The sequence below is a fragment of the Salvia miltiorrhiza genome, chromosome 1, assembly GCF_028751815.1.
Source record: "Salvia miltiorrhiza cultivar Shanhuang (shh) chromosome 1, IMPLAD_Smil_shh, whole genome shotgun sequence".
In the NCBI taxonomy this organism is placed as follows: domain Eukaryota; kingdom Viridiplantae; phylum Streptophyta; class Magnoliopsida; order Lamiales; family Lamiaceae; genus Salvia; species Salvia miltiorrhiza.
The window spans coordinates 19,799,643-19,871,731 of NC_080387.1; the positions used below are offsets into that span (position 1 = coordinate 19,799,643).

The window sequence follows — 72,089 nt, forward strand, 5'->3', positions numbered from 1 at the left end:
GGAGGACTCCGTTTCTTTGCTCATTGGGTTTGCTGTTGCTTCAATCTGGATGTTTCTTTGCCATACTTCGACTAGAATCTGCTCTCCAGTCTTTTCAGAAGGGCAAATTGATTTGGTGCCTTATTTGCTCGTTTGTAGTTCCGTGGAGGAGGAACATTCTGATTCACCATCATATTTCTCTTTATGACTTCTTCTTGGTCATAATCCCTTGGTTCTTCTGTAGAATTGTCATCAGATGTTTCAGCTGCATTCTGGATTATGACCTTTTTTCCTATATCAGCTTGAATCACCTTGCCTCCTATACTTTCCACAAGTGATCTTGATGGAAAGTTATCCATTAGAAGAGAGTCCTTCATACAGTCCTTAACTGTTTGCTCCAATTTGTAATTGAACCTCTTAATTTCATGAGAGGCCCTCTCACATTCTTCTGTTGATTTCTTGAGTTGGACTTTCAGTTGGTGATTCTCCAAGATCAATTCATCGAGACAGTTTTCATCTGGATAGTAGATGACTGTTTCTTTCTTGAACTGGTCTCGACTGATCTCTTCTTTCATTTTCTGATTATGTTGCATGATGTTCTCGAACATTGGTCTTAACTGTCGATGATCAGTCATGAGCCGATCATACTCATCAATTTCATTTGTTGAGCTGTCTCCAGAATCTAAGATATCTCCTGTACACATCAAGGAGTTATCAGTGTAAAAAGTTCTAGAGTAAGAGTTTACCTCAGGCCTATCCATTCCGTTGTCATAGTTGTTGCCTGAGTTGTCAGCCATGCTTTCAGCATCCTTGGCCATGAGGGCTTGGCTCTCGTCATATGAGCTGGTGGAGTTGAAGGCGGATGATCCAGATGCATATTCAGAAGATCCAACATCTTCAGCTACCATTGCCTTCTTCTTTGCATGCCAGCGATCCCACTTAGCTCTTAGCTCTTTGCGCTCTTCTTGCGTTAATTCAGGGCATTCTGATTTGTAGTGTCCTTTCTTTCTGCATCCAAAGCATTCCACATCCTTGAGATCTATTGCGAAGTATTTCTTTTCGCCACTTCTGTCTGTGGAGTATCTGGGCTTGTGTTCTCTTTCTCTTCCCTTGAAGTATTTCTTGTGAAACTTTCTGTACTTGCGGAATTTGGATTCTATCTTGTTGAATCGTTCAGTCAACAAAGCATATTGACTGAAGAAATCCTCTGGCTTCAGTTCAGTTGTTTCCTTCGACTGTTTCTTGTTTTTATTTTACTGAAGCCTTCAGAGCTACTCCTTTTGATGTCGATGGAGCATCTTCATCTGATCATCTGGCCTTCTTGGTTTCTCGATTTCTCTGAATATCAAATTCATTTGTCACGAGATCCGAGAAGAGCTTGTTGGTCGGAAGCACGTTGAATTCGGATTTATTTTGATGGGCGACTGCGTAGATTTGCCATTCGCCTCGCGGAAGTGCTCGTAGATTCTTCAGGTTGATTTCTCGTTGTGTGTACTTGTCCTTTGAGATGGACTGAACCTCGTTCAGTATTTGGTTAAATCTATGCTCCATCTCTTCGACTGATTCGTTCTTGAGCATGAGGAAGGAGTCGAACTTTTGATAAGCTATTGATAGCTTATTCTCCTTTATCTCTTCTGATCCCATGCACATTACTTCAAGGATGTCCCACATCTCCTTTGCAGTCCTGCTCTTGATGATCTTGGTGACATATTTGTCCGGGACTGTTCCAGAGATGATGCTCTTAGCAAGATATCCAATTCATATTGCTTTCTTTCTTCGGTGGTGAAGTCGGCCTTGTCTTTGATCATTTGTTCGTCGTAAGGATCTCTGATAGGATCAAGAGGAGTTCTCTTGACTGTCTGTGTAATGATGATTGGCCATTTCGTGATGACTTTCCACATTCGGCAGTGTTGGGCAACGAGATAGCTCTCTAGCCAAAATCTCCAAATATCGTATTTTTCAATACTGAACATCGGGAGTGATGAAGCTCTGCTGTGGTTAGTTTTCATAGTTCAAGATAAGAAAGATATACAGAAAAAGAACGCAAGTAGCACTTTTAAAAGGAAAAAGATTTTAAGACCTTCTTTTTGAAAAACGATCTAGTCTAGTAGAACTGGGTCAAAGCAAATCGTTCTTGCGAACAACCTACTCTGATACCAATTGTTAGGTCCCAGAAGGTCTAGAATAGGTGTATGGGGGGGAATACACCTATAGGCTATTTTTCAAACAACAAGTACAACACTTTGGTTATAGAAATAGTTAAGGAAAACTTTGATTCCAAAGGTTGAAGACTGATACTGAATCTCTCTTTAGTAAAGAGATATTAGTTAAGTCCAAGACTTTAACTGATATGAGCAAGGCTTCAGTCTTAGATATGAAACAGAGGAGTATTATGAATCTTACTGACTATCCGAAGATTTATCAGTTAGACTTATAACACTGACAACGAAAAACTTTTTCTTTTGAAATAGCCTTTGTGATTAACACGTTGTCAGGTTTATGTTTCACTCTGTAATTAATCAGTTTCAGTTAAAGACGTTTGAGCACAGATAAGAAAGTAGAACTGAAAGCGATAAACGACAAAGAGATTTTTACGTAGTTCGAAATCCAATTCCTACATCCACGGTCAGTATATCATACTGACAAACACTCTGGGCTTATGCTTATGGGTGCACAACAAACCTTTAACTGAAAGCACACGTTTCAGCACCAACACACTGGGTTGGATTTCTCAAACACACTTAGCGCGCACTGGGCACTAAGATCTCTCTGGAGTCATAACACTGGCCTGAACTCTACAAAACTCAAACACTCTTTTCGCTCAGTTGAAAGGAGGTTCGAAATCTACCAACTAGATCACAGAGAACAGGCTCTCTGTAATTAGTAACTTAGGCTTTGGATAAACAATATTTGCCTAAGGTTCTAAGAGAATATATGTAATCAACAATGGACTGATTTTGGCTTTGCGATTCTCTTCTTCGATTCAAACTTTGGAAGGCTTTGATTGGCTGAGTTGCAATTTCGGCAGCGTTTCAACTTGTGTATTTGAATCGGTGAAGATTGAAGTGATCCTCGATGTCTATTTGTAGGAGAAGTCTTGAATAGATCCGTTGGCGGAGATGGTCCTCAAGAATTCATCCGTTGGAGAGTAATTCGAATTTAGCTAGGGCTTCAATCTTCGAAGTTCCTCGTTTGGTGAGAAACGGCTGCTCAGGTACAGGAGGTAAGGCGCCTCTGAAAAGTAATCACAAAAAAGGAATGCTCTGCAGAGAAAGGACGATCCTTTGTATCTCTGCATTTAATGCGGCTGTACTTGAAGTGTGTGGCTTTCTTTTAACGTTGGAGGTTCAGTCCGATGAAGAATATCAACTGATACTTGACTTTAGTATCAGTCCGCTGATTCCACGTAGCCAACATTAGATGAATCAGCCATAATTGATTCTTCAGTTGAGAAACTCGATCAGTCAAACATCAGTGTTTGACTCTGCCTTTAAACGCAACTTCAGTCGAGTTCTTCAGTCTTCAGTCTTCAGAACACTAAACAACTAGAAGATGAACTCCAACACTTGAGTTCGAAAGGTTCTAGTCTATTACAAAGAGAACTTAAGGATTTTAGTATCACCAAAACTAGGGCTAGGATATTTCATTAAGTTCCCAACAGTTAGTGTCATTTTACATGTAGTATTAGTGTCATTTCAATATAGTGTTAGTGTCATTTTCGAAATAGTGTCATTTGTAAAATAAAATAGTGTTGTGACATTTTCGAAATATTGTCATTTGTAAAACATAATAGTGTTAATGTCATTCTAAAATTGTGTTAGTGTTAGTGTCATTCCAAGAAAAAATGGGTCAGGATCCGAGTCAAGTACAACCCGAGTGCATGATACATCCGAGTATACAGGAGACCACCTCTTACATTTATGAATGATTGATATGTTAAGAGTTTACAATTTAAAGTTTATTTAAGGAAATATATATCCTAACATTAGGATCATGATGCCTTGAACAGAAACTACCAATGCATCGTACCATTCACAAATAACGTGGACAGAGCAACATCTTCGATAGAAAAATCACAAAGATGAGAAGCATCAAACGAAACAAAATGTTTTTTTTTTATTTACTTATTTTCTATGCACAAATATTTCTTTTATTACATATAACCAAAAAAGTACAAATCACACGACTATGCTGGCGCTCAAAATAAACGCGGGTATGCATGTAAATCTATTTGATTAAATCTATCATCGTCTTCAGTAAAATCGAAGCATTAAATGCAAGCATGCTATCTAAAGATGTCAATACCTGTATACAACCATAAAAAGTTGATGGTGAATAGGAATTTCTGCGAGTGAAGGAGATGATCTAATTACCTATCTCAAGTTTTGCCTTGTCTTCATCATTCTTTTGAGCGTTGACAGCCAAAAATTGCATTCATCCCAATCACTCGTGGTGAGAAGAACCTATATCAACATTGAAATGTAGCATATCATATATCAACCAGTCTACATGCTGCCATTATTGATAAAGAAAGAAAACTGTGGAGTTCCCTTGCGGCGTCTACCTGGATTTGGAGGGCAGTGCCATAATCACCTTTGTCGAGTGCCTGGCATAATTGTACGAGCTTCTCTGCAGCGTTTTTTGAAATGTCTCCACTGTTTAACTTTGCAAACAAGGCGCCCAACTTCCTCGAGTTGTCCTCTATTTCCCGTTTCTTAGCTGGATTTGCCCGCGGTCCTCCCAATGCCTCAGTTATCTCATTATAGAGTCTTGTTAAAGTAGTGATGACGGGCTTCTGTGACGCTGTTCAGATTGAAAAGAGAGATACATGAAGAATGAGAACAAGTGAGGCTGTTAGAAAGAAAGTTATGGATTCAAGACTATTGTAGAGGATGCATGTCGAACTCTGAGAAATGATGAGCTTATACTACGAAGAAATCTGTGGAACTTGGTTTCACTATAGTTGAAAATATTTTGATCCTCTCATATCCTATGATATACACATCAACGGGAAATAAGCTAGATACCGAATTTTGGGGAGTGTAAATAGCAACGAAGGATGCCTATGTTGAGTGTTATAGACCATCTTCTGGTAGTTATTCTCACTCTCAACCCCAAAAACCTATAATTCATCATTCACCCTGAAGAACACATCATGGATTTGTTTAATTAATTTACGAAATAGGAGTCTAGTATCTCCCAGGGCAGGTTAAAGTCCATCATTCTACTTTTGCCTTGTGATTGCAGCACTGAGAAATATGGTAGCTCTCACTTCAGCATAAATTTTGGAAGAAGGGTGAAAATATGATAATCTCCATTGAATAATACTTCACATTACTCACTAGCCGAAAGAACCAAGAGAATTAAGAATGTCATGCCAATAATCTTTGTATCTCATCTGTTCATCTTGATCAAGAAAGTAACCTCTTTTTATCAGAAAAAATAAAATTAAAAATACCATGGGGCTAGAAAGTTCTTGACAAGTTCACACTTATCAAATAAGAGAGAAATTTTACCGGGTACATTTGACGTATCAACAGTCTGTACAGTGGGTGGGGGAGCAGCAGGAACGACGGGTGGTTGTACAGGAGCAGGTTGGTTAGGACTAGGAGGTTGCGATGAATTCATGCCATGCCCCCCTGGACTACTCACTGGCATGAAAGCTCTAGATGGTGTAGGAGCCAAGACCTGGGACATTGTTTGCACCGGAGTCGGTCTAACTTGAGATGTATTAGCTCCGTATCCAATTCCAGGAGGTCCAGGTTGATAAGCAGCGCTAGCAGTCCCCTAAGTGAGATAAGGAAAAATCATATATAATAACGGTTAAGTTTATTATATGAAGTAACATAAGTGGAGTTGCGTACTGGATATAACTGAGAAGCCAAAGTTTGTGGCTGCTGATATTGCTCCAAGTTCTTCAACATAGGAGGGTTAGAAGGGGTAAATTTCACAGGAGGAGGCTGAGTATTTACAGGAGGAGGAAAGTGCGCCTGTAAGAATGTTAAGAAGCATATGCACAAAATAGAATCAGCTTTACAAAATGTTGATACTTGTCTAAATCAACATTCGTTAAACATATAAATCCTAAGGGATTATCACCACTGGAGCTGGAATAGGAGGAGATGGAACAAATCTTCCAGGTTGAACATCATTTTGTTGTGGAACTGGATGATATGTGGGAGGCGCACCGTAGTCCCTATTGAAGGAAAAAGCAGATGATTGCTGATAATTTTCACTGTAGTGACTGCTTGGAACAGCTGATTCCGTCTGAGGTGGTCCTACATGCTGAGAGGGAGAAAATGACATAAAATATTATACGTATAATCATGAATCAATCATAGAAACATCTAAATTCTGAGACACGAAATACATACTGGATAATAACTTTGAGGTGTATGAACGCCACCATAACTTGAATGATCAGCACTATAGGCAGGTCCAGTTTGTAACTGAGTTTTATCACAAGCCCCAGTATTCTCAATCTCTGTGTCTGTACAACACATATATAGATTGTTTAAATTCAAACAAAGCTGTGCTTTCGTAAACCAAAACAATGATTAAATTTTATATTTCAATGAATGAAGCAAAAATAACAAATAAATAGTGAATTAGGTTGTCGGATAAGCAGAGTATTCCCTAGAAATATTACAATAGAAGTCTAACTAGTATCTTTCAGAAAACCATGCAAAATATGAATATAACTATATGCCTATCACGAGGGAGAGCAACTAGTAAGCTCCAATACTTGGGAACAGCACAAGAAGCATTTATGCTAAATTTATTTATTTTAAAAGCACATATACAACTTCGAAATGCATATGTACAATATTCTCTACATGCCTTCTCAAACAGAATTATGGAAGGTACACTTGCAGTAGGAAACTGGTTTACAGGAAATTCTCTTTAGAAAACAAGACCCAGACTGGGGAAAGCTCATATGAGAAAGAATGCATCAAAGGGAGCATAGGCGCACCTGGATTGATTTTTAGAGCTATACGATCACGTAAGATGATAAGTTCAGTAGACAATTCTTCGGAACCCAAAAGATTCAAGTACTCCATTGCCATAGTTAGGAGTCCTTGGCTTGCTAAAATTTCAGCATATTTCTCAACTAGCTTATATAATGAAGAGCTAAATCGCTTCAGTCCAGTAGCCAAAGCAAAGACAAATGTCTTCTCCATTAAATCCTTACAAGTAGAAAATATGCGCGTAAGTTGTTCAGTCCAGCTTTTTATTTTTTTTCTGAATCCATCAATACAAGCTTACCTGAAGACGGTCTATGTAGGATTTACCGTTGTGCTCTTCTGTAAGGTTCTTTGACCACATCTCCACTGCTTTATCAATGTTCCCAGCACATATATAGCAGAGTGTTGCTGCAGCTGTATCACCAGCTGCGATGAGTCTAGCAGCAAGAGTGTCACATAACGGGATCCACTCATCTGCCTGAGCGAACTGAATGATAGCAGTGCACAAACCATTGTTAAGACAAAATCACCAGCTGACCAAGATGAATAAAAGGTTTATGTCAAATGCCCACACAAGTACAATCCGTAGAATGAAATTCATTCATTATGCAATTAGCTTCAAGGAGAATAGGTGCCTACTGAGACATAGATGTATTTACACATCTAAATAAATACATTCAACCACACCCTCAAAGAAGTTTCAAATTTCCACAGCTACTATTGCCATGTCACACCAAATCTTTCTATCACTAACACAAGCTTCTAAGGACTGAATTAAGATCGTTTCCTGCATCCCCAATCTTATTTAAGTATCAAGAGTAACCTGACTAAAACTTCAGATATTGATTGACCAGAATTTCAGATTCGGGTCTGAAATAATTACAGAGCTGACAAAACGAATGTTCCAACCATTTATCACTACATGGTTACCTGTATAAATATCTTCATGCTTTTGTTTCATAATAATGTGAATTGACTTAAAAAGAGCTCTTCCTTGAAAGCTTGAATTGTTGAACATATAATGTCATAAATCAAGCAAAAGGGGGACAATTTATTTTAATGATACATGAACAAATTGACTGGTCGATGTATCCATAGACTGAATTACATGTTTCTGAAAGTAAAAGGACCTGGCGTTGTTGAACTTGCCACATGTCAATGTTTACAGAGGAAACAACCATACAGCTTAGTTTGTGAGGGAAAGAGAGACTTACGGTACAGAATAGTGCAAGGGATTCCTTCCAAGACTTTAGGGGCCTTCTTTTTGCTATGCTCATGAGGTCATTGTTTACCATGGCAGAAACAACCTGAGGTATAACAAATATAGATAAAGTCATACAAGCACCAACTGCAAGAAAGGACCACCACATCAGAAAACACGAAGAAACCTCTACAAATATACAAAATGGAATCACCTTTAGGTACGGAGAATGGCTTGACTTGAGGTACTGATCACGTGTGTGCTCCCACAAGGTGGCACCACCGACATGAGCAATGACTAAAGCATCTGCCAGTCTATTTGCAGAAATGCATTGTGCAACTGCTTTCTTGTAGTCCCCAACGACCAAAGCACATTGTACCGCATCATCAAATGAAGGATCATAACTCTCCTCTTGGCCATTCATTTCATGTTGGTATTCTGCAATAGAGTCTCCACTGACAAATTCATCATTAGAAGTTGACAAAGGGGTATCTACCTTGGGACTAGGAAGATTGTTGAAGAAATCTTCCCCACTGTCAGCTGTATATAAGGATGATTCTTTATTTCCAGAAATTCCTTCTTTATTTGTCACACTCTCATCAATAGAGAGACTATTCACTTGCTCAGAGACTTCATTGTTTGTAGATTTGGTTTCTTCAACTGGAAGAGTGAAACCAAGATGGGCAAGAAGCTTTGACCTTGCTATCCCATCCTCAGTGAACATAACCTTCATAAAGCCCCATGTTTCCCTATCCTCATCAGACCTAAGGAGAATACAAATGATTTAGATAAATTGATATAGCTTATATCATATCCCATTAGGGAATAAGGCTGGAAATTGAAGACATACTGAGATTCTTGAAATTTCTTATCACACAGAAGTTTCAGGGATGATCTATCCCCATCCTTGACTGCAGCTTCAAATTCAGAAGATCTACTTGCCAAACCATCTTCTGCAATTAAATTGTGCACATAGACCTGGATAAAGGACTAGTGGTCATACAAATGTAACATTTGCAAGAAAAATCTACAATCAAAGTTCCTTTGAATACCTCTGAAGATTCATCATAGTGAAAAGACACAAGTTTGCCTCCAAAACCAAATGATACTCCAGCACGATTGTTGTACCACTTTGGGGCCCTCAGTGGAGCTGAGAACACATGAAATGTATAAGAATAACCTAAAACCTAAATGGTTGTAGGAAAAGTGTGAAACATAAGTATCATATAATAGGTAATGATACCTGAAATTGATTTTAAATGTCCCATTTGGATATGAACAAGAACAAAGATAAACTGCAAATGTAACTAAAACCCTCAGTCCTCACATCTATTGTACTTGTAATTACAAAATTTCACGTTCTCACTCTCCCTCACTTTTAATTTCCATCCATTATAGACAAACTACCTCCACAACAGGTATTTGCATCTTTTAGAGTCACTTTCTTAGTCCATTTTAAAACTGATTGAGCCAAACACAAACTATATTCGCAACAAGTATTTGCACCTTTCAGAGTTACTTTCTTAGTCCATTATTAAACGCATTGAGCCAAGTGGCTGAAAAAGTCACTGTTGGTGTAAAGCATTATGTAGTTAAAGCCAATGCACTAACTAGTTTATTCTCAATCTCATTCCCCTAACTTCTGGACATGAAACTCCATTGTGCGTTATTGTTGCATAGACAAGCAAAGAATGGACATTCTTTGGTTTGCAACATAAATATATAGCCTCCCGTTTGGACACAACTTTGAAACTTAAGGTACGTCATACCAATTGCTAAAACGTTAGGAGCACAAAAAGTCTTCAATTATTTTTAGAAGCACAAAATAAATGGTAGGAGAAGTTGTATAAATTGTAAAAGCAAGCATGTACAGCTAAATCCTGTCAATGATACTGCATGTAATGCCCGAGCCCACTGCAAAGGCGATCTAGTAGTGATACGAAGGCACAGCGGGCTCCAAGGGTAACTACTTGGTTTCCGTCCTCGCTTGTACAAATATTCTAAGAAGTTGCTAGAAGAGCCCATTGTACGCATGTATAAATTCCTCAAACATACATTTTCACAATGAAAGAAATATGATACCTGAACCAAAGTCACGCTCTCCAAGACCATATCGACCACAACCCTGAATTTATAAATTTTGTCAGAACAGTTCAAGTCTACAGTCGTTGAAGAGTAAACGAGGAAGTGTGAGAATAGATGCCAAAACTGAGTACTAATCAAAACCATTTCATCATCTATGTCTTCTAGAACAAGAACTCAAACAATCAAGTTCATATTCTCATGATGGTGAAAAGATCAGTTACCATCTTAGGAAGACCATAGATTCATAGAATACCTGTAGGTTATTTGAGAGTTGTTTTATAGCCCGATCAAGTTATGATGCACTAAGAAGTAAATATAACAAAGATCAATAAATTGTTCCAGCTGTCATGTAATAGTAAGCCAAGAAACAACTTCAAAAAGAAGAATTCCTGTTTATACAAGTCTACCTTTCTGTCAATTTAGTGCATCATTCAAACAATCAATCTTAGCAGAAAGACAGACAAAGCAGAGTAGTAGATGAGTTTCATTTAATAGATAATTACCTCAATGTTATAAATACCAATTTTCCCTTCAAACGAGGATGCTGATATAAGTCCAGGAATCGTAGAATACCAGTGGACATCAAAATTCCAATTGGTTCCGGCTGGTAATTCAGCCACAATCTACATGAGAAATCACATTGAATTACTATGGCATGTGGCAAGATGTGAGCCCAAAGAACAATGGAACAATGGAAGTAGCAAGAAACATCTAAAAGTTTATATAACAAACTTGAGTGGTAATGTTTACCTCGCCAGACACAGTATCCCAGCAAATAGTACGGTTATCTTTGGCACAGGTAAGCAGATAAGAGCTGTCAAGCGGGCACCATGACATTGCAATCACACCTGATTCATGAGGAAATAATTCTATGAATTAATTCCTGTACAGATGCCATCATTTAGAAGGTATAAGTCAATTAAAAGGGGTCCTCAACAGATTTAGTTACCTTGTAAAAGCTAAAAGAAAAATGAGAAGAAAAAATTCCGTAAAAGCTGTTGAAAGCAAAGTGAAAGAGGGAGAGAGCAAGGGGGAGGGGGATAACAAATAAGTATTTCTACAGTGGGATTTGGTACTTTTACCCCGAGTATGTACCTTTGGTGTGCCCAACAAACTCTTTTACTGGAGACACTATATGTCTCATATCCCACAGCTGAAAATGAATATCATTGAATTATAATGATAAATTTGAGAAAGACCTTGTAACAAGATGCTAAACTATGAACAAATGCATTCTTACCCTGAGAGAAGGTGATCTATCTTCATCTGAAGCGACAATAAGTTGGGTGGCAATGTCAGGGTGCCAATGCAAAACAGAACACCTCCTTCTAATTGAATCAGAGAAACTGTAACATGGGTATATAAGGGTTCACAACATGGAGAAAAGAATCAGTCCAAGTCAATGGTTGAAATATGAAAACTCTGATTGACATTGTCCAAGAAATATGATACCTTAGAACTGACTTTTGCTTCTTCAGATCCCAGACCACTAAATTTACAAATATGCCGATTATTCAATGCAAAATGAAGGATACAAAAGAAAAAACTCAATCTAAACAGAGTCATGCATACCAGTTGTCCCATTATATGAAGTGGAGGCCAGTATGTGTTGAACCTTACTATTCCAGGACAAAAATGAAATTTCACCTTGTTCTGCAGATCCACTACCCTGTGAAACAGTTTTAGTAAGTCTTGAGATCCCTTTGTGGAACCTTGGATGTGACCCCAAAAATGGATCAATACTACACACATTAAATGGGAATCTCAGGGGTAAGAAACAAAAGATTGAGCGATAGTTCCTTAAGACAGTGTACAATAGGTAAAAGTATTCAACGCGACATCAATAATGTGACAAAATTGACTGTCTGCATCATATGCCACATTCAGGAACTCAGTGTCTGCAATGGTTCCCCCCTCTCCTTCCACCAATCATTTCCTTGTTTATACCATTATAGAATTTCCATTTATTATCCAACACACCTAGTGAAATTAAGCCTCCTGCTGCAATTAATTGCTCACGTACTTAATCTATCTGCACTTGACATGTAACATTATCTCCTAGAAGGCAGCAGTATCGATAAAGCAATGCATGGACTTATCCAAAATTTTGAAGCATGTGTTAGGTTCAAAATGCTTAACCATGCAAACTCATTAGGGAAATGAGATGAGATTTCAAAAACATGGACAAAGTTCGTGTCTGGCAATGTTCAGAAAGATGTATAGAAAGATGTTGAAACTGCAATCCTATTGCCTATTGCAATCCTTCCACAATAATAGTCATAACACACCTTGAGTGGTGGGAAGTGACTTGGTTCTGATGGTTTTGATACATCCCATATACAAATATCTCCCTCTTCAGCACCAGAAGCAAGAAGGTTTGGAGTAAGAGAATTGAACTCCAAGCCACGAACCTTGGCAGTACATGAGAAACCAAGCATCAACACACTATAATCATAAAAGACAATATGAAAGTGGAAAAACAGAAAATGAATAGACAATACAAAAACCAAAATAAAAGGAGCATAAACTTACTGCTCCTTTGTGTTTTGATAGATTTCCAGCTAGAGCATTCTCGCTCGTATCAATACCCTTTTTATATTTACTGGAATTAAAAACAAGAGAACAACATAAAAAAGGTCATCATGATATGACAAACTGCATTAACATAGGAAACCAATATTTTGAAAGTTAAATTAAAATTGAAGAGTCATCATTTTAAAGCCATCATCGTTAATAACTCAAGGGAAAAACTCTGTTTTGGAATTAAATACTATAGGCTATAGCCAAAACAATCCTCTCAAATATTAGACAATATAATTGCCAATCGCCATTTTATGTAAAAAATATGTTGAAACTCCAAACCACTTCATTAACTCTAAACTGGAACTCTGTTTCAGTTCAAATTTGACTCACAAAAAGGAGATGGGATAGATGGATTGTTAATTCCAGAAGATTCAAACCAAAAATTTCTGGCAAAAAGGAGAGCATTGTGAGGTATAAAACATAGGGAAAGCTGAAGTTGGAAAAATAACCTCATACTGAAGTACATTGGCACAAATCAAGCATTAAATCAAACTCAAAGCCCACATCATGTGCATCCTAAACCATTTACAAAATGAAAGAAACGCCAGCTATACTAAGAGTTGAGAACAAGGTATCACACCCAAATTGCAAATTTATGGAATATCAGCATTTTGTAAGACGGAATATCTATCACCATGTTTAGGACTTTTGTAATGAAATTCAGGTTGTCATTTACCAATGATAATCCTAAAATATTTATTTCAACTAAGACAAAATCTCCCCCCAGTTAAATCTTTTCACAAATTTTACAAACTTGAGCTGTTACTGGAACTTGACTTTTAACACATTATTTCTTAGTGTTCACCTAAACTTGGTACGAGTTTCCCACCTTCAATAATGAGGCAACGAGACAAATGCTAAAATAAAGTAAAACAATTTTGTTATATGCCTAGGATGGCATTGGTAACACGTGCCAAAAAAAAAATAATAATAATATTCAACCCATACAATACTAGTATATTTTACAAGTCATGATTTTTTTTCTTGAGGAAGTTGTTTGGACAATAAGACTTGCACATAGTATGGAAGACTTCCTACACTAGTAATTGGGTATATAAAATGATCCATTTCTTGCATACAGTGATCAGCATCATAAGTTTTCTGCAGATGTAGATGAATTTCGATAGTGCCAAGCACTGTGTTTATATCCTAGTTCATTTACCAATATCTCTTGTCAAAATATTTTCTTTTCATCAACCAGAAATTTAGTGTTTCTTCCATATTTGAGTGGGTTCGCATTAGAAAGCATGTCTTTAGCGTCTGAAATAAAATCCTTCGGCTGTTCCAAAACGAAACTCCAGAACTCAGACTATTAATTTCTCTTTTCAAAATCATCGTTCTAACTGAAGTAATACAACTCTACAGTCTTTCATAGTTACTACTTCTAAGACCAAATAGCAGACGCCAAAAGAAATAATTACTTCATTTTGAGCTCATATTGAAGCAACAACTTCTGCATTGTGGCAAGGCCAGTCATATATACGTCAATTATATATAAAAAAAAATCAAGAAGCGATACAACTCTATAATCTAAAACTAAATACGAAATCCGATCAAGCGAAAATAATAGACGCCGAGGTGTGCTTACGCACAAAAAAGAAAACAAAGAAGCACATAAGGTCAAATGCAGGCGCACTCAGACATACACGGAAGAAAGGCTTCCGATCACGCGAAAATAATAGCAGAGTTTTACCTGATCAGATTCTTGGGATTCCAAAGCGCAATATTTCCATCAACGAGGCCACCGGCAATGAGGCCAAATGAATATTCCTCGGAATTGGCAGGTCCTTTCCCCCATGAAAGCCGATCGAATTTCTCGGAACTCGGCGCGGAGCCTGCCAAGACCATCTGGCGATCGTCCGACGCAAAATCAAGCTCGAAAATGTCCAGATTGGCGGAGGAACTAAATTGCAGATCCACCGCGCCCGCCATTGTCCCCGCCGCGACGTAGGTGCCATCCGGCGAGAACGCCGTCGACGCCGATCTGCTCGCGGTCTTTATACACCACTCCATGCAGAAACGTATAAATCAATCAATCAATCAATCAATCAATCTACATATATGTACGTGCGCGGGGGCAGGATTTTCATGAAAATGAATCGCAGAAGGCGTATGTATGCCTATCAAGAGAAATAAGTGAGAGCTCTCTCTTTCTAAATTGTTGTTACCGTTTTGTTATGTGGAACTTCGGTTTTTTCATATTGAGAGTGAAGGAGGGGAGTGTAAAGCTCCGAGAAGGTTTTGTCAGTCAACCAATAGGAGCATTCCACGTAGGACGATAAATCGTGTCCAAAAGCTAAATATTGATGTAATGAAACTCTAATTAATACTTATTATAAAAAATTGAAATAATATATATATATATATATATATATATATATATATATAGGAGAGGTTCAAATAAGAACCACTAAATAAAATTAGAACATAGAACCATTTTAAACCATTCGATCATCAAGATCTACGGTGGATGCATCATCTTGGTGGATGGATGCAGGTGCTGGGTTCGAATCCTGAAGGGAGCAAAAAAATTATTTTTTTCGGATGCATTAAATTTAATAGCGGATGCATTAATTTGTACAGCAGATGCAATAATTTTATTGGTTCTTATGTTCTCACGATAATTGTGGTTCTCACTATAACCGCACCCTATATATATATATATATATATATATATATATATATAGGGTGCGGTTATAGTGAGAACCACAATTATCGTGAGAACATAAGAACCAATAAAATTATTGCATCTGCTGTACAAATTAATGCATCCGCTATTAAATTTAATGCATCCGAAAATAATAAATTTTTTGCTCCCTTCAGGATTCGAACCCAGGATCTGCATTCATCCACCAAGATGATGCATCCACCGTAGATCTTGATGATCGAATGGCTTAAAATGGTTCTCCGTTCTTATTTTATTAGTGGTTCTTATTTGAACCTCTCCCTATATATATATATATATATATACCATAACTTTACATATGAGAATATGCACTTGTATAGTCATATTGGGCATTGAAACTCAATATTTAGCATTCCATCTTAAAAACATAATTTTAGCCATTTTTTTTCAATTTTGAACTGTATTGTCCTTTATTTGGGCAGATCAGATCAAATTGGACGCGCGGATTGGACACGAATTCGGGTGGTACTTTTGGCACTAATGTTATACTACTAATTTGTATCAAAAGTACCAAATTATTTAGAACAATAAAATACCAAGCATTTATTATTTTACACCTCCATTCATTTATTAACTAACATTTCCTTATTATATAGAACCAAGAAGGACTGTGCAGATTGTTGGATATTCAAAGGCCTGCGCAGACTTAGCTGGCGCCAAGGAGTTCCTTCCTGCACAGACTTAGTCGACATTGAAGAGTTGTTCCTGCACAGACTCAGTTGGCATCGAAGAGTCCTTCCTGCGCGGATTCAGCAGATATCAAGAAGGTTCCTCCCGCGCAGACTTCATTCAGGGAAAGGTTGCGCAGATTAATTGAACTCTGCTGGTAGTTGGAAAAACTGCAAATCCGTTAGTGAAAGGACGAATCGCAAGAGATAACGACGACCACCAACTTTTCTGCATGAGGAGTACGTGAAATATCAAAAAGACCACTGTACCCTTCTTCTTTGTAAGCTCTATAAATACCTGTGTAGTTCATTGTAAAGAAGGGGATTTTTGGTGAAAGAAAAAGTATAAGTATTCTTCGTGTTCTTCAAGGTTCATTACTTCCTGAATCGTCTTGGTGCTCCTGAGTTTTGACTATTCAGGTTCTTACTTCTCTATTAATATGTTATCAAGATATGGTAGAGGTTTTTGTTTCACCACTTTACATATGAGAATATGCACTTATATAGTCATATTGGGGATTGAAACTCAATATTTAGCATTCCATCTTAAAAACATAAATTTTAGCCATTTGTTCCAATTTTGAACTGTATTGTCCTTTATTTGGGCAGATCAGATCAAATTGGACGTGCGGATTGGGCACGAGTTCGGGTGGTACTTTTGGCACTAATGTTATAGTTTGTGTCAAAAGTACCAAATTATTTAGAACTATAAAATACCAAGCAATTTGGTACTTTTGGCACTAATATTGTCGTTGTGCCAAAAGTACCAAATTACTTGGGTTTTTTTTTCGTTTGTATTTTTGACACTAATATTCTCATTTGTTCTAAGTAATTTAGTACGTTTGACACAAATTATAATATTATTAACAAAAATATCAAATTACTTAGTACTTTTTTATTTTATTTTTCTATTCGTACTTTTGGCACAAATTATAATATTAGTGACAAAAGTTTCGCACACCCAATCCGATCTGGTCCGCCCAAATTAAGGGCAATACAATAAAAAATTGATAAAAATGGTCGAATTTTTTGTTTTTAAGATGGAAGGGCCAAATATTGAATTTCATTGCTCAATATAGTTATCTCAAAAGTTCGGCTCTATATTTATTCTAATAATTAATGTTTAATTCAAAAAATGGAAAATAATTAATTAAAAAAAGTTATAAATCTTAACTAAATTAGCGAACTCTAATTAGTTACTCCCTCTGTCTACGAAAAGATGTCCTAAGGGACGGTGACACGTGTAATGCTATTTATTTAGTGAGTGGACAAAAGGGCACACAAATTAAGAAAAATATAAAAGTTAATTAAGTTAGTGAGTGAAGAAAGTGTGGCCCAGAAGTTGAAGACTTGAGAAAATGACTCATAAATTATTACTCCATTTGTCCCATAACAAGTGTTCTAGTTTGTTTTGGCATGAGAATTTAGGTAGGTATGATTAATGAGTAAAAAAATAAAAAGGTGTGGAGCTCATGTTTATTTTGTGAGATAGATAGAATTAAAGTGGTGATGATTAAAAGGTAAAAAAGTAACAAGTGGTGAAGCCCACTTTTTAATTTTTAGAAAGATGACACTTGTGGTTTCTTCCATCTTACATCTAGGTGCCTTTGATCGACACGTGTCCCACTTTTTATTTAAGCTTTTGTTTTATTAATTGCTTTGTTTAACTCAACCCAGGTTTCAAAAACGGGTCCCACATGCCAGCCGGGCATGTGATTAGGATTGTTGGGCCCCAGAACTGTGAAGTGGCAACTGATTTGGATATATATATATTTTTTAAAATTTATTTTATTTTGGCAGGTCCCACATCTGTTAAAGCTTCCCTTGGAAGCTTCCGGCTGAAACAATACAAAGATACTCAATTTGAATTTCATTTTCTATTTTTACTTTTATCTTTGGGCTGCCTCATTTTTTACCGCTCGACTTCTTCGCGCGTCTTCCCGATTTCCCTCTCCCGGCGCTTTCCGTCCGGCGTGTGGTCGGCTGGATTACCATTTCCGTCTGTTCCCTTTCCATTTGGAGATTTACATTTCCGGCCAGATTTACATTTGTGTCTCTTCCCTTTCCATTTCGCTTGGATTACTATAAAACTTCCGCCGTTTGATCTTCCCCTTCCATTTGGCGGTGCCGTTGTTCGTTTCCCATTTGAGGTATGTTTGTTCGTTCATTTCGCTTGGATAACCATAAAATTGTTGCATGTCCTTTTTTATAAGGCCACATTTTTGGTGTTAGGTTTTGACAATCGTTGAAGAGAAGCTTAAACAAAGAAAGATGAGTAAGAAAAATGAAGCTACAAAGGCAAATGAGGAGCTAGGTTTGGTTTATTAGTTTTGCTTCTTTTTTTTTTTGTTTCTGCCGAAATCCTCATGATATTTATATATTTTGGCTGCTTTGAGATTTAGGGTTTTTGCTATGAAATTGTGAAAGTGATGGTTTCATGCATAACTTTAGTTAGAAAAAGAATGTCTCTTTCTTAGGTATTGGTCTTAATGTAGAAAATGACCAAAGTATTTTAGATTGTCCTATTGTGTCGCTTTCTTATTAAAGCAACAATATAAGAGACATTATGTATTTGGGTAATATATAATATAGTGAAGTGGGCAAATATGTATAAATAAGTCACTAATTGATGTGGTCCATGAAGCATTTAGAAGTGATTTTTTTTACTACCGAGGTATGTGGCGTTTATGCCGAAGTGAGTACATATAGTAATGTACATGTCTGTATTGTTTATGTTATATTTGTCCCAAATTTAAAAGTTGCATAATAGGTACAATCTTTAGTAGTTTCATCATATATGAATTAATATCCATGGATGTATTCTGGATATTTTAGATTTTTGTGTGTAGTTTTGAAGTAGAATCTATTTTATTGAATATGATTGAAGTAATATATATGATTCTAAGTTTGTGATCGTTTTAAATATTATCTAATTTTCTTGACTTTTGTTTTATAAGTAAACTGAAATTTAAATAAAGCTTAAATTGTATTAGCCTAAACTTTTTGGTATACTTTGTGTAGGTGCCCAAATTTCCCAACGCAACCAAGCCACGACTTATTTACGTAGAATTCGACAGTTGTTAGATACCCAAAATCTAGAGAGATTTAAGCGGTGTTGCTTTGGTTGCTTTTAGATCTAGACGATATGCAATTCCATGGAAAATTGTTGTATGTGATGTATTCTTCCCTCAATGTTGAGTCATTTAGTAGGAGAAGAATGTCTTTTAGATTATGTGGGCAAGATATAGAATTGGGGCCTATGGAATTTTGTGTTTTGACAGGGTTATCTTTCAAGGGTTGGGAGGAACCCCCACAAAGCTCTCTTTTTTCTCAAGTACATTTCAACATAAAAAAGAGACTTTTTTTAAACAAATTTATGACACTTTTCAAAAACATTGCAAGAAAACCAAAGGGGCCGATGAGGATTCCCTAAAATTAGCATTGCTAGTAGTGGTTTTTGGTATTTTATTGATTAGACACAATTTGACTAAGAGGGTAGAGGATAGGCTTATCCACTTGGTGGATAATTTGCAGAAGTTTAACAGTTTTCCATGGGGGTTGGTTGCCTATGAGTGCCTTCTTATAGTTCGCCACAATGCGAAAGCCCGACTTGATCATCATATGAAAAAGGGAGAGCGTCCAACTTGTGATGCTGAAGGGTTTTGGTACATATTGCAAGTGCTTGCTTATGAGGTGCATCCTAAGTTTGCGAAATTTGGTTGTGAGTTAGCTGATGACATGCGTGACCGAAGCCCTCGCATGACATGGTGGATCCCCTCCGAAAAAATCTTCAAACTTAGTGAAATTGAACCCTTCTTCAGATCGAGTACTTCGTCGGATTTGGTATGTGACTAATATACTGTATTGAATTTTTATTATTTGATGTGTTGTTGTGCCTCATTATTTACTCTTTCTAATTTAATGGTAGGAACCGATGAATTTTACCACAACTGAGATGTTGCTGTTACAAGAGCAAGGCCTTCACCCGAGTTACACGTGCAGTTTGGGAAGCAAGGAAATTTTACAATACGTGAAAAAGAAAACCCAATTCTTTGTGAAGAAAAAGAACCATTTGGACAAGTCTCCTGGACAAACCAGCGGAAAAAGGTGTGGGGCTTGTCCTTGGTAAAAGGAAAAGCCGAGCTTCAACTCGTGTGATAGAGAGGTCTGACGATGACGATGATTTTGAACTATTGATCCAGTCGGTGGATGTTGAAACCACTTCAAATCGTGGTAGTAAACAAAAGGTACGGCGAAAAACTACTCCACAATCTGAAGGACAACAAGTAGGTGAAGCTCCGAGCAAGCCACAGCCGAGAAACAACATTGAACCATTCGACTTTTCTTCCTTACCCACAAAGAACCAAATGGATGAGGTAATAATGATACATCAATAGAGTCAGTTTGATATGAAGTGGATAGCTATTAATATACTGCATTTTCTGTTTGGTATTTCCTTTTTTAGCTTATAGAAATTGGCCGAGCACTCCTGGCCGCGACCCGCACATCGCAGGATGGCAAAGTGAAAAAGGATTCCTCGCCACACGAAAGGACTGTTGGAGTACAAACCGAACAGTCAAAGAGCCATAGAATTGACAGATCAAATGATTTGCCACAAGCTGAGAAGGGTGTTATTGGCCCGCAAAATGTGAACTCATTTGACCGGGGAGAAGACCTTGTCCTTGAAGATCCGACAGCCACAAGAGGTGCAACTATTACAAGTTTTACTGCATCAACCTCAGTGGTGCCGGGCCAAGGAAATAGACAGGTAGAAGTACCTGTCTCATCTGAAGGTACTGAAAAAAAAAAGAAGTTTTCGATGTGATGGAGATGATTGATTTAGAGGTGGTGGGTCAAGGTTCCGCAGCTTCATGTCAAAGGAAATCTAGTAGGCTTAAGATGGCACTGACACTGGTCTTTGGTTCAAACGAGGGTTCATACCCGCTGAGGCTTGCATCCCATGAATGGATAGCTAAGTTTAGGCATTGGTATGAAGGAAGTGTTGAAAATTTAAAGTACGTGATAAATTTAGTGCTTTTAATTTAAAAATATTTATCTTCAGAGTTCAATATGTTCGTATGTACACTTATTTCTTTGAAAATATTTAAATGTGTGTTACTATAGGTCTGAGCCATTAAAGGGTTTGTCATTTGTTGGATTAAGGCATGCTTTTTGGTTCCTGGAGCTATGGAAAAACAATGATTGGCTAACATCGGAGGTAAATATTGGTTTCCTTCAAACATGAGGACTTTAATTTGAAATTGGGTTACTGCTTATTTTGATGAGGTTTTTAAGTAGCTAAGGTTTATCTTTGGGAAATGTTGGCTACCTTTGAAATGAAATTTGATACTAACGTTGTGATGATATATTATTATGGATGATTTGCAAATTAACATTATATTGAATTTATATTGTATTCCAGCACATTGATGTAGTAGTTAATCTGCATATTGCGCGTTTCCTGCAAGCTCCACAAGATTTTGTAAGGAATTGGACAGTAGTAGAAACAATCGGATGGGTGAGATTTTCTCTCTACGTGGACAGATTCATTTTCTTTTCTTTTTTTACTTGTTTGCATAATTATTTGGTTATTGGTCTGTCATTGATCATGATTGAGTTCTTATTTTTTGTCTTAATTTTTTTTTGGGCTCAATTAGAATGGCCTTTCTGCAATGGTCCATGGTGCAATTAGAACCCAAGTTGAACCATATGTGCAAGGAATTGCTCCCTATCAGCTTGGTTTACCTTTGTGGAAGGCTGAGAAAATTTTCGGCCTTGGGCAAGTGAACCGAAATCATTGGGTCTGTTACCAGGTGGTCCTCGACGAACAAAAAGTGGTGGTCTACGATTCACTGTCCCTACAAAGAAACCCTGAAGAGGTTAAGGCTGCTTTCGTCCCCATTGCACAGAACATTGGTTGGATTTGTGGCCAATGTGAGGTGTGGCAGAAATGAGGACGTAAACGAAGACCGAAAGCTACATGGGCCATGGTTATTGCTCCTGGGATGCCACAACAAGGGAAGACCACGAATTGCGGTATTTTAGCACTTAAGTTCTTCGAATGTTTGGTAACAAACACACCCATCATTAACTGTATTTCAGGACGCAATGCCCAAGAGTACCGCAATTCCTATTGTGCTCAACTGTTCAAGTTTGCAATGGAAAATTAGGACTCTGAAATACTCATTTTGGTATTTTGTGTGTAAATATTTGTGTTACACTGTTGAATTGCGGTTTAGTTGATGGAAGGTGTTAGATATTTGGCTGGTGATTTTTTTTTTGTATCAAGTTACTCCCTCCAGCATTTAAATATTAGTCTTTTTTATCCTTTTGCACAATTTATATTAAATTGGTGCCCTATATTAACCTTGTTTGATGATAAGTTTTACAATAAATGTTTCATTGAAAAATATTATGAATAGTAACTACGAATATGAAGAAAATGATAAATGGAGCGAACCTTATCAAAAATGGAAAAAAGAAAAACGAAAGGCAATTAATGATGCTAAATAAAAAAGGTCAATATTGGTACATAAAATTAAAACGCCATAAAAAGGTTAATATTGGTACACTAGAACGACTTATATTTAGAACAAGAGGGAGTACTAAACATTCAATTCAACGAAGATAAACATACATACTTTCTAAAATTTCTTAAGAAACAAATAAATAACCACAACGTACATTTAAAGTGTACACTTCGCCACAAATAAAACTTCACTCGTCAACAAAGAAGATTCCGCGAAGTAAGAAAAACATTGGTTCCCCGTGTTCCTTGTATCCGCAAATTATAGGTTCAACCTACAACCCAAAAACTTTAAAAGTTTTGTTAAACGATAAAATAACTTGATTATCTGTATCGATCATACCTCAAGATAGGACGCAAAAACCTCGTCGCTGATTGTCATGATGTTATGCAATGGATCCCAATGCACTTCAGGGTCTTGGATGAGTCGAGTAAAAAACAAAAATCTAGTTCGTAATGCGGTGATTTTCCGGATGTAGAAAGAGTATGGCCGTCCTCCACTAAATTCTATACGAATGCCGTTGATAACATCACGAGCGATTTCGACTGACAGAGTACGAGCGTTGTCATCCCACGCTCCACTATCTACATATGGAAGGAGAGCCGAAAGGAACTTATACTCTCCATAGCAGGAGACCAATACACCTCATACCATATTTCTTGTTGATGATGATCTATAGTATCAAGGATATTCATTGAAATATGCAAACTTATGTTTGTGAAACAATAGCCTTCAGTAAGAGGTTGTTATATACCATAATAAAGCAATATTTTAGTTGTTCTCCACCTTATGCATTAACATGTGTTACATCACGGGTGAACCAAAAAAATGCTTCCACATGGGTCACGGGCTAGCATCATCATGATAAGCATCTTTCCGTATTTTTTTGTCTGTTTTGCTTGTTTTAGCATAACACCAAATTCGCTAACATCTTCAGCCTTCCACTAATCATTATGCTTGTTTATTATTACTCCATCATTTTCACCTTTTTAAAGTGCTATCTTTCATTCTACCATTCTAATATTTGTCTTGCAAAATGAATCTTCTAAACACTATAGACACTCAACAGAGAGAAATGTGGTTTGAAAATCGATGGAGCTCGATTATGGAGTACAAGTTCTTTTCGGCTCTTCTGCCATATGTTGATTTCGGTGCATGGGATGGCAACCCGACAACTTTTAGCTATGAATTCGCCCGCGATATTGTCGATGACATCAATAGCGAGTTCAATATTTTACTCCCATATGATTTTTACTTACTCAAAGTTGAAAAATTGAGAGGCCGATTTCATCGCTTTTGTCGTCTCATTCATGATCGTAGAGTCAAATGGGATGCCTTGTATAATATTTTGAGTTATTCCCCGGGAACATTCATGGAATACACACATGTATATTTTCATACATTTCTTACTTCAGCTTCTATTTTAATAAGAATTTATATAAAATATGCATTCTAGGCGGATCCGGAGATGCGTGCATATAGGGATCACAGTGAACCAATGTTTTTCCTCCTACGTGGGATTTTCTTTGAGCAAGGATGAGCACGAGGTTTTCAACAAAAAATGAAAGACCACCAACCAATCAGTTTCTGTTTTATTGTATGTTAGTTTTATTAAGTTAGTTTTAGTATTACTGATGAATGTTGTAGTAGTTTTGGTGGGACGGAATTATGTCTAGTTTTATTGTATGCTTGTTGTTTAGTTAAATTCGATAAAATTAGCATTGCCTAAAATAAGAAGCGGTTACATATTTATTGATGCCTTGAAATTGAAGCCTATTCACTATAATCTTCATCATCTTCGTCTGAATCCTCAAATGGACTTGGGACCTCAATTAGGCGCTTAATAATTTCCCAATCTTTTTCTCCTTCTTCCATGTAACATAGTAAATATGGCTTATCCTATGAAAGTTACCTCCAATATTATTAGTCGTACAAGAATAATTTAATGAACAAATATAAAATAATTAACTTACGGTTTCAATTGCTGCCCACGTTGCATCTGTAGCAATTATACGCTTAGTAACTTCGCAAAAGTCTGTTCTTGCATCCTTCAATAAAGACTTGAATCGGCAATATCGCTTACACAACACCATAACCTTATCATGATATAGTTGGTTTGGAATTGGTAACATGAAAGGATATGCACTGAAAGTGCGGCATATATTATCGATCACTGGAATGTTCCTACAAAATCACCAGCCTCCCAAATACCGACCTCTTTTGCACGATCGAATGCGACTAAAACAAGATGCTCAATTGCTCGAGATCATGGTGGGTAATAATAAACAATGTCTTGAGAAATTGGTGTAGGCATTTTGAATAACTATGCTTGTTTATTTTGAGAAATGGATTGTAAATGTTGTAATTTAAAGGCCGAATATATAGGATCCAAAATGACTAAATTCTCGAATGCAATGATATCCAAAATATCCTCACTTATTAAATTAAGCTTTTATAAAAAAGAAAAGAAAAGAAAACAAAACACACCAAACCAGCTACCCACCATCTCCAGAGCCGAAAGATTTGGAATGGCAAAACCAGCTGACCACCATCTCCTTGCAAGGATCTCAACTCCCAGACCGGAGCTGATCTGCTCTGGTCGCGCAGCTCTGGCTCTGCTCTAACTCAGAACTACTATGCTCTAATCTCAGCTCTGGCTCTGCACCTCCGGTTTGATCTCTGCTCCATCTACACACTTCAACTCCAATATATCCGCATTCGAAATACACATTTATATTTTAACCCAAAATCTAGTGAAGTACATTGATATTGTAATTTAAACCAAATACCATACGAAAGAAGAAAGAGAACTCGAATAAATATTGCAATAAGTAAATATTACAAAATTAAAGACACCCTAATATATTAGCCGAATAAATAGTTTTCATTCGTCGTTTGCGCTCGACTCGCTTGTAGTAGTATCAGGCTCTTCATACAATTCCTTCAAGATTGCCCAATTTTTCTCTCCCTCTGGATTGTAACACATCAAATCGGGATACCGCTATAAACTAAATGTTACAATTCATCAAAAAAATATAACATTGCAAACGTGTTTCTTATTTCATATAATTATACTTACACGACGAATGAGGTCCCACGTTTCTTGAGAAGCATAAACAGTGTTGGAGTCTTCATCGTACCAAACAGTAAAATGCTCAAGCAACATCTTAAATTGCAAATGCCTTACCTTCCATTCGACATACTTTAAATGATATTGATGTTGCGTGATGTAGTTGAGGAAAAAAGGGCGGCCCGATAACTCCTCACGCACTTCATCAAGACAAATTTTGTTCCAATAATCATTTTGCAGGAACCATCTATCCTCGTTGTAGGCTTTTTTCATTTGTAGCAATACTATTTTTTCAACAACTCTAGTCCAAGGCTCTCTATAATATAATTAGGGCTGGTAATCGGTTCGGTTCGGTTATAACCGAACCGGTTTACCGGTTAACCGGAACCGGTTAACAAGCAAAATGGTAACCGAAAACCGAACTGGTTTTCTATTCGGTTAACCGATTAACCGGTCCGATTAACCGGATCGATTAATTGGTTAACCGATTAACCGGTCAATCTCAACAAATTGATTTCTGCAGCTAGGGTTTTCAAAAGATAGCAGCAGCAGACACCTTCTTTCCCGTCAGCCTGCCCGCTGCCTTTCCCGTCAGTCACCGGGGCGGCCAGCGCGGTCCGCGGTGGCTGCCAATATAGGGAGATGAGAGAGAGAGAGAGAGAGAGACAGAGACAGAGAGAGGTTGAGAGGCAGAGAGAGATCGATAGGGAAAAAGAGAGATGGGAGGGGGGCTTACCTGAGGTGGCTGAGGCAGGGAGGACGACAGGGAGACGTTCAGGCGGCGGCAGTAGCATCGGCGGTGGCAGAGTTCATCGGAGAAGGGGAACTGAAGGCGGAAATTTAGAGAACCCTAGGTAGCTTTAATTTGAGGAATTGGGGAAAGAGAGAAGATATAAAGGAGGGGGAAGGAGAGGTGCGACCTCGCCGCGCCGGAGGCGGCGAGAACCGGCGATGTCCGCCGGGGAAGGAAACGGCCCAAAGAGAAGCCCAATACCCCATTCCCTTTCTTCAACCTCGCTGATACACTGATACACACACCCTCAAACGGATCTCTCTCTCTCTCACCAAAATCTGCCCCTTCTCCCTCAGAAATCCACCGCTGCGGAAACTCGCCGGAGCAACGGCGGTAAGCCTCTTCAGAGCGGAGAGAGAGACAGTAGAAGGAAGAAGCCGCCACATTGTGATTTGTGTTTCTTAAACTTCAATCGTATGAAATATTAGTATAATTGTATCTGTTGTTATTTTTAAAAATTTAATATAATAAAATATAAATTAATATAATAAATAAATTAATTAATTTAATAATAAACCGATTAATTGGCTTAACCGGTTAACTGACCGGTTAAACCGATTAACCGGTTAACGGAAGAACCTATAACCGAAAGCCGAACCGAACCGATAAAAACCGGTTATCGGTTAACTGATAACCGGTTTTTTCGGTTCGGTTACGGTTATAACCGGATAACCAGAACCGATATACCAGCCCTAAATATAATATGTCTTGAGTGTTGGGAGGCATTTTTAAGTAGAGAAACAAGGATTTTAGTAAGGCAAGAACACAAAGAAAAGAGTTACGAGGTTCACTATATTTCTACTCAACTAAATAAAACATTTCTGCATAAACTATAATGGAATAATGAATTTCAAAAAGGAGATTCCAAAAGGTACAAAAGCACATGGAAGAAAGTAATGATACAAATTCATAACATCTTCAAATGCATCATTTGGATAATTTGCTTAATAATTTGTAAATAGCAAAGACAATCATCATTCGTGCCCTTCCCCGTGACTCGCTTGTAGACATTGCTGGATCATATAAGTATTAATATAAATCGAATGATAAATAGTATTGTGAATAGCTATCAACTAAGTAGCAGGTTATAATAGGAAAAAAAAAAGTCACATGAAAGAATCTATGAAATAATTACCCAAAAGAATTTTGTTAGTTTGCAATCATGTTCAAATGGACCTTTTTGCTCAACATCTGCCATTCTGCAAAAAATGAAAACTTATTCAACCTATAATCACATGGCATCATCTCTTAAATAATGATTTGTTAAATTTCAAGTTAAAGCTTCTCTGCATGCACCTATGAATAGGTCTTAAGGAAAAAACAAAAGTAGACTATATGTTAGCATTCATATCTACGAAGTTGGTTTGTAAAGAATCATACCTGATGCATCAAAATAATAGGTCTTACTAAACCAAAAAAATAAGAACACTTCCACTTATTGAGTTGAGAAAAAGCAAGGCTCAAATTGATCCATTCCCTACATACACAACATGGTTATTATTAAATAAATAAATAAACTAACTAAATAATAATCGAATCAATTTACAAAAAATCAATCCTTGCATTATATATACAAAAATAGGAAAAAATAACATCTTAACTATAAATTACCCCATTACTGGATGTGGTTGCTTAAGAGTCTAGTTCTCTGCCTACAGAAAAATGACAACTTTGTAATTAGAACCAATAATGTTTATGCTTAATACTAAATTTTCTCCTAAATCAAACAAATAAAAATACCTAAAGCAGTCCTTGTTTTTCTTCCTTTTTTTTCGACCTCTCCCAATGTCGGCTAAGACGAGTGTTGGTAAACCTTCGCTTCACATGAATCACTAGATCATGGAAGGGTGTACGCAGTAACGGATTTGGATTATGAATCGGGGCGTCATCATGGGATTTATCCACCTGCCTAACAGCCCGTAACCGCAATTGAATTTCTTTTTGTAGCTCATCGAATTTGTGGACAATTATTTGACGAGAAGTTTCATCCAATTTATCATCGTTCAAGAGCTCGTACATCCCGCGCATGATGTGGCTGTTCATGGCTGAATTAGGCAACGAAATATGACAATGAGTGTGACCAGCATTCCCTGCTCTGATAGCTAGTCCAATGCGTGTTTTAGCATCCTTTGAGAACCTCCGCAACAAATATTTCTTCGGTATACTTTGCACATTCATATGATAATATATTCGAAAAATATGGCAACACAAGATGCCACTAGTTTTCCACAATCGGCAGCTACATGAGGCTTCATGAGAAGTTCGATGGAATATAACACATCTAGTACACAATGGATTTGTTGTCGTTTTGACAACAAAGCTCAACTGTTGCACGTCGTCCGCCGTCAGATTTCCAATTATGCTCACATTCAAGGAATGATTTGCCTCGAACTCATAAGACACAAACACAGCTCGCGTGAAATGTTTGGCGGCAGCCATCACCAACGGGTTATGCTCAACAAATTGACCAGGGGTCCCGATACATAAAGCATCGTCAGCTCTTTCTTTCACCCGCCAATCCTTTTGAATTTGTTCATATTTTTGAACAAAATTAAATAACGAACCACTGCTGGCACACAAATCCTTCAAAACCTTATTCGTTACTTCGCTACGCGAAGTAGCATGCAGTCCAGCAGAAAAGCGAGAATTGGTAAAAACTGAAGCCCATCTCTTGCGCAATTTGTACATACTTCCAAACCACCTATGCTCAGCCAACCCATAATCTTCAATCATTTTCTTCCACAAGCTTTCGAATTCTTCTTCACTCTCGCACCAATTCATACAATGATGCCATGCTCTTTTGAAGTCATTGTTACCATTCAAGGAACCAAAGTGAGAATGGGCATTTTGATTGATATGCCATTGGCATAGGCGATGGCTCGCAGCTTTGAATTGAGCATCAATACCATTCATTAAAGCTTGACATTGATCGGAGAATACAACTTCTGGTTCCTTTGCATTCATTGACTCTAAAAAGGTCGAAAACAACCATTCAAATGTCTCCGTCGTCTCATCTGAAAGGAAAGCCAGTCCGAACATACAATTTTTTAAATGATGATTAATACCTACAAAAGGAGCAGAGAGCGCAGATGAATGATCATGCTAATAATAAAATAAGTTTCAAAAGACTTAGGTAATGTTATTACAGGTCAACTGGAGTCCAACCATTAACGAAGCTCCAACCATTAACCACGAACACTGGAGTCCGAATTTATGTGTATACAAGCCATATCATGTTGTTAGGTCCGAAGGTTCTCGAATAGGTGTATGGGGGGAATACACCTTATGGGCTATTTTTACAATTTCCTCTAAAAACAGAGGGATCTCAAGAATGAGATCAAAACGAAACTTTACACGCAAACTATAACGCCTGTTGACTGAAAACAGTTTTGACCAAACAGGGTTGACGACTGATACTGAAAACTCTTATGTAAGGAGTTATCAGTTAAGTCACTGGAACTTAACTGATGCACGTAAGGGCTTCAGTCGAGTTTGCTAAAACAGAGATGATATAAGTCTTCCTGACTATCAGATGATAGATCAGTCAGACTGATATCACACGCAGCGGAAATAAACTTGTTTCGTAATAGCCTCGGTTGAGTACGTTGTTAGTCTTAGGTTTCTCTTTGCAGTTATTCAGTATTCAGTTTATCAACAGTAAGAACACAGATAAGAATGTAAAGACTGAAAGCTGTAAATAACACAGAGAGTTTTACGTGATTCGAAAAACACTTTCCTACATCCACGGTCGGTTGATCAGACCAACAATCCACTCCGCAAGTTCTTAACTGGTGCACTGCAAACCGAACCGTGTGCTTGCTGGGTGCACACAACCGTTTCACTGAAGAGACCTTACTTCAGTACCCACGCTTCACTCGCGTCGGATTTCTCACTCCTAGCACGACCTTGCACTAGGATCTCACGGAGTCAGAGTACCTTCCTGAACTCCTTTTCACTCAAACACTCGGTTTCTTTCTCACGAAAGGAGGTTTGAAAAACTTGCCAACTAGTTTTCAAAGAACAAGTTCTTTGGAGCAAGTTTTGACCTGGGCTTCTGGGTAAACAGATATATGCCTAAGGTCTAAGAGAATCTGTGTAATCAGTAGTGACTGATTTTGGCTTTGAAATTCTCTTCTTCGATTCAAGCTTTGGGAAGATTAAGCTTTGGGCTGAGTAGCAATTTCGGCAGAGCTTCAGCTAAGGTCATTGAATCGGTGAAGATTGAAGTTGATCCTCGAGCGCTATTTATTGGAGAGATCTTGAATAGATCCGTTGGCGGAGAACGTCTTCAAGATTTCTTCCGTTGGAGAGCAATTCGAATTTGGGCTGAGGCTTCAATCTTCGAGGTTCCGTGTTTGGTGGAAACGGCTCTCTTGAAAGACAGGAGATGTGACGTCTCTGATAAAGTAGCCACCAAATAGGAATGACCTCTGCAGAGAAGGATGATCCTGAGATCTCTGCATTTAATGCGGCTGTACTGTATAAGTACGTGGCTTCCTTTGAACGTTGGAAGTTCAGTCCGATGAAGAATGTTTAACTGATACTTGACTTTAGTATCAGTCTGCCGAGTCCTCGAAGCACGCATTAAGTAATCAGTTCTGAATTGATTCTTCAACTGATACTTCAGTTGGTATCTTCAGTCTCCAGTCTTTCAGTCCTTCAGTCCTTCAGTCTTTAGTCTTCAGAACTGCTAACTAAACTAGAAACGAACTCTAACACTTGAGTTCAAAACAGTTCTAGTCTATTACAAATTAAACCTAAGGATTTTGGTATCATCAAAATAAAACCAAATATTTCATGGGGTTCCCAACACATGTATTTAAATAAATTAAGCAATTATAACCACTAGACACTACAAAAAAATTAGGGCTGGGAATTTCGGGTTCGGGTAATCGGGTACCCGATACCCGACCCGAAAAAATCGGGTATCGGGTACCCTATACCCGAAAAATTAGGGGTCGGGTTCGGGATCGGGTATTTAGGGTCTAAAAAAATCGGGTATCGGGTATACCCGAAATACCCGAATATTTAATTAAGTGTATTTTAAATTCCCTATTTCCCTAATTCCCTTCGCCAGTTCAGGCATATTCGCCCAAATTCCACCAAATTCCCTATTTCCCTTCCTTTCCCAAATTCGCCCAAATTCCCTATTCGCCAATTTCCAGAGTCTCCGTCTCCGCCTCCCGCCCTGCTGTTCCAGAGAATCTCCGGTCTCCCACCCAGCGCCCCTCGCCCGCCCGCCGTTCCCGTCTCCTCGACGTCGCGACCCTCGCCAGTCGCCCCCAGATCCGAGACCCTTGCTCAGTCGCCCAGCCGTTTCTGATACCCTCGACCCTCGCCAGTCGTTCCCGTCGTTCCGCCACCGCCTACGACTTCGCCCCGCAGCAGCCGGCCGCACCGCCTCCGAGCTCCAACAGGCGCTGCTGCTTCTTCTTCTTCCTCTTTTTTTTTTTAAATAAACAGATATGCTTTTTTTTGTCTTGGTTTGAGAATTGAGCAAAAAAAATGAAATTCTGTACAGATTTGAAAGTTGCTACAAATCGACGGTGGGGGTTGAATTTTGGTGGAATTTCGTTGTGAGTTTTGGTGGAATTTTGGGTTGAATTTTGGTGGAATTTTGGGTTGAATTTTGGTGGAATTTCGTTGTGAGTTTTGGTGGAATTTTGGGTTGAATTTTGGTGGAATTTTGATGGAAACTGGAAACTGGAAACGGGAAACTGAGTTAACTCGGGTAATTTAGGGTACCCGAATACCCGACTCGGGTACCCGAGTCGGGTATTAGGGTACCCGATTTCAATTTCGGGGTCGGGGTCGGGTATAGGGTTTAGGGGATTTTCGGGTTCGGGTACCCGATTTTTTCGGGTAGGGTACCCGAACCCGACCCGATTCCCAGCCCTAAAAAAAATTGGATATTACTGACGGCGATTTGCCGTCGGTATTGACGGCACGACGGCCGGTAATGTAGTTACCGGCGGCGTTACGGGCGGCAAATCGCCGTCGGTGATTTGCTCGTCGGTAACGCCATTACCGACGGTGATCGGCCGCCGCCGACAATTAACGGCGACGCCACCGCCGGCATTTCCGCTGTTGAACGGCGGAGAGTTGCCGAAAAATTACCGACGGCAAATGTCGTCGCTAATTTGTGGCGGCGCCACCACCGTCGGTAATTTCCACCGGACGGTGGTGACGCACTCGTCGGAAAAATGCCGCCGGTAATATTTTTTAATTTATTTTATTTTATTGTATATCCACTATTTATTTTCATATTTATACAGTATTGCATAATTTAGACGAACTTCTCAGTCGGTCACCCATCTTAGTTGTGCTATAAGTCAAGCATGCTTAACCTTGAAGTTCTTTGCGAATGGTCACCAATACAAAACACTCATATTATTGATATATCTAGTACCTATTAATTCATTAAAAGTCTAGCTACTTCAATATACAATATGATATCCAAAAAATATTGTTAATTACGGATTGGGCTCATTTCCGTCCTTATTTTTATGTTGGAAAAATATTTATTTATTAATTTATTAATAATTTTTTTTATCAATCTAGTTTATACACCATAAGTATTTTATCAATCTAGTAACAATCTCGAATTCTTACTAGGAATATTATCTTAGATTAGTGATGATTGATTAGTGAATCACTAATCAAATTAACATTCTTAAGTTATAATTATAAGTTTCTTACTAAGAATCTTGAATGCTTAGTAATAATACTCCCTCCGTCCCTGAAATAAGTTCATCTTTTTCCTTTTTGGGACGTCCCATAAATAAGTTCCTCTTTCTTTCTTTCTATTTTTGGATAACTACCCCACCACTAATAATATTTTATTTATTCTTACTTTTTACTTTTTCACCACTCCTAATACTAATTATAACATTTTTTCACCATTTCACCACTCCCAATACTAATTATAACATATTTTTCTCCACTATCAATACATTTTACCATTTTTTCTTAAAACTCGTGCCGTCCCCAAAGAGGAACTTATTTTGGGGGACGGAGGGAGTATTAGATTAGTGATGATTGATGAGTGAATCACTAACCAAATTAATATTTTTAAGTTATAATTATAATATATTCTTAATAAGAATCTTGAATTCTTAGTAATAATATTAGATCAGTGATATTTGATGAGTGAATCACTAATCAAATTAACATTCTTAAGTTATAATTATAAGATTCTTACTAAGAATCTTGAATTCTTAGTAATAATATTAGATTAGTGATGAGTGATGAGTGATGAGTAAATCACTAATCAAATTAACATTATTAAGTTATAATTATAAGTTTCTTACTAACAATCTTGAATGCTTAGTAATAATATTATATTAGTGATGATTGATGAGTGAATCACTAATCAAATTAACATTCTTAAGTTATAATTATAAGTTTCTTACTAAGAATCTTGAATTCTTAAGTAATATCTTACACTAGTGATGAGTGATGAGTGAATCACTAATCAAATTAACATTATTAAGTTATAATTAAAAGTTTCTTAGTGACAATCTTGAATGCTTAGTAATAATACTAGATTAGTGATGATTGATAAGTGAATCACTAATCAAATTAACATTCTTAAGTTATAATTATAAGTTTCTTACTAACAATCTTGAATAATATTAGATTAGTGATGATTGATGAGTGAATCACTAATCAAATTAATATTCTTAAATAAGATTCTTACTAAGAATCTTGAATTCTTAAGTAATATCTTACATTAGTGATGAGTGATGAGTGATGAGTGATTGATGAGTGAATCACTAATCAAATTAACATTATTAAGTTATAATTATAAGTTTCTTACTAACAATCTTGAATATAATGCTTAGTAATAATATTAGATTAGTGATGATTGATGAGTGAATCACTAATCAAATTAACATTCTTAAGTTATAATTATAAGATTCTTACTAAGAATCTTGAATTCTTAAGTAATATCTTACATTAGTGATGAGTGAATCACTAATCAAATTAACATTATTAAGTTATAATTATAAGTTTCTTATTGACAATCTTGAATGCTTAGTAATAATATTAGATTAGTGATGATTGATAAGTGAATCACTAATCAAATTAACATTCTTAAGTTATAATTATAAGTTTTTTACTAACAATCTTGAATGCTTAGTAATAATATTAGATTAGTGATGAATGATGAGTGAATCACTAATCAAATTAACATTCTTAAGTTATAATTATAAGTTTCTTACTAAGAATCTTGAATTCGTAGTAATAATCTTAGATTAGTGATGATTGATGAGTAAATCACTAGCTAATCAAATTAACATTCTTAAGTTATAATTATAAGTTTCTTACTAAGAATCTTGAATTCTTAGTAATAATCTTATATTAGTAATAATCAATGTTTAAATTTTCACTTGTATTTCAATATATATTTAATTTTAATATTTTTGTATTATTATCTTTGACCAACTTATTAGATGATAAATGAAAAAAAAAATAAACAAAAAAAAGGCTGAAACAAAAATTAATTACCGACGGCATTTGCCTTGCCGTCGGTAATTAGCGGCGGCGGCACCGCCGTCGGTAATTTTGGCCGGACAGCAGTGGTGCTATCGCCGGATGTCACCGACACATGCCGCCGGTAAATAGCGACGGCAACTGCCATCGGTAATAAATAAATATTATTAAATTAATTAATAATAAATATAAAATAATATATATTTAAATTAGCGACAGCGCAACTGCCGCTAATTAGCGGCGGCTGTTTGCCGTCGATAATGCGCCGGTAATAGGCAAAAGGCGGATCGCCGTTTTTTCCACCGTCGTGCCGTCGGTAATTGCCAGCGGCGGCGCCGCCGTCGTTATTTACGCATTTTTTTGTAGTGAGTGGTGCACTTCTTTTGGGCACGGGATTTAAGGAGAATAAGATTGTAGTGTAAAGGTGTGTAAATGTGTGTGGGGCCACATTATTTGTAGTGTAAAATTATTACGAAAAAAAAGAAATGCACCACTTTCGGTGGGACAACCCAAAAAGAAATACGCACTACTTTCGATAAGACGAAGGGAGTATATAGATTTGTTTTTTCGTTATGTATAAGTGTGTCATACATAATTTTTCTCATTAATGTATCTAGAGCTAGGGCTGTAAACGAGCCGAGCCGAGCCGAATACAAGCAGGCTCGAGCTCGGCTCGTTTAAATATTCGGGTGTTCGAGCTCGGCTCGAGCTCGATTCGAGCTTTTATCTTGATGATCGAGCTCGGCTCGTCACCCACATACTAAGCTCGAGCTCGGTTCGAGTTCGGCTCGGGTGATGCTCGATAATGTCGAATTCGAGCTTGAGCTCGAGCTCGGCTCGTCAGATGTTCGTATATATGATGTTCAAGCTCGAATTTGTTATAAATTTAAGAAAATCTTCTTAATTAATATGTTATTCGAGTTCGAGTTCGACTCGTTTAAGGCTCGTGTACTAACTCGATTTAAGGCTCGACTGAAGGTTCGTGAACAGGCTCGCGAACATGTTCGCGAACAATCGAATTCGAACATGTTCGCGAGCTCAACGAGCCGAGCACTGTCAGGCTCGAGCTCGGCTCGATAAAAATTTCGAGCTCGAAATCAGGCTCGAGCTCGGCTCGTTTATTATCGAATCAAGCTCCGAACGAGCTTTTTTCGAGCTGAATCTCGAATAGCTCGCGAGTAGCTCTGTTCATTTACAGCCCTATCTAGAGCCAATTGAATTGACACTAAGTCAAAATTCTCATTGAAAATATAAAAATATTTAATGAATTTAATATATATATACACATTTAATTGTTATATTAAAATTATATAAGGTAAAATATATAAAGGATAAGAATATATTTTCATGTTAAAATGTAATAAATAAATTTTTACATTTGATCTGGATCAAGTTGATCCAAATAGTGGATCAAGTTGATCCAAATAGCAAGGTCCTTTGCATAAAACTTGCACAATCTAAAAGCTACGATCACAATTTAATTGTAAAGAATTCACATCAAGCTTAAGCTTGGAACTGCGTCATGATCGATCATACCGTAGTTAATTAATTAGCTAGTCCGAAGATCCAGATGGATCCCTAGAGTGATTCACCCTCCAAAACCAATGAGAGTAACTCTTCCTTTAAGTAGAGTTCTCTTTGGCACTCCCCAAAAGAAATCTAGCATCATTTTTCAGTACAAGGCAAGATCTCAAATATACAAAATGTAACCTCATCATTGGCCTATGCTCCTCCACATATATATACTTCTCCAACCAAACAACACACATATATATATCATCATCATCATCATCATCTCCCCCACCCACCATTCTTGTTTGCTTTTATGAATTACACAAATCACAAACCATCAACACATACACCTAAAATGCAGGGAGGCACATCAGGCCATGTATCACTAGGGTTTGCATTCTTGATCATAGGAATGTGGCACCTCTTCAACTCCATCAAGCACCACTCTCTCCACCCAAAAACCTTCATTTCCCTCCCATGGTTCCCTGTCCCAAGATTCAAATACCTAGAGCCCATCACCATCATCTTGGTCACATCTGTCTTCATAATCTCGGAGCTTTTCGCCGGCGGCGGGCGCCCCGCCACAGCACCCAATAACCTCCGCCACCTGGAGCACTCCATCATCGCTATCTCCTTCTCCCTCTACGCCGTCTTTGCCGTCCTCTTCGACAGGATTGCCGCCCCGCTGCCCGCCCAGCGGGTGCTCCTCCACCTGCTCCAGGCGGCGGCGTTCGCGCAGCAGCTCCTCATCCTCCACCTCCACTCCACCGACCACGCCGGCGTCGAGGGGCAGTACCACTGGCTCATGCAGATCGTCACGCTCGTGACGCTGATCGCCACCATCTCCGTCGCCGGAAACCCCGCGAGCTTCCTGAGCTCGTTCGTGAGAGGGTTTTCTGTGATTTTTCAAGGGATTTGGCTGGTGGTCATGGGGTTTATGCTGTGGACGCCGGAGTGGATGCCGGAGGGCTGCTTCTTGAAGGCGGAGGCGGTGCTGTGCCACGGCGATCGGGCTCTGCGGCGGGCTAAGGCGTTGGTGAATCTGCAGTTTGGATTGTATCTGATAGCTTTAACGGTGTGTGCGATGGTGTTTTACTTGGTTGTGATAAAGTTTTACCCTCAAGAAAAAGCTGAGTATCGCTCGTTGATGACCAAGTTTGACGACGAAGAGGAGGGAGATTAAGGTCTTGCAAATTAAATGAAACTTATGAATCATGTTAAAGAAAAGAAGAAAAAAAAAAGAAAAGAAAGAGAATTTGTGGGAAGAATTGGTATAGGTATAATACTCGATCGACATGTACAGAATGTGTTGTTGGTGTGGGTCCTTTGAAAAGGAGAAGTGGTGGAGTTTTAATCTTAGACCTAAATCTTTATATATATATTAAAGACTGCACTGTTTAGATATGCGTTTGAGAAAGTGGTGGAGTTTTAACCTTAAACCTAAATCTTTACATATACTGTTTAGATATGCGTCTTGGATCCCATAAAAAAGACATGCAACTGTTTGTAAAACATGCCTAAAATCAAAATTCGAATAAAATTGGTAAATGTTTTAGAATTTTAACCCTTAATTTGGGATTGAGATTCATGATCACTGTACCATACTTGATATATATCCTGCTTTGTGTTTGTGTGAAGTTTGTTTTACTAAAGATAATTAAGAAACGATATGAAATTGGAAAACATACTAAAATGACAAAAGGGGTATGAAATTGGAGGATAGATAGAGTAATAGGTTTATAAATTCAAAGTTATGATATACTACAACTTTTTTAAAATTTTAATACTTGAAATAAAAATTTATTAAATATTATTTTTACAAAAAAATATTATTAAAATAATAGATATAATTGGAACATATTAGTACACACGAAATTGTGGGACACCAAATGTCATCACATTTATTTGATCCTTCGACTGCCGATGTAGAGCTTCATCCAATAAACTTAACTAAATCGCGCATGTATAAAAATTAGGTTTGCAACTATACGAGCTACATAACTCAGTGCTATCAAGCATTACTTTGTAGTTGGAAATATTTGTATAGAAGAGAAAAGACGACTGCCTAATCTCCTTTTTATTTTTGCTTCTTGGGCAAATTATAACTACTACAGAACTACTTTTATAATGAATTAATTATTAATGTCACTCACTTGCCGTGGACTCCAACGCATGATCAGTTTGTTGTATACAAGATTACTTATCAAGTTATCTGAATATCTGTGTTGCACAAATTTAGACATGTTACATGAAATGCTGATTAGCCAATATTTCAAAATTTAATGTTGGATTGACACTATATAAAAAAAGTGACTGTTTCAACGTTAAATTATTAATTAGGAAAAAAAAATATGTGCACACTTAATTGGACATTTTTGTCAATTTGTATATTTTTATTAATTGAGGAATTAATTTAATTTTATTTGAATTTACAATTTACCTTATTATCCATGATAATTATTAAGGAAATGATTTCTTGTAATCTTTCCTTAAAATTCAAAATCTTATTTCCTTTCGCATAATCTTATTATCGGCCTCTCACCTCCACACAATGGTGAACTTCGACGACGGCTCTCGCAACCGCGCCCCCCTACGGTCACTGCCTCGTTGCTGGCATCGCCAAGTACGTCGTGGATCTCAAGGGCGTCATCTCCGTGGACGCGCTCGTTTCACAGGACAAGAAGGTGTCCACCTGCACCTCATTGCCGGCCGAATCTCGTTTTCAGGGCAGTGGTTTTCACCACGACGCATTGCTTCTTGCTCTTTGTTTGTTTTCTGTGCAGCTTCTCAGCTTGGAGTTTTGTCGAACACTTAGTGTGCGTTGCTTATTTTTTCTGCAGCTCCTTCATTTGTTTGGTCCGTTAGCCACAGAGAGCTTCACAGAGCTCTTTACCAACATAATTCTACTTAATTCAATTTGATTATATATATGATTTTCATATTTCATTTTTTTAGTTTAGCAACCTTTCATCATATTTTACTTTTCCTAAGAGCTGTGAGAGACGGAAGACAGAGTCAGAGCAAGAACTGAAGATTCTCGATTTTACTACGGTTTCATTGTTGAATGTTTTACAGTTTTATTGAGATATTGATTTTTAGTCATATGTCTATGTGTGTGGCTAGAATCCTTTTTCCCAGGGTTTAGGGAGTAGACATGATTTGAATTTCTGACTGTTTGATTCAATTAATTGAGACTGTTATTCCTTTTTATGTTCTTGTTTTAATTGTTTGGTTTATTGCTTGATCACCAATTTAGCATAATCATAAGTTTAATTTAATTTGAGATCGAGAGATGATGATTATTACATGAACTAAGAACATAGAACACATTTATTTTAATTCTAAAGGGAATTGATAATTGTGAAGGCATTAATCCTAGGAACTTTTAGGAGTTACATGTTAGAAGTGTGATCCAGGGATGGTAGCCTTGCATGTAATCAACGGTTTGTATGCCACGGGAGTGGGTATGAACTAGCTTAGAGATTGCCTTAGGAATCATCTTATTAATTGAATTGAACATGTTAGTTAGGAGAATCTGTTAAAACCTTTTGCCTTGGGAAATCTTCTCTTATCCGTTTCTCTGTTTCGCAGCTTGATTTATTTTGTTACTTGTTCTTTATTTATTTATTTAGTTTTAAAAACATAACTCTTAATTTCGTTTGTCCAGATAGAGTAGAATAATTTAGGATAGGAATTGGTTAATTCAGTCTCTGCGGAATACGACCTTGCTTGCAATTGCACTCGTACACTTGCAGCGTTTCAAATAAAATAGCGAATATTAATTTAAATAAAATCTACAAAGCCAATAGAATGGAGACAAGTGTCTCTTTCTCATTGATAGAATATAGAAGAGTGAGAGAGACCACCTGGTCTCAATTTTTCTTGTGATCGACCATGGCTTATTTCACCACCATGGCTTATTTCACCCTTTTCATTTTTAAATATTTTTTATTTGTTTTAGTGATGTGGCGTTCGACCATGGCAAAAAAATATTGCCCATAAAGATTGTCTAATAGACTAGACTATATATATAGACTATAAAAGTCTGAATTTATCTTACCAAGACCGAACTTGGAGTTGCCAATTAGATCGGCCCAACCCTGCCTAAGCTTGCGTTAGCCCGCCCCAATTTAGGACCAACCCAATCCAAACTCATGATTGAGCCGAGCCAAGTTTGGGATGAGTTTTTTTGGAAAGGGTAATTTTAAATACAATCTCTAATTTTTTTCACTATAATCTTTTAGGGTGCGTTTATTTTGATGGAAAATGAAAAAAAATATATACTTTCACCTTTTTTTTATTATTTTCACATATTTACTGTGATGAAAAAATTTCTTTGAGTAAGAGAGAATATTTTCTCTAACAGCCCATTTTCACTCTTTTTTTCTCCAATATTGAATAATATTATCCTAAAATAGGGGTGTGAAAATATTTTCTAATATTTTCTCATATTTTCATCTCTAGTAAATATATGATAAAAAAAATAGAAAAAGATAATATTTTGGATTATTAGTGCCTAAATACACTAACTTTGAGAGTAGCTTGATTTTGCACATGAACTTTGAAAGGTGTAAAAAAATACGTGAACTTTGATATTATAGCAATTTTCCATAAATTCAATTTTTACTCAAATTAAGACTGACGTGGCAAGTCGAAATATCGACGTGTATTCATTGGACATTTGAAAACTGACATCATAGAGGACATCTCTAAAAGATGACGTATAAGGCATCTCTAAATCCATAAATTTTAAGATTTTTATAGAGTTCAAATATCTAGAATTTGAATTTGTGATAAAATCGCTACAACATTAAAAAATAGTGAACCTATTAAAGGCACGGGTGATATAAAATAAGAATCAATTTCAGCTCTTAAATCATCAAGATCTACGGTTGATTCATCATTCTATTAGATGAATTCATGATCCTAAGTTCGAATCCCAAAGATAACAAAAATTTATTTCTCGCAATTTATACCTTTATACAGAAAATTTATACGTGTTCTACATAAAATTAAAATTCATACATTTTTTCTAGTTCTTATTTCTTATTTTAAGAGATGTTCTCACGGTAGCCCTTCCATATATATATATATATATATATATAGGGTTAAGTACCAAATACCCCCCCAACGTTGGGGCCCCTATCGCGTATAGGACCCTATAGTCAGGGTCCGCGCTGTTTACTACCTCAACGTGGCTAAACCTAAGCAAATTCACACCATTATATATATATATATATATATGGTCAAGTTAAACAGAGAATTATTATATATTTCATTTTGAACAAGTCTATACATTTTACGAACAGATCAACATAACTAACGAACAGACGTATTTAGTGAAAAAAAGAGAAAAACTCGCCACCAGCAGGATTCGAACCCGAAGCAAATTATTGTTCATGCGGTACATTGATTTGTTCGTAAAAATTGTAGATCTGTTCGTTTTTATTTTACGAATTCTCTATTCTCTAAATATTTAGCATTCTCTGTTTAACTTTTCTCTCTCTCTCTCTCTCTCTCTCTCTCTATATATATATATATATATATATATATATATAGGGTAGTGCTATTCAATGGTTTTCCCTTAGTCTATAATATAAGACTAAATCATGACCGTCTATTATACAAATCCAACGGCTGGATTCCCATCTTTAATGGGCTGAATAATTCATTTAATAAAAGAAAATATTCATATGAAATTGTTTCTGAAGGATATTTTGGCCATAAGTTGTTGACCTTCCAAATCTACACGATTCTCATTCCCAATTAATTAGGAAATTTAAGATTTGAAATTGTTCAAGCTTGATTTATTCACGGGAGTGACACCATTCCGGATTAAATGATTTCTATTAAATGATTTATACCTAAAATTGAACAAAAACTGGCGGTGGACTGGCGTGAGGTATGGTAGTGGCGGTGCTGCTGTTCGGCGTCGAGATATGGCGACGGCTCTGTGTGCGGTAACGGCGAACAGCGAACAGAGGTGGTGCGCGGATGAAAGGCGACGGGACCTGGTGTGAGGAGGCGTGTCGGGTATGCACAGGGCGGCGCTGACGGCGTCCGGCTGAACTGAAGTGGTGGGCGGAGCATGGCGGTGCTGCTGGAAGCGGATTGGAGAGCAGGTCGCGCTCTGCCGGGCGTTCAACTGGGTTGAAGAGGGGACGCACGATGTGATATATTAAAATGTAGCATTTATGAATTATTGGTTTGCGTATGAATTATTTTTGGTTTACGTGTGAATTATTTTGATTTTCGTACGAATTATTTTAGCCACAACTCTAATTGTATGAATTATTTTTGGTATCATACGAATTATTTTAGCCTCAACTTTTATTGTATGAATTGTTTTCGATTTTCGTACAAATTATTTTGTATGAATTTTTTTTTTATTTATGTATGGATTTTTAATGAATCCAATATAAATAACAAAAAGTCTTTTAACGAATCCAATAACAAATTATCCTAAAATCTTTAACGAGTCCAATACCGAAAGTGGAATATGTCTAAAATGTGATGAATTATGGAGTATAATCGTATGAATTTTTATAAAAATTTAAACGAACAATACATATATTTATTTAATTCAAAATAATTCGTGCAACTGAGAAGCATCGTTCACGTCTATTGAACTTAGTGCACCATGCAATACATAATAATATATTAAGAAGGAAATAAATATAGAAATGTGATGAATTATAGAGTATGATTGTATGAATTTTTATAAAAATTTAAACGAACTATACATATATTTATTTAATTCATATACGTATACTACTTAACTATTTTTTTATTATTCTGCTGCCTTCCTTGATCGTATAGGTTAGATTAATTTTGTATCTGTGGAATGTTAGATATTGACTTAAAAGTAATCCCTTGATTTAAGGAAATGACAATATTAAAATTCTAAAATTACTTTTCTATCCTAATACCTAATATAATGTTAATTACCTAAGGAAATTAGATTGAAGATCTGGCCGTTTATTTAAGAAAGATCAAGCGTCAATATTGAGTCTTATTTTATAGGCTAAGTGTGGGTCTTATTTTAGCGCAACCCTATATATATATATATATATATATATATATATATATATATATATATTCAGTGAATCTATTTCTTTATATATTTATAGAGTATTATATATAGAGTGTAGTTTCGCAAAAAAATTATATATATTGAAAAAATAAAAAAAATAATAAATAAATTAATAAAACTTATGAACAAACATTAACGTATCAATAAATTTTACGAATAAATCAATAAAATTCATCAATAAATTTATCGAATAAATCAATAAACCATTTGAACCAGGCGACCTATTCATACATATTTTATTCAAAAAATTATTTATTTATTTACATGTACACTCCATTTTCTAAATATACAGTATTATTAATTAGGAGTTAAACCATATTTTTTCGAACTTGAAAATTTAGACCATTTATTATTAATTTCGGGAGTTAAGCCATACTTAAATTCGATCAGGCTATTTTACAGGTGAGACGTGCGTGACTTCACAGCTGAAACCCGAACGTTGATGTGAAATTTTATTTCATTCCTTTATTTGGTATATTGTATGTGTACACATACAATAATACATAATTAAAAACAAAAATAAAAATAAATTAAAAAATATTTTTAAAATACACAAATAATTGTCTTTGCTCAACGACACATTGAAGGGTTGAAATTAAATTATATATATATATATATATATATATATATATATATATATATATATATATTCCTCAAGATATCCTAGTGACGGGTCAAAATTAAATTGTAGGATTATATATATTCCTCGAGATAATAATAATTATTTATTTATTTATAAAAAAATATCTTATTCTATATAATAGGAAAATATGAAAATATTAATTTTCTCTTGTACGTTACATTGTAACATCTCACTATTAGAATTAACATCTCACTATTAGAATTTTTCTCAAATTTCTTTTATTTACAACTCATTTTGATTATATACATTCTCAAATAATGAGAATATGTTACAATCTCACTATTAGAATTAACTTCTCACTATTAGAATTTTTCTCAAATTTCTATTATTTACAACTCATTCTGATTATATACATTCTCATAAATAATGAGAATATGTTAATGGTGTGAAATGCGCGAAATAGATTTTCTCAAATTTCTTTTATTTACAACTCATATACATTCTCAAATATGTTAATGGTGTGAAATACGCGAAATAGATAGTGAAAATCCCACCAATTTAGTTGAGTTCAAAATCAAATGTTAGCCACCAATTTAGTTGAATTCAAATTTTCTTTATATGCCACGCTATACAAAATTAGGCCATATTTAATTTGGGAACGTGACTTACTTACACCGAAATTAATAATAAATGGCCCACATTACACTTACACTGAAATAAATAATAAATGACCCAAATTTGCAAGCTCGAAAAAATATAACATAATTTTACTAAGCTCGAAAAAATATAACATAATTTTACTAAGTGTCATAACGTAGTGGCCTACAAAAATTTTGAACTCAGTATTATAAGTGAACCTTTCTACTCTAGCTAGTTTAGTGGCTTGGCCAGTTACTCGCAAGTCCAATAACCAACACTGCTACGTTGAGTTGACACAACCCAGCATATACCTCGTTCATCAACAATAGCGGATATATATATGTGCCTTCCAGACCAGTCGGTCTAACATATTTCAAAATTTCCACAAAAACAGATTTGAGAAGACCAAAAAACTTCGATAGAAATCAAAGGCGAATCTATGTTTATATGGAGTAAAAATTAAGCAAGAAACATGTCTTGTTTTAGGGGCAGGTCGATGGGCGGGTTGTGTTTATCGGAGGGAAGTTTGATCCGGCCAATGGAGCGCTGCGGCACGAGCTTCATATTCTCGCAGTTGCAAATCTCGATCATAAATCCATCGGGATCTTTGAAGAAGAGCTGGTCGATGGCGGCGCCTTCTCCCTCCCCCACACTTCTCTTCATGTACTTGATGTTCATCTCCTCCAGCTTCCGCACCATAGCCTCCATGTCCTCGCACTATCATCACCACTTACAAATTATTTTCTTCCTAATTCTAAATTTCTTTCATGAATTAGTACCTGAAATGAGATGTGGTTATCCATGGGGTCCAAGCGCTGCTTATCTGTGGGCAGCTTCTCCTCGTCCTTGGACTGCACCAAGTGGATGCCGACGCCGTAGTTGAAGAGCCACGCGCCGTCGAAGTCGAAGGACTCCGGCCGCTTGATCAGCACGAAGCCTAGTACCTTGCTGTAGAATTCAATCGATTCCTTCACCGCTCTACAAACCCTAGAAACATGGTTGAGTGACATGAGAGGAACGTCATTCTGCTTTTCTTCTGCCTTCTGCATTTTGCCTTTCTTCTTCCTCAATTTCATCCTATATGTAGATGGCGGCGAGGACAGGAGAGACGACGCGTGTATTACACGTGTGAGATACATGTTTGCCGCCACGCATGCATCACCCTACACCACACCTGCCTCAATTTTCAAACCCTTCCTCTTTTACTCTATATATGTACAAGTACGAGTATTTGTCCGCTATGAATTGAAATCATTTCGAGTTAAACTTTTTCTTATTTTAATTTTAAGCTTTTGAATTTCGGCTGACAAATAATATTACACCAATAAAGATTTGCCTCGAGCTCACACTTTTTCAAATAATTAGTACTTTTTATTTACATAAATTAAATTGCTTTATTTCAATTTAGAGGGAGTACTTTATGCCTAATTCAAAAGATTCAGAGTGTATTTCCGAATAATTCTATCAAATATTGGTTACTCTTCTGGTCTACGATATTATTTTCACTTTTGCTATTTTGTTATTTTTACGTCGACAATATTATTTTTACTTTTATTTATAATAATAAACTCCATTCACAATAATAGTTGGACTCAAACTCTACTTATAATAATACTCACTATTATTAATTACGAGTCAGACGATTTTTTAGGACAATAATTTGAGTTGATTTGAAAATTAGGACAAAAAATTTTGAATTTATAAAAATATGACACTAATCGAATTTTTGGGCTTACCCGCAAGAACCAAGCACGTGACAATCCGCGGAGGGGTTGATTATGTGGCAAGTTAGGGCTTCAGATAGGATGTGATATGCTTGGTCCGTGGGGATAAGCCCAAAAATTTGATAATGGGCCAAGAAATGTCATGCGGCATGCTTATTAATTAATGTCCTATTTTTACAAACCCGAAAATTTTTGTCCTAATTTTCAAATCTACCTAAGTTACTGTCCTAAAAAACCTTCTGACTCTATCAATGACTACCCATCACTTCTTTAAAACCTTTGTCGTCCACAAAGTGGAAACAATATTATCGACGGATGGAGTATAATAAATAGGGTCAATATATGAAATTGATCAATTTTGCTAGAGTAACACTAAAATTTGTTCACACATATAAAAAATTTAAAATTTAGCCAATTTTTATATAAAAATACAAATTTACCCCTAACATTAAAAATTTAAAAATTAGTCAATTTTCTCTCTCTCTCTCTCTCTCTCTCTCTCTCTCTCTCTCTCTCTCTCTCTCCCCCTATTCTCGCTGGCTGTCGATCTCCCCCAATCATCGAGCTCTGGTAGAATATGTGCCAGTGAAAGAAAACGATTGAAATCAATAGAAATCTTGAGATTCTGATGAGCGTGATCGATTTGCAAAGATCAAAATTACCAATCTTGAGAGAGACGACGCTCTGCCATCGAGGGCAGAGCTACTTGCGAAATTTGAATGCAGATGCATTTACTCATTTTGTGTTTCAGTTTACGGCATTTAATATCTGCATAACTTATAAGGGTGCGTTCTCTTTGGTTGTAAAATTATCATGAGAAAATGATGGAAATGAAACGGTGGAAAATTAAATTTTATCATTTCCACTCTTGTTATCTCATTTGATGGAAAAAAAATTATCCTATACACATGTTCTCTTTGTTGGAAAATGATGGATAAATTGTTAAAATGACTATATTGCCCTTATTATTTACTTAATTATTTTATACTACTATACTTTCAATTTTGCCGCTGACCCACCCCTCTCCCTCCCCCCCCCCAATTTTTCTTTTTTTTTAAATTTTTTTTCTAAGTGGATGTTACTTTTCCATACACTATATTTTCTATCATATACTCCCTCCGTCCACGAAAGAACTTTCCATCTTTCTTTTTTGGGACGTCCACGAAAGAACTTCCTACCTATTTTTGAACTATACTCCACCACTTATAATTACTCTTACTTTTCACAACTCTCAATATTAATTATAACACATTTTCACCACTCCCAATACACTCAATTACCTTTTCTCCACTTTCAATACACTCAACAATATTTTTTCTTAAAACCCATGTCACTCTCTCCTAGGAAGTTCTTTCATGGACGGAGGGATCATATAACTACATTAGGTTTATGAGTAAAACAAATCTAGACCTTGTTTGTGAACTTATTATTTCAGTTAGTGCATAAAAAAATAATGATCTAATGGTCAATTAGTTACTCCCTTCGTGGCAGCTAGCTTGATCATTTTTTTTTCAGCACGAATTTTAAGGAATTATTATTTAGTGTGTTAAATGTGATAGATGAAAATGTGAATAAAAGGAAAAAAAAAATTGTTATATAAGGAAAGTGATCAAGTTAGTTGGGACTGCCTGAAAAGGAATACTGATCAAGTTAGTTGGGACGGAGAGAGTACTATTTTAGCCAATTTGCAAAATTGAGTTGGGTGATGCACTCATCGTGTATTAAGGTTTTTTTTTCAATTATCAAGTAAATGCAAACTTTTTTAGAAAAAGTAAGTTAATATTATAGTATATGATTTTTGTATCAAATTGATTTACTCCTATTTTTGAAGATTTTGAGTGGTAAATTGATGGTGGGAGTTCTCAGGAAAGTTCCCGAGCTTGTAGATATATTAAATTTGTATTTTTAGTTTTGTGAATTTTTGTAGTGTACAAAGATATTGAGAAAATTAGTAGATATTTGTGTCTGTCTCTGTAAATTTTTCGCTTTTGCAGTTATTTTTTATGATTTTATAGATTTGTGAGTTTGTGTTTTTGTCATTTGTAAAATTTTGCCATGGAGATATCTTCTGAACCTACGAATATGGATGTGAGTTTGAGTTGTTAATGTTCTTGATGGCACAAGTAATTCGATGAATTCATACCTGAATCGCTATTGTTGGTTATGGATTTAGGTTTTAAAGCTTGGATTCACAATCAACACTTCAAACTTTAAAATTTAAATTCACAATTGAATAACTAGTGTTGGTTGTGAATTCAACTTTTAAAACTTAAATTCACAATTAGAAATAGTGTTGGTTGTAAAATCAAGCTTTGAAACTTGAATTCGCAACTGAATAGCTAGTGCTGGTTGTGAAATCAAGCTTTAAAGCTTGATTTCACAACTAGAAATAATGCTATTAGTGAATTCGAGTTTTAAAATTCGAATTCGCAACCAACATTATTTCTATTTGTGAATTCAAGCTTTAAAACTCGAATTCATGACTAGAAATATTATTAGTTGTAAATTATAGTTCAAAAACTCGAATTCACAACTAAAAAAAATTAGTGGATAATTTTAAAGTTTTTTATGTGAAGGGAAAAATGGTAAGTATTTTTAAATTTTTTATTTTAGTGGCCAATTTTTATTTTTACAATTCCAAAGTGGTCATTTTCAAAGTCCACTATAATAAATATATATAGAATTGAGATGTCAATAATTATTTTTTAATCATATATTTTTAGATATTTTTATATTATAGTATTTTTTTCTCAACTATGAATAAAGTGTCCAAATTTAAAATTTTGCACAGAGCATTAAAATTCTGCACGCACGTGGAGGATAAAATCCCCTAATGATGATGGACAACTAATGTACCCTGTAGATTGTAACTCACTTGGTAGGAAGTTTGCTTATTTTATATACAGTTTCAACAATGTAGAATCAGTGGATCAAGTCTACCTGATGGTGCATGAAGAGAAGTCTAATGTTCTACAGATCAACTGATAAAAGAATATCAACAAAGGTCGCCTAACGACAAAAGATCAAGTTTTGAAGAATAAAACTGAGGACGAAATTAGTCTACCTGCATCGGCCGAATTAGATTAACTAATCATCTACTTAAGGTCTATTGAAATAAAGCGGAGTCAACCTGTGATCTAGTAAATTACACAGAGTCAACCTAAGACCTAACTGAGTTTATGCGGAGCCTGACAACGTATCTGCAGAAAATTCTGACATTTCATAACATGGTAAAACCTTTTTGAGAGATCTGTTGAACTTACACAGAGTCAACCTATGACCTAGTTGAGTTTAAGCAGAGACTGACAACGTATCTGCAACGAATTCTGACATTTTCATAACAGAGTAAAACCTATTTCAGAGATCTGTTGAACTTACATAGAGTCATCAACCTAAGACCTAGTTGAGTTAAAGAAGAGCCTGACTACGTATCTGCAGAAAATCCTGACATTTGCTTACCAGAGTAAAATCTTTTTTATAGCGTAAGTGTACTACGATGTTGCAAGAGCCGAAAGCGATGTACCATGAATCAAACGAGAAGTTTTTCAAGACAGATAAGTTTGAATTTTGAATGGTGTTCCCTCCAAAGACATTATTCATCTTCTCTCCTTTAAATACCCGAAGAACTCAATAGTTCAAAGTTACCGAAAATGTTACGAACAAAATTTCTTAAGTAATCGAAGCTATCAACTTTCAATATCTTTAGCAACAAAAGTAACAAGAAGAAAAACTCAACGACTAAGATGATTCAAGCTTTGATACAAGTTATCACTTGAAATCCTAAAGTTATTTCCCAATAGTTTTTAGGTTGTTTTTATTGGATATCGATAACCTAGAATCAAGCAAACTGGTTCTTTAATATTGTTCTTAATTGTAACAGTTTACTTAAGTTCAAACCTATCTTCAAACAACCATCACTTACCTAGGAGTTAAGAGTTTGTTATAAAAAGTAGAAGCAAGTAACTGGTGAAACTGTTACAACGATGGATGTTGTTGACTAGTAGCTGGTGACAACACAGGAGCTCACCCAGACTTCCGACTCCATAGATCTCGTGGGCGTGCACTTGGAGAAGGCTGCAACGTAGTCTACCCAAATAATAGAAGCCTTTGGTCCAACGATGGATGCCCCTTGCAGCGTGGCCACCAAGAGGAGGAGGACAGCCGACAAAACGAGACGGAGCATGGATTCTGGTATGGGATCTCAATATGGTAGTATGTGTTTTATGTGATTGTGGTGTTGTTCTTGACTGTTGCATGATGTTCTTATTTTATAGAGGTAGAGAAATGGTGGATCATGTGGCTTTGAGTTAAAATGTTAGTGATCTCTCCCTGGTTGATGATGCCAAAAAAAGGGAAAATGAAAGACGTTCAATTCGAGGAGCCCGAAGATGGTAGAGATACGGCTAAAGCAGTTTCCGCTGCAACTGAGAGACAAACGAAGTCTGCACACTCTGCCCCTACTGCCCCTAAAGTTGATGATCCCATTACTGTGGCACTAATGGCAGGTGCCTCCACATAAGTTGTTGAGACCCACTCATCTTTCTAGTGGTATCGAGAAAGAATAGCATAAAAGAAACCCACTAAGGAGAAACCCGATGATAGAGAGAAGAGGCTAGAAGCTTTTCGTCAGCAATTTTATGGAAAGTCGTGTGTAGAAGCAGAAGCTAACGACAAGGCCAAGAGCCGAGCCAACTTTTTGGCGAATATGAAACAACGACAAATGAGCTAAAGAAGACAGAAAGAACTAAGAGTTTGCAAGCACAACGACTCTATGACATGTGGAAATTCATCAATGATGGGTTCGTGGACGATTGTGGCTTTTCTGAAAAGGCTATCAGTGATGGATTTTTGTAAAGGTTGAGAACCTATGATGTTTATGCCACCATCAGAAGCATTTTGAATACAGTCTACCGAAGCCATGTCAATATCATAGCCCCTTCTCAAGTTACCTATCCTCCACCAAAATGGGAAAATGGTACTATCAATCGAGTTGCAATCGAGGCTCAAGCAATATATGTTCCAAATATCATGAAACTGGACCTAGTTCGAAATGCAGAAGAATACAAAGTTCTCTTTGAGTGATTATTCAGTAAGTGTGGTCAGCTGAGTGATGAACAAACATATGCCAGAGAGCAACTACCCACAAACAGAACCATTGTTAATCATATTGTAATAGACTTGTATAAGTTGTTGATCTATAATTTAACTGATGTACTTGTAACAGCTTAACAATCTACCTATATAAAGGTATTCTTTCCTTGATTCAACTTGATGATAATTTCTCTTTGTTCAGGCTCTATCCTATAGTTTTTCTTACTTTTCTTATGATTGCACTAACACTCTCTTGTCTAAGCTAACCTTGATTTCTCTTTAAAAAATAAGAAATCTACTGAGAGAAAAGTAATCATTTTTGCATAGCATCTTTAGCTCTATATCTTGATTTTAAGTTTTTCTTCTGTCAGATAGAGCATAGTGGTTTTGGCATGATCATCAAAAATGTGAAAATTGATGGAAAAGTTCTTATGTTTTGATTAGATGACAAACCCCCCTAATGATGATGGTCAACTGCTATACTTTTTAGATTGCAATCTACTTGTTAGGGAGTTTGCTTCTTTTATTTACAGGTTGCAGCAATGAAGAATCAGTGGATAAAGTCTATTGATGGTGCATGAAGAGAAGTCTACTGATCACAAATCAACTAATAAAAGAATATCAACGAAGGTCACCTCTAGATAGAAGATCAAGTTTTAAAGAATAAAGTTAAGGACTAAGTCAGTCTACCCGCATCAGCTAAAGGAGATCAGCTAATAAGCTACCCAAGGTCTACCAAAGAAATGCGGAATCAACCCGACATATGCTGAACTTACAAGGAGTTAACCTAAGACCTAGTTAAGTTTAAGCGGAGACTTGCACCATATCTACATAAGATCTAGAAAGGTGCATAAGGGAGTACAACTTTTTCAAAGCGTTCATGTACAATATTGCAAACACAAAAAATCAATGTACCATAAGTCAAATGAGAAGTTTTTCAAGATAGATAAGTTTAGACTTTGAATTGTGTTCCTTCCAATGACATTATTCTTCCATCTTATAAAATTGATAGTGTGGTAAACAATATCTATGTATTTTTATACGGAAACTACCTGATTAGGTACGATAGGAATGTTTATAATTTTCGGCATGATGAATCCCTAAGATGGTGAGTAAAATGGAGTTCCGATTCTACTAAGATAGGGATCCTACAGATCGAGATCCAACTCTTTTTTCATGACCTTGTTATATTTTAAATTCTTCGCTAGAAAATAGAAAATGCTTCGGAGATTCCCTATCGTGGGTCAACACGGAGATTCTCGAGCGTGGCCGGTGAAATTAATATTATTACCTCCTACGTCCCAAAGAAAGCGGTGCATATTCCTTTTTGAGCCGTCCCAACGAAAGTGGTGCATTTTCTTTTTTGGTAATAATTTTACACTACAAACAATATGGCCACACACACCTTTACACATTTTTACACTACAATTTTATTGTTCTTAAATCCCGTGCCGAAAAGAAGCGCACCGCTTTCGTTGGGACGGAGGAAGTATATAATAATTTACAAAAGTTCTTAGATAATAAGCCTATGCAAAATCCTGTATGGAATAATACATGTTACATCAAAATATTGGTATGTCATAATAACTAATGATAATATTACATTTCGTGACAACGATGTTACATAATATTTTTGGGCATGATGGCACTTCAAAGGCCAGTAGTGACAACAAAATTGATCAATAGGACTAAGATAGTAACATAAATTGAATCATAATAGCTCAACATCTTCTTGATCTCCATCGCCATCATCAACCTCATTATCTTCGTCTTCTTCGGGTGCATCAGGATCGACTCCCTAAAAACCAAGATTCGATTAAAATTACCCATTAATATGTATACGCTTGAGCTCTATGGCAAGGACACCATTTTCAAAGACGAAACAGATATAATGCAGACCTTCATTTGTTTCTCCAAGCGCTCTAGTCCTTTTTTGGCAGCATCGTTTTGCGGGTTTATTCTGAAATTGGGTGGAAAAGTGGAACCAAATTCAGCAGATTCTATCATGCAATGCTGGAAGTAGGGCACAGAGAAGAGATAGTTTACCTCAGTGCTGCCTGATAATGTGAAAGGGCATCTTGCAGCATATTTGTTGCTGCAAAGACTTGAGCGAGCTTGACATGCAAACAATCATCGGCCCAATCTTTCAAATAACGTTGCAACAGGGAGACCGCATCTCCATTTCGACCTTCCATGACGTGGAGTTCAGCCAAAGCCAACGCGGCTCCAAGAAAACCAGGTTCAAGTCTTAGGGCTGATTCATAGAACTTCTTTGCCTGCAAAGATATGCCACAAAATTGTGCCTAATTATCCCTAATTTCAGTAAGGATACCAATTTAAGTATGCTAAGTAATTCAAAATTAGAGACAGGATCACTGATGAATTCATCATACACATAGCTCCTTTGGCAGACAGGAAATAACAGATTAAACTCATTTATGCTGTATGTTTTAAACAGATTACATAGTTTTGTGTGTGTGTGTGTGTATGTGTGTGTGAACGCGCGTAGGCTTACCTTTTCTCTTCCGGTGACATGACTAGCATGTACATCCCCAACTAGTTTCAGAGCTTTTCCGGATTGAGGGATCGCTTTCATGGCCTCTCTTGCTGCAAATAGAGCTTCTTTCACCTTTGAAACAGCTAGATATGAACGAACTAAACCTGTAATACAACTCCAGAGTTTCATACTATGCCATCTCTCTTGTTACACAATTTGATTAGTTGAAAGAATATTCATACTTATGAACTCGGCAAACATCAGAATGTGATACATCAGTCAATTGTCTCAACTTACCTTGATATGAGCGAAGATCGGGCCTTAGTTCTTGAGCTCCCCTAAAGGCAATGACAGCTGCTTCTGGTCGATTCAACGACAAGAAAAGATTTCCCTGTATAATCTCAAATTGTTAGGTATACAAATCCTAATAACAAACATAAAATCTAGGAATTAAAAAAACAAAACTGTGCATTTTTAAGTCTTAATCAGAGTAGATCGCCATACCTTCATTATGTAGCCAGCTACGTGCCTTTCATCAATCCGGATGCTCTGTTTATGGTAAAATAAATAACGATTACTTTGATGGTAAAATAAATAACGATCACAAAGTACTTCTAGCAATCTAACCAACTTAAAGAGAAGAAACTTAACCTTCTCAGCATACGTTAAAGCTCCTCTCTCATCTTTCTTTTCCCACAGAACAGCTAAGGCCACTAAAACTTCAGGTCTTGTAGGATCGATGTTCAAGAGATCATGAACTAACTTATTTAACTTGGAATTATCGGACTTGAGCTTCAGAAGCATAGCATACTCATCCATATATGTCACAACATATGGATCAATTGACAGGACCTGGAGAAGCCATTGGCTAATTTTACTGTGTTTATCAACGAAACATATTGCATGAATATATAAGTAAACTACTCACGGTTTCAAAATCCAGAATGGCTTCATCGTTTTTTCCTATGACAGCTTTAACCTTCAGAAAAGCAATTCCCAAAATGTGTCAGCGTTGTCACAAGCTATAGCTGTCATGAAAAAATAGTACTCCCTCCGTCCACGAAAAATAGTGCACAATTACTATATTTGACGTCCACAAAAAATGGGGCACTTTCCCTTTTAGTACATGGGCCCACCTCTTTTCCTTATATTTTATCCTTACAAATACCCCTTATTTACAAAAAAACCACCTTTAATTCAATCTCAACCACTCATTTCATACAATGGTGGGACCCTTCTTCCACTAACCACCCATTTTACTAAAACTCGTGCCTAAAGAATGTGCCCCATTTTTGGTGGACGGAGGGAGTAATTGCATTGTCACAAAAAGTTGTTCTTAAGGAAACTTCCCAACGAACTGACACCTAAAGGCTAAAGCTACTGCAACGACAAGCATGCAACTGAGAACATATTTAAACTGCTAGGCCTCATCCCACAAACCTTGGCCATTTCAAGTAAAATGTGGATGTTGTTAGGAAATCGCTGTAGCAGTTCCGAAAATAGATCGAGGCCACCTGATAACCATTGAAAAGCAATGAAAAGAAAAATGAATAATAAAAGGTGAGTTGTTTGTTCAATAAAGAATTCATGTTGATACAATTAGATAACTTAAAAGAATGATGAACTCGGTGCAGATTTTTCCAGTGAAGAGCCAATTCAGCCTTCCCAGGAAAAAGCTGTCTAATACTACAAATTAGAATATAAGTGTGGCATGCACAGGCATTACATTGTGAACATGAGAAGAAGCAATTTGCATCTATAGATTCTTAGATTAGGAGATAAGAAAATATATAGCAATAACCCGACCTTTGTAATCATTTGAAGCAATACAGCATTGGGCTTCAACGTAGCGCTGCACCAAAAGTAGGGGAAACGCTATTACAGTGCACAAAAGAACTAGGCAATATGAAGCTCAATAGAAGGCAAACAAAATAATGGTTAAAAGGAAATTGCTGCCAAATCCATGGATTAAGACATGCCATTCCTAGAAGAAAGAAAAAGGCATCTAGAAAGGTTGAAGTGTGTCATAAGGAAGGGAAGATAAATGAAGGGAACTGTCATAATGTCATGGAAGCAAAAATTTTATATCTATACAAAATAAGATCAAGAGATTATAAGTTTACATCCCAAAGTTGTAAATAACTCTATTGTGACAACAACTTACTGCCAGCCAGCGACTTGAATCAAAATGATCAAAAGGAGGTCTTCCGCTTCTACTCGGTGTCTGCGATGCCAAAAATAAAATTGGAGGTGAACATTTTGAATTTTCGCTTTAACATGAAATAATTTTGAAATATCTAATGCAGCATAAAACAATTAGCGGGCATAGAGCTTCTATGAATATAAGGAAAATATATTGCAGTGTTATGTAAATTACTACTTACCTCGACACACATTATTGTACAAAATTAAGAAGATGACAGAAGAGATGGAGAATTGCTTGATGACACCAACTGAACAACACATATTTCTGAAAATTCTGATACATCTAGCTTTAAAGAAGCAAGTATAGGGATCTCAGAATAAGTAATGAGTCGAATCCATACTTAACACGAATGGAAGCTTGACAGATAAAAACTCTATATAATGGGCAAAACATCAGGTGGTTAATTATAATGGATACTATACCCATATCAAAAGGCAGTGAGAAGGTAACATGAAAGGAAAACTAAGATGATTATCAGAGAAAAAGAGTAAAACTTAAGACCCTAATCAGAGCTGGCTAGCCTCAGATAGAAAAACTAACTTGCATAATGAGAAAGTTGTGTACCAAAATGTCTAGTAAGCACCAATATACCATTAAACTGGGAAGGAAGTACAGAGTCATAGAATAGGAAACAGTAATAAAAAGGAACCACGTATATAGACCACGAAACAAACCTGAGGAAACAATGAAATAATATCCTTTGCTAAAACGCCTAATTCGGCCAAAGCTATGATGGCCTCAAATATGTAAGGACAATTCCTGTCAACATTAAAGACAAAATTTATTGGTAGTGTTTGTCATGTCTCTCCAATAATGTCATTTAAACAAAGTGTAACAATAAACAAAGTTGGCGGGTATATACTGTGAGTTCACATACACAAAGGGAAAGAGATGGGATTATTAGCATCACATTGTTCAGAAAGGACATAAAAAGAAAATATGACATAAAAAGAAAATATGCACTTGAATCCATAATAACTTATAGAAACTTGAAGCGTCAATTCTCAAAGGATTTTCAGAAGAGAAATCTGTTGGTTGAGTAATTGTCTTCCAAGAAGGTTGAACATCTCCACTGCAAACATTTTGTTAGCACCATATGAAGTAAGCTAAGAAGCTTGCAGATTGTATAAAACTGTTATACCAAGGTAGCAGACCTCAAACACTCCTTAAAACATCCAATTGCAGCTCGAGTATGCCTAGAATTCCGATAAAGCTTTGCCATCATAAGATTCATCTCCAGATTCCTCGACTTGCTTGGGATTCCTTCCATCTGTTAATTCATATCAAATTTTGTCAATCTATCGTTCATATGATAGTTTCATAAATTCAAGGTACAAAAAACACTGAAGCTAGATACAGTTTAAATGCACCATTGATACAAGAAAGTACCTAGAACGTGTCCAGAAAGACAAAATAAAAACAATTTAAAAATCACTAACTTGTAGAAAGTACAAACCTCAGCAAGAGCAGCTCTGTTCTCACCAAGTGAGCTATGACACGTGGCAATCTTGAATTTCACCTGCATTGAAGTAAAATAAAAATAAAAAATGATGCAGATGGTCATTTTGGTTTTAGAAAACTGAAAATATCCAGAAGAACTTGTGAACTGAATTACCTCATTTTCGTTTATTGCTGAAGTGTTACATGAATTTGGAGAAGAAGATCTATTAGATGCTGGTAATGTGCTCCTAGTTGTTGGAGTTGTATTTGCAGTTTGTTTTGGTAGTATTTTGTGGCACTGCAACGCTTGTTTATATACTTGCTGTTGAAAGATGCAAGAAACTTAGATGGAAATGCTCCAACAGACAATAAATAATAAACCTAATCATGTGTCACACATTGTCAAGCATATGTTAAGAAATAAAGAAGCAGAAAATATAAGGTACAAACTCAAATTTCGTTACAAGTTTTTGGCATTATAGATGAATGTGGGCATTGCAAGATGATCGGTTTCCAAAAGACGATGCCACAAGTGCATATTTTTGGAGGACCAAACATGCACATTGACATCAACTTTAAAGATCCGATAGCTCCCACTGCAGTACAAATTACTAACTTAGAAGAACCAAAAGAGTAAATTTGGACTTGAAAGCTGTGAATCAAGTTAGGAATCTAATCACCCTATTGGCTTCCTATATGCTTAGTCGGGCTTGTAAAATAAGACCAATCAGAGCAAGTTCTTCATAATGTACCAATAACAGAGGGTTCTCACTTATACTTTACAATAAAAAAAAGTCATCTAAAATTAAATTTTAAAAAAATGGGCCGTCCATTTATAGATATTGGAAATTTTACAAGGGCTAATAGTGTTTTATATCCCGAACTTTCAGCGTTTTCCATAAAATGTCCCGAACTTCCATTTTCTCCTAAAAAAACCCGAACTTTCAGTTTTTTCAATAAAATGTCTCGCTATACAAAATCCGCTGATGAAAAGATGACTTATCACGCCGGATATTTCAGGGACCACCATTGTTGAAAAACCATATTAGGAACCACCATTGTTGGAAAATGCTAAAAGTTCAGCGTTTTTTGTCATATTTCCGTAATCGAATTTTATAGAGCGGGACATTTTATGGAAAAAATTGAAAGTTTGGGGATTTTTTTAGGAGAAACAAAAAGTTCGGAACATTTTATGGAAAACGTTGAATGTTCCCAACATAAAACACCCATTTTTACAATTATACAAAACACAGATACTCGACTCAGAGCAACAGCACAAAATTTTGCATCAATCACGATAATAGCTAGCTCAACATAAGCATGATCTTACAATTGCCCTTCGATGCTCCTTCTCTCGAAAGAGCGAATCACCGAACAGAACCTGTCACCAGACAGCCATTACCAAAACAAATTCCTCGCACTTGAAAAACAATGAACCAAAACAATAACAATCGCAAAGTACCAAGCTTTCAGCTTTGAGATGAGGGCTCGTCTCAGGATTTATCGACGTTGAAGATACAGCAAAACAACCCTAGTTCAAGCAAACAACAAATATTATCTTGCCGTAAAAAAACAAAAAAAAAGTACGCGAGCTCAAATTTTTCTGGGATTGATTCATGATAACGCGAATTGTACCAGAATTTGAGCAGAAGAGAAGAGACCATGATCCAGAAGAGTGTGTAATTGGTCTTTGGGAACATCCATCGAACAGTTGGAGTGCTGCGTGAGCTGTGTCTTGTGTGTGAAGCGTCTGGGAGCGACGGAGTGAAGCGCTCTTCTTTCCTTTCTTTTATTTTTATTTTTTTCCTTTTTTTCTTCCTTTTGAGAGTCGAAGCGCTCTTCTTATTTGAAATCGTTTGTTCGGTGAAAATTGTATTTGCGATTACGCCGAGATTAGGTCCACCAAGGATTATGACTGATTTTATGGAATGGGATACTCTTTCCCTCAATTTATTAAGTATCACCGTATTTTATTTTTAATTTTTTATTTTATATGTATTTATTTATAAAAATATAAAATACTTTATAATACTCTAATTAATGTTTCATTCATTCATAAAAAATATTTTTTTACTATTTTAAGATGTTCATAAAAATTAATCTCTTTTAATTTTTGAAAATTTTCTTTCTTCACTCACAATACAATTAATCATTCATATTAACACAATTTTTTAAGTGAGATTCATTATTCACTCACAATATACTCAACTATTTTTATTAATACATGTGTCGTCCTCTTTTAGTATTATTTTTTGTGGACGAATGGAGTATTAATCACTTTTAAAAAAAGTAGTGAGTCTCTTTCTCCACTTTTCATATTATCTATCAGACATTTCTTAAAATACGTGTCATCCTCCAAATGATACTTTCTTACAGGACGGAGGGAATATATCTTAATTTTGAATTAATTAACCCAAATAATTCATTATTAATTCAAATAATTATAAAAAAAAGTAATTATAAACCTTAATGGGATGAGCGAACTCTAATTAATTATCTGAAAATTATATTAAAATATAATAAATTTAAATTAAAGAAAAATAATTAAAATACAAAAAAAAAATAAGAATGAGATACAGTAGTAAACAATTTCTTGTGGAATAGAAAATCCCATCCGTGATTTTATACCTTTATATACTTTCTCTTTTGTAACTAGTAATCTGAACATGCGATTCAAGGCAATAGGCATGTATATAATTTGGATTCGGTTCGGTATTTAATTCGAATTTTTAATATTAGGATTTAAAATTTTATTATTTAAATATAAATATAAATATAAATATAAATACTTTTTTAATTTTTTTTAGTAATCGATATGTATTTAAGATTATAATATTTAATTTGATATTCGAAAATATTCTATTATATACATATTTAATTTATATATTTGATATTTGCAACTATCCAAACAAAATAGAAAGCAATTATGAAGAGGAGAAAAGGAATTAAAGCTAAAAGAAAAACACATAGTAAATTTATGGAAAGAAAACAAACACGTATGCTTGAAAACAAACAATTAAAAATTTAATAGAATAGTTTCAAGTCAGAATAGCTCGAATACGGATTAATGTTGAATAGAATATTCTAAATATTACTCCATCCGTCTCATTCCAATAGGCTCACTTCTTTTGGACACGAAGATTAAGAAAATTTACTTTTTAGTAGAAAAGAGGTAGTAAAGTGGTGTGGTTCACACCAATTAAGTACAACTTTTTTACCCCCAAAAAAATGAGGCTATTGAAGTAGAACATTCCAAAAAGAAAAATGAGCCTATTGGAGTGGGACAGAAGAAGTATGATTTAAAATATACTACAAAAAAATCCAATCAAATATTCGAATTGAATCGAATATCAATTTGAATCACATATAAATAAAAAATATATTATTTGAAAGATAATATCATTCAATTTGAATATTCAAATATTTTCACGAGTACGAATTTAATACAATGGTATTCGCTTTAATTTGATTTGTTTACACCATTACACGGCGGCATCGAAATTGAACGACATGTTAATGAAATAAATATCAATATTAAACACAATAAAAAAGTATAAGCAAGTGTATAGTTTTTTAATCATATTAATTAGTCAATAAAAAACTTGAATCTAACAACTCTGTATGATATGTAATGATCATTATAATTAAAATTGATTATATAAAAGAGATATAAATTCTGCATGGACATTAAAAATGATTTTCATGTTCGTTAGTTATGATGTATGCGAACATATAAACTTTTTTTTAGAAGGTGAACATATAAACTAACAGGTGAGTTGTCAACAACATTGTTGATAATGATATGTTTGTTGTCAACACACCAACTAACACTCACTACAAATAAAAATATTAACAATTTTCTTCTTTCCCAGCTCCGGCGGCGTGTCAGATCTCATCTTTAGCTATGAGACTTAATTCGGGCTCCTTCTAGTGTGGGCCTTCCGTCATATTTATTGGGCATGTGGTGCAGGTATTTGAACCTACTTCGTGATGAATAAGTAGTGCTCAATACCATCCTCTTCACTGATACACACCAAAAAAAAAAAATCCTCTCTCTTCATTATGTATAGAATGAATCCTTAATTCCCCATTTCTAAAATAATTTAATATAGGGGTATTGGCTTGTAATATTCGAACTTTTCCCATTTTATGATTTTGCACCTCAACTTTGAAATCTGCCTATTAATATCTTAACTTTGTATTTTTTTTCTGATTTTGTACCTGTCAAATTTTAACCCCAAATCATTGATGTTATGGCATCCGGATTGACATCCTAAATCCTATAATTACATGTTGTAGATCTCACATTGACAATAAACTTATCTGTTTCGTTATGCACTTCAAACTTTCCTCTAGCTCAATCTGGTTGCCATGTCACCAACACCCACTTCTCAAACTTCTCCAAATCTAAGTCAATCCTACATCTCAAAGAATCCCACATCAGAAAATGCCTCCTGCAATTTGTTCCTAAGTGTTCAACGTTAAAAAAAGAAAAAAAAAATCAGAAGGGGACAAAAAATGTAACTTGGTGTGTGAAATAAGATGTTTCCCTTACTTGATCTATGCTAGCAAAGATAGCATACAAGGAAAAAATCAAAAGGGGGAATCACTTTCGGCACGTGTGCAAATATTGTACTCCATCTGTCCACAAAGATTGTGTGCTTTCCTTTTTTAGAAACCTCATTTATACTTTAAGCCCCATTCACACTCAATATTTACAAAATACCCACCATTTACTTTTACAATTTGGTGGGCCCAATTCTACCATTTAACACTAAAATCACATCTTCCAACTTTTTTAAACAAGTGCTCTCCACTCCACCACACACTCTTTGTGGACGGAGGGAGTATCAATGAACTCAAGCAAAAAAATCCGAATAAACTTAACAAACGAAACATTGATTCAATGAAAGGTCGTTGGAAACGTCTTAATGAAAATAGGAACAAAGGGTTTGTTACTTGCAGTGTAATAGCCCGCTCTTTTAATTATGATTAAAACTAGTAAATGCAATTTTTTTTTTAAATAAATCCAGTTTATGATCCTGATTTTTCTTTTTATCAGAAACGGAGTTATTATTTTAACTTTATACTTTTATAACGTATGAGAAAAACGCGACGAGGATTATTGAGCCATTCGATAATTATTATTTCCAAGTTATAACTGACTTAGCAAAGTCATGTTATTTATTAATCGAGAAACAGAAGCAGTTATATTTATTAGTGCATTGAAGTCGATGAATTATTCCGACTGCAACGCAGATTAAATCTACGGATTTAATTTAAGTTATATTACAGTTTATTAAGTTAGCAGGCAAGGAAAAAGATATCAAGCAGATACAGAAATGCGATGATTTAAAATCGAAGCCAGTATTTATTTACAGTTCACAGATTACAGTCTAGTTCCCAGCTTGGGGAAATCGTCTAGTATACCATAAAGGTTGTGGACTCTACGTGGCCACTTAATACCACTCACTAAAGTATTGACACAAAATCAAAAGAAAATATGCATAGTACACGCATATCAGCTCCTTTTCTTTAACTTTGCTAAAGCCATGCTTTTTCCCCTCAGCCCACCACCCTTTGCTCCCCACCTCTTCAAACCACCTCCACCATCTTCGATTCTTTAAGGCTATTATCAGCCCTTTCATTCATTCCTTAGTTCTTCAACAACCAAAGGAATGAGAGACTTCATTTACTGCTGCCAAACTTCGAACAGGTAAGCTTTGGATAAAGTTTTCCACCAGTCCATTCTTGATTCCCCTGCATATGTCAATAAACATCTGAAATTTTCAGCTATCTCCTCATTAAACTCAAACAGCGCAACAGGCAGCCAAAAGGACAAAACAATCAAGGTATTTACTATCTCATATGCCTTCTTTCATGATATGCATTTCACGCCCCAACACAACCGATGATCAGTTTTCTTATGAGATTCTGATAATACGCTTATGAACATAGCTAAACCATGAGTTTCTGTAATAGAGAATAATCCATAGCATGTTACAGATATAGAATAGCTCAATCAGTTTTTATTCACAAGACAAAGGCGTAAATAGCAGCATCAGACTAGAATTTTATGCGAGATAATTACGTTTCAACATTTTAGCTTCTAAACCAAGTACTCAAGATAGCAATAACACTTATGAGATTCATAGAGTATTAGATACCACAAGAATTCCTTTTACACAACAATTAGAAATCGAACTTAGCATTTGGGGAAAAGGGGGAGTCTTTGGGTCGAACCTGTCCCATTAAACAAGGAGAAGAACTATACCGCGAAGGCGTCGACCACGCCGGTTGAGAGAAGCGACGCCGGAGTCTTAGAGAGTTGGAGACAGCGGTCTGCCTCGCCGGAGAAGATCCGCGGCAGCGTGGCGTGGCTCGAACCTTCGACCCCGGAGATAGCAGCAACGGCGACTCCAGGCGAAGCAGCAGCCGCTCCAGACGGCGGCGATGGCTCCAGACAACGGCGGCTGGAATGGTCAGAATACGGAGCGGCGACGGCAGATCTGCGGGAGACAGATCGGGTGAGAAATCGAGAGGGAGGAGAGAGGCGTGTTCTGATTTTTAGAAGAGAGGGAGAGTATCGGCTCCAACAGAGAGAGAAAAAGGAAGGACCGAGAGTTTGAGTAGAGAGAGAGATGATAGGCTTTGATTATTTTAAGACTTGGGCTTCATATTTTAATTGAGTTTGGGCTTGTCCACTTTTAATTTGTGTGGGCCGAATTATTTAAGAAAAGTTTGGGCTTGATTTTATTTAATTTCTTGGGCTTTCACATTTAAATTCAAACTGGGCCAGTCTTTTATTTAAGTGGCCATTCTCATTGTTCCTATTGGGCTCGATTTAATTAAGGAGTTGGGCTGATGCATATTTTATGATGGGCTATTATTCTAGTCCCATTTATATTTAGTTGGGCCTTACATGACTTATTTATTTGAGCCCAATTATTTATTAGTGGGTGAGCCGATTCTTATTCAGTAAATGAGCCGCCCAGTTTATTAAATATTGTTTTTGGACTTCAGAATTTAAAGCAAGCCATTACTGTTTATTTCATTAAAGCCACTGTTTTATTTAATTAATTGGCTACTCTCTTTTGAGCCTATTAATTATTTGAGGCTACATTAGTAATGATATTTCTATCGAAAAGCCCGATAATTTCTATGAGGTTACACCTCGTTTAAAGCCGAGTTAGTCCTTTTTCAATCAAGTACAAATGCGAGGTTTATTTCACGACTAGAATATTCCGATGAGGAAGGAAGAATCACAGTTTTATTCGACCGCGCTAGACGAGAATTAGCTAAATCTATTAACGAGGATTAATAGTAGAATTCCCGATTATCGCTCAGAAGATTAGTTCATGCATACCAGATTCATGCATAGTTAAATTACGCTTTCTCATTAATTAAGAATTTTCCTCGAGGTAATGTCTTATTTTATATTCTCGTGATTAAGGTCAAGCGCGAGAGTAAGAACTACACAAGGAGTTAGAGTACCTTAGCAAAACTTTGCTATCAGGTGGGCAATTTCTTACGCGTAAATAAGATGTTATGCAAGTGTTATGCTTTTAAAATGCAAATTGGATCTTCAAGTGTGGTATGCTTTATTACGCTTAAATGAGTTAAGCTTTATTATGCTGCACGTTAAATGATTTACGCCTATGTAATTTACGCTTGATTACGCTTATTTACGCTTGAATGCTTTATGCTGATAAGTTTATGCTTATGTTTGATGCTTGCGTCTGTTGGGGGAGGCCTCCCTCAACAGTACGATGCCGTGTCCGCTGAGGAGGGCCTTCCTCACGGCGCGATGCCCGTGTCCGCTGAGAGAGGCCTCTCTCGCGGCGCGATGCCAGTATGCCAGTGTTACAGCGTCTATTGGGGGAGGCCTCCCTCAATAGTACGATGCCGTGACCGCTGAGGGAGGCTCCCCTTCACGGTGCGATGCCCGTGTTCGTTGGGGAAGGCCTTCTCCACGACACGATGTTTGTTAATGAAGATTGATGATGAAGAATGCCATTATGCTATTTATGAATTTGGAAATGTTTAATGAGCAAAGGATATGAAAGAAACTCATGCCTCTTATGCGATATTGTGAAATTGTTAATGATGTTATGTTATATGCTTGGCAACTGCCCACTAAGTACTCTTGTACTTAGCCCTTCGATGTTTATGTTTGTGCAGGTTGAGCTGTGATGGGCGATGAAGTGTTGTTGCTGAGTGGAGTTTTTGTCGAACTTAAAGTAGGCTCAGAAAGGATACATGTCTTCATACATGTATCTCAGTTATGCATTCCGCTGTAAACACTGATTATTTCAGTTACGCCTTCCGTTGCAAACTCTGATAATGTTTTAGCCAAGCCCCTAACGATGCCTTTTTCCTTTTTAAGGAATATAACGCGTATACAAGTTCTTTGAGTACCCTTTTTATGCGAACTATGCCTTTTTCCTTTTTAAGGAATATTTCACGCATATTCAAGCTCTTTGAGTATTCTTTTATGCGCCCCTTTCTAAACCCGCTTCTTAATTTCCCTTCCCCAGTCATGGTTTTCCCGGATTAATTATCCTTAATTAAGGCCGGTCGTGACATGCAGGGAAGGAAATGCTCGAAGAATGAGTGGAATGAGTGACAAAGATGTTGAGAAAAAAGTTCATTCCATTTACGAAGCATGTGGTAACAAGTTTCTAGACTTGGTTGTATTTAATGAAGTTATGAGTAAACATTTCAAGTGGAATCTTCATGATACAACACATATTTTTCCTCATCAAAGTGAAGATGTTGATGACTAAAAAAGTGGTGGCAGCTCGAAAAGAACAAAGACTTCAGAAGATGGGAAGGTTTTCTATCCACTCAATCCAGAAACTCCAACATCTGAACACTCAACTGCGACTCGTCCTACTGGTAGAGATAAGGCAAAAAGAAAGAAAAATGTAAGGTCTCACAATCTGAATTTGCTAATGAATTTGTTGTTGCTGCAGAACTTCATGCAATGAGACTCTATATCTGGGGATGTCAATCGGGCCAGTCCACCGGGTTTTCGGGCTAGCCCTATCGGGTTCCGGGTTAGTCGAGTGCGGGCTAATCGGGTTGGAGATTTTTTCGGGTTGTAAATCTTCAAGCCTAACCCTAAACTTTTGGGTTTCGGGCTAGCCCATCGGGCTAATCAAGTTAAAGGCGTAAAAATAAAATTATCATTTGTATTTTATTATTCCTAATGATCTAATGTATAATGTATAAAATATACATAGATATTAAAGATATAAATTATAGGGCATGACTGGTATGCAGGAATAGAATGGGAATGGAATGGTGATTCCTGCATCCATTCTCAATCCTATGGTTGGTACTGTTTTTGTAATGGGAATCACCATTCCCGATGGAATGCCTATTCCCATGCATATGGGATTAGCCATTCCTCCCATCCCCCATGGTATTATGTATTCCCACGGATATGAGATTAATATATAATAAAAGTTTATTTGTTTAATTAAATAATTAATAATAATAATTGCAAAAATAATATAATAAAATTAATAATAATAATAATAATAATAATAAGGGTACACATATAAATGAAGGGGAATAAGAAGAAAAACATAAGAGAGGAGTATTAAATAAAGAATAATTGTAAAACAAGAATACAACTGGAGGAAGAGATAAGGATAAGAAAAGGAAGAAGAAGCAGGGAAACAGAAGAAAAGAAGGGGAAGAAGAAGAAGAAGCAGAAGAGGAGGAAGAGAAGAAAGAAGAAGGGGAAAAAGGAAGAAAACAAATTTGTAATAATATAATATAATATAAATAATAATAATAATAAATATTAGTAAAAATAATAAAATAATTTTAATAATAATAATAATAAATAAATAATATTAATAGTAAAATAATAAATGATAATAATAGTAAAACAATATATGACTAATAATAATAATAATAATAATATTATTATTATTATTATTATTATTATTATTATTATTATTATTATTATTATTATTATTATTATTATTAGTATTATTATTGTGTTAATTTTATTTCATTCCTATCCATTCATTCCTTGTAAATACCAACCATAGGAATCCTATATATCATTCCATTCCATTCCCATTATCATTCCATTCCAAAATCCATTCCATTCCTTTCTAATTCCATTCCAGCATACCAGCCATCACCATATAGTAAAGCATGAAATGCAAAAATATAAGATATTCCAGATAACATAAACAAAATTATATTAAAATGAGATAGTAAAATTTAACATGTATTAATGCACTAGAATCAATCTGGATTATTACTGAATAATTAGTGGATTTACCATGCACGTCTCATTGACAGAAAAGAAAAATTTGGTATCACTTTAAAATGAGATACTAATAATTAGTAATTTCTAACTAATGAGATACTAATAATCAATTTCTACAAAAATCCGTAATTAATTTCACTTTTTTAATGAGATTGCACACACACACACACACATATATATATTCTAACTAATTAATTTCACTTTTTTTTAATGAGGCTACATATATATATATTTAAGCAAATACCATAAATCTAAACATAGCAGAAGTTGTAACTGGATGCATCAGTCACAATTCCGTCAGCCCATCGGGTTTTCAGGCTAGCCCTATCGGGTTCCGGGTTAGTCGGGTGCGGGCTAATCGGGCTGGAGGTTTTTTCGGGTTGCGATTTTTCAACCCTAACCCTCTAATTTTGTCGGGTTATTCGGGTCGGCCCACGGATTTCGGGCTGCATTGACATCCTATATCGAAGCTGAGTAAATGAAGAGTCGAATCGAATTTGAGCCCAAAAAGCTGCAAAGTAATGCATTGAAGGTGAAAGCAAAAATATTGCGGAAAGATCACTTATGTCCAGAAGACGAAGAGATAAAATGTCAACTAATTAAATTTGTGTTTGGAGAGTGAATGTATTTTAATCATGTACTTTTTATGTAATTTTAGTTTATGTACTTCCTATTTGTGTGATTTTAGTTTATGTATATACTTTCTACTTGTGTGATTTTAGTTTTAGCAAAATTTATTATATATTTATTCTATTTTTAACTAATGAAGAATTGTATTTCATCTTTAAAGTTCAAAGTTATTGGATCCGTTTAACTCCCCAAAGCAATTACCTTTTGTACATTCACATGCATTTGTCTATTTGTTTAGAGAGATATCTCTCTTCACATGCATTTGTCCATTTGTTAAAAGCAAAGTCCACATAGTCCATGATTTTAAGATGTTTTTTCTGACATAAGTCACATAACATTGTTTCCAACACATGCATATGTCTTTTTCCTAAGCAAAGAGGACATTCATTGAATCCGTATGAATTTCAAATCTAGCTCTTTTGTCCTACATTTTATATGCATTCTATAAATGTCAGATGAAAAACATATCAATATTACATAAAATCTTCACTATTTGCTCAAGTATAGCTTTTACCTTGTTAACTTTCCATTCCATTTAAAATAACTTTTGTCAATGGAAACTCTTCATTTGATTCAAGTTCTGATGTTTCCCATTCCTTTGAACTTAATTAATGGGAAGAATGAGTTTATTAACAAAATTATCAATTTGATAACATCATCGAAAATATGATCATAAACAATCCTAATATGATTGTAGGACATCAAATTCCAACAACTAGGAGAAGATATTGTGATAGAGAACTCGAGATTGGTGCAGAGCGTTTGACCAATGACTATTTTGGCACCAGCCCAACATATACTGCAAAGGTCTTCCGACAACGATTTTACATGCAGAAATCGTTATTCCTTCGAATGGTGGATGATGTTTATGCTAATGATGAGTTTTTTCAACAGAGACGTTGAAATCGCTAGGTCTTTCATCTTTGCAGAAGTGCATCGGAGCTATGAAGGTTGGCGTATGGAGCATCATCCGATGTGGTCGATGAAGGAATATTAAATTGAATTAACGTTCCGTTTGCCCGATGATCGTTTCTTGGATTATTATTAATCTATCATACAACGATTAATCCTAACATGCTCCTATGAATTTAACAACTGCACGTTGGAGTTAGAAAATACCTGAAGAATTCCTAAGAATTCGTCAATCTGTCGCTGAACAGGTCAGCCAACTTCAATGCTCCGTTTGACCCCTCAAACGACCTCCAATCGTATTTTGTGCAGAAATACGACTTCTTCGTCTTCGAGAGAGCTTTCCGTGGCCGCCTGATTCGTCTGAATCGGAGTTCTGTGGAGGAAGTTATGGCCGTTTTACGGAGACTGCCAGAACTTGGTTTCCTGCGAAAATCTGACTCCAGCTCTGATCTTCTCGACTGTATCCCGCTCAGCTTTTCACCGTTGGATGGACAACGATCTATGAAAGTCCCAAGAGAGAAATAAGCCCCACACGTTTTTCTTCCCTGCGCCCCACAGCTCTCAAAACCCTAATATTTTATCAGTGTGTTTTCCTGAGAGCTGACAGCTGTATTTAAATAAAATTAAATACGTGTGGGCACAGAATTAGTGTAGGAGGCGTCTTTCTCTCCTTCTAGGGCTAGGAGACATTGGGCCAGTCCAGGGACCAGATACAAGGAATAAAGATGGGCCTCAAATAAATTAATTTATCTATGGTCAGCCCAGACCATAATTAATTTATAAATATCAGTTCATTCCACTAGAGAACCGATACTGACTTACCCCTTTATTGCCGGTGATGAGTCGGGGGCTTGTATTTAGACTTATTAAATCTCCGTATTTAAAATATCCGACATCCATTAATTAATTAGAGCTCTGACAGCTTAAATTAATTAATCTCTTAATAATTCCTTAAGCAGTACCACTCAAACTTTATTATTACGCCTGAACTTAATCAACCTGCAGGGTTTAGCGTAATAAACCTTATTGAGCTCCTTAAGGGGATGTCATTATCCTATACCGGATACGGGTACTAATACAGATAATCAAATATCATATATTAACCGCTATCAACCAAGATACAGAGTACTCGAGTTAGCATATAACTTTCACCCATAGTAAGTCAAAGTGATATACGAATTAATATATATATCTGAACACTTATTAGTATTAAGATTTATAAGTCACCGAGATCTTGATTCTTCACTTAAGTCAGATAGAAGAATACATCTCAAATTGTGGTCCTATCAATACGTAATGACGTACCAGTATAGACAAGTAGCCAAGACAAACTACTTCCATCTATACTGCAGCCTAAACCAATAACTTGTCCTAGAGTTATTTCGGCTGTGATCATATTATATCTCTTAAGGTTATTCCAATTATATGGTCTTCTGTGATCTACAACACACCATATAATCTACTTATATAGAGATAAAGAACATACATATGCAATCATGAACACAATCAGATAGGAGATTAGATAGTGAACTTAGGAAACATTGTATACAAGCATAAAACGTTCTTGCTTTCAGTATACAAATCCAACAATCTCCCACTTATACTAAAGCAAACTTTTAGTATACAATGCGTCTATTTACCAATCACCTAACACTTCTCCCACTTATACTTAAAGTTTCCTAAGTGGGTGGCATCAATCTGGCATCAATCGCATTCCCATCTTTCAATGACCATTTGCGATAAGCCTTTTGTGAAAGATCAGTAGGTTTCTCCAATATGTTAGAATTTATTCTTTGAGCACAAAAACCTCGATTTACGAATAATCGTATAACTTGGTACTTACTCTCCATGTGTTTAACCCCTTGTGGTTCTTGGATTCCTTAGAGTTCGCAACTACACTTGAGGTATCACGAAGGTGATTCTCCCACGCAAACTAGGAATTACCCTTAGATCCTGGAGGTAGTGGTCAAACCAAAAGGTTTTACCTCCCAAGAAAAAACACATAGCTCGAGGTAATTATTCTTTGTTCCGGTCAGCCTGGAAATCCGAAATCATATAATCCAAAAAGGAACTAAACTGTCTAACTGGTAAACTATCCTTATTCTCTAGTCAGGGACTTGAGAATATAATTTACCACAATTCAGTGTCCTTAACTAGGACTATACTAATATCTTACAATCATGCTAACTGCATAGCAAATATAAGATCTCGTACATAGTAATCCATACATGAAGCTATCTACTGCGGAAACGTAGAATACTGCCTTCATTTCCTCAACCTTAAAAGGCATCTTAAGACATAGTCTTTAGATAAAGGAACGCCATATCTAAAAGTTAGCAATCCTTTCTTGGCGGTATTCATACTACAACGAGTATTCTCAGTATCAATGTAAGACACTCGAGATAAGCCCAACAT

General features: G+C 36.1%; 5 protein-coding genes across 5 annotated transcripts; 1 reads left to right on the forward strand and 4 right to left on the reverse strand.

Moving 5' to 3' along the window:
• Positions 1-4,075: 4,075 nt before the first annotated feature.
• LOC131006884 (protein transport protein SEC31 homolog B-like) lies at positions 4,076-14,997 on the reverse strand. The gene is made up of 22 exons (XM_057934031.1): positions 14,507-14,997; positions 12,763-12,832; positions 12,519-12,641; positions 11,803-11,899; positions 11,683-11,719; positions 11,471-11,576; positions 11,326-11,383; positions 10,981-11,078; positions 10,734-10,853; positions 10,228-10,270; positions 9,198-9,295; positions 8,996-9,123; positions 8,360-8,909; positions 8,159-8,251; positions 7,246-7,431; positions 6,953-7,166; positions 6,354-6,469; positions 6,079-6,264; positions 5,844-5,969; positions 5,496-5,766; positions 4,544-4,782; positions 4,076-4,442 (listed from the first exon to the last, which is right to left on the reverse strand). The coding sequence occupies exons 1-22, from the start codon at positions 14,824-14,826 to the stop codon at positions 4,353-4,355; spliced, it is 3,369 nt and encodes a 1,122-aa protein (XP_057790014.1). The 5' UTR covers positions 14,827-14,997; the 3' UTR covers positions 4,076-4,352.
• Positions 14,998-28,297: 13,300 nt separating this feature from the next.
• Positions 28,298-29,521, reverse strand: LOC130994245 (protein FAR1-RELATED SEQUENCE 5-like). The gene has a single exon (XM_057919305.1). It carries the CDS (start codon positions 29,519-29,521, stop codon positions 28,298-28,300), a length of 1,224 nt encoding a protein of 407 aa, XP_057775288.1.
• Positions 29,522-36,920: 7,399 nt separating this feature from the next.
• On the forward strand, positions 36,921-37,748 carry LOC130994304 (uncharacterized). Its single transcript, XM_057919371.1, has one exon. The coding sequence runs from the start codon at positions 36,921-36,923 to the stop codon at positions 37,746-37,748; it is 828 nt and encodes a 275-aa protein (XP_057775354.1).
• Positions 37,749-45,298: 7,550 nt separating this feature from the next.
• LOC131006898 (glyoxylase I 4) lies at positions 45,299-46,093 on the reverse strand. The gene is made up of 2 exons (XM_057934046.1): positions 45,660-46,093; positions 45,299-45,597 (listed from the first exon to the last, which is right to left on the reverse strand). The coding sequence occupies exons 1-2, from the start codon at positions 46,017-46,019 to the stop codon at positions 45,340-45,342; spliced, it is 618 nt and encodes a 205-aa protein (XP_057790029.1). The 5' UTR covers positions 46,020-46,093; the 3' UTR covers positions 45,299-45,339.
• A 7,143-nt stretch (positions 46,094-53,236) lies between these two features.
• On the reverse strand, positions 53,237-59,710 carry LOC131006891 (anaphase-promoting complex subunit 7). The gene is made up of 18 exons (XM_057934037.1): positions 59,474-59,710; positions 59,301-59,369; positions 59,169-59,219; positions 58,014-58,160; positions 57,855-57,917; positions 57,553-57,668; positions 57,073-57,157; positions 56,357-56,416; positions 55,999-56,044; positions 55,633-55,706; positions 55,121-55,171; positions 54,844-55,044; positions 54,697-54,741; positions 54,490-54,583; positions 54,211-54,356; positions 53,742-53,971; positions 53,595-53,655; positions 53,237-53,493 (listed from the first exon to the last, which is right to left on the reverse strand). Exons 1-18 carry the CDS (start codon positions 59,540-59,542, stop codon positions 53,407-53,409), a joined length of 1,695 nt encoding a protein of 564 aa, XP_057790020.1. The 5' UTR covers positions 59,543-59,710; the 3' UTR covers positions 53,237-53,406.
• Positions 59,711-72,089: the final 12,379 nt, after the last annotated feature.

What these genes read in the sequence shown, in the direction of transcription:
- LOC130994304 (XM_057919371.1), top strand. Translation starts at nt 36,921, where the DNA reads ATGCAGGGAGGCACATCAGGCCATGTATCACTAGGGTTTGCATTCTTG.
- LOC131006891 (XM_057934037.1), bottom strand. Translation starts at nt 59,542, where the DNA reads ATGGATGTTCCCAAAGACCAATTACACACTCTTCTGGATCATGGTCTC. An exon ending in CAGCAATAAACGAAAATGAG is followed by an intron (nt 57,918 to 58,013) that starts GTAATTCAGTTC and finishes ACTTCAATGCAG; the next exon opens with GTGAAATTCAAGATTGCCAC. An exon ending in GCTTGGAGAAACAAATGAAG is followed by an intron (nt 53,494 to 53,594) that starts GTCTGCATTATA and finishes CTTGGTTTTTAG; the next exon opens with GGAGTCGATCCTGATGCACC.
- LOC131006898 (XM_057934046.1), bottom strand. Translation starts at nt 46,019, where the DNA reads ATGTATCTCACACGTGTAATACACGCGTCGTCTCTCCTGTCCTCGCCG. An exon ending in ATAACCACATCTCATTTCAG is followed by an intron (nt 45,598 to 45,659) that starts GTACTAATTCAT and finishes TGGTGATGATAG; the next exon opens with TGCGAGGACATGGAGGCTAT.
- LOC130994245 (XM_057919305.1), bottom strand. Translation starts at nt 29,521, where the DNA reads ATGAATGCAAAGGAACCAGAAGTTGTATTCTCCGATCAATGTCAAGCT.
- LOC131006884 (XM_057934031.1), bottom strand. Translation starts at nt 14,826, where the DNA reads ATGGAGTGGTGTATAAAGACCGCGAGCAGATCGGCGTCGACGGCGTTC. An exon ending in TTCATATAATGGGACAACTG is followed by an intron (nt 11,720 to 11,802) that starts GTATGCATGACT and finishes TTGTAAATTTAG; the next exon opens with TGGTCTGGGATCTGAAGAAG. An exon ending in AGAGCGTGACTTTGGTTCAG is followed by an intron (nt 9,296 to 10,227) that starts GTATCATATTTC and finishes ATGTGTTCTCAG; the next exon opens with CTCCACTGAGGGCCCCAAAG.